Raw genomic sequence first — 72,089 nt, 5'->3', positions numbered from 1 at the left:
ATACCGAAAAAGGTGCTTCGACCAGATAGAAGGAATCATGATGACCAATAAGGAGCTGACGGCTGAAGTAGAACGCCTACGGCGCCAACTTGAAACCGCCGACCAGGAGAGGACAGACCAAAAAGCACAGAACCAAAACCTGGTCGGCCAGCTCGAAAACAAAGAGCAGGAGAAAACAGGTAAGTGTTCACCGTATCATAGCAAGTGCGGAACTTGTGTTATTTTGTTCTTGACAGTAATAGCTGTAATGCAGGTTTAGAAGCTGAAGTGACCCGCCTCCAGGGGGAGAACAGCCGTGCGCTTGCAGAATGTGGTCGCCTGAAGGAGGACAACGAGAAACTGGCACGCCGCTAGTCGGAACTCCAAGACCACACTAACAGAATGAAGGACGACCTGAAAAGTAAGCACTCCAGACCACCTTTCTCATTCAATTGCCCACATTGCCTTGTCGTGTCACACGTTTGATGTCTTGTACTGTTTTTAGTTTTGAAAGCCAATGCCAAGAGGCACCTTGAAGCCGTGATCAAGGAGCGTGACGACTGGAAAGCGCAATGCCTTAAGGCCACCGAGGAGCGAGACACGTGGAGCAAGCGGTGCCAAGAAATGGCAACTGGCATTGCGCCCGTCCTCGACCTAATTGACCCGGCGCTCACAGAGCAAGAGCTGAGGACGCCTCAGCTCGGACTGGTCGAGAGATGCAAGCAAGCATGGGGATGGTTCCAAGACTTCGTGAAGGAGGCGGGTGAGTACACGGGTGCCCATGTGCTAAGCATGGTGCGTGCTCACTACCCCCTGATCGATCTCAAACGCTTGGAGGCTGGGTACCCGAAGGAGATAGACCCAGACAAGGCCGAAGAGCTTCGGACGGCCCAGCTGGACTTGTCGTCAAAGATAATTGGCGATATTAACCTGTGCGGAGGTGGGACAGCACCTGTGCAGGGTATGCCATCGACAAGCCAGCTGGAAATGCCGTCAGCTGCAAGCCAACCAACGAAGCCTGCGGTCTCAACCAGCCAGGCACCGGCGGGGCCATCCCCTTCAGCTTGACTAGCTCTAGAGTCCCGGAGACTCGAGTAGGGTATCAGAGGCGGCGAGCAGTAAATGCCATGCGCCCCGACCAGCCAATGTAATAGGCTTAAGCTGTAGAAGGAGGACATAGTTGTGTTATTGTAAACTTGAGCCTTTTCAGGCAAGCTTGTAATAACGTAACTGTATATCATTATAAGCTTGTTTGTTTTATGCAAAACGCACTTTAAGCTTGAAATTTTTGTTGGTGTAACTAAGTGGGAACGTGTTAACGTTCTGTTTAGTTGTACCGTTTTGCTCGACACGTCATCCTGAATAGTTTGTGCGGCCCTAGTCTGGCATGTGGTCGGAGTGTGAGGTATTATGACCTGTGCACACGTGGACGCAGACAAGTCAAACCAGGGGGAACCTGCCGATCACCCGCAACGTAGAGAGCGGATCCCGTGCACGTGTTGGGAGGAACCGGAGACAGGGCCTGCTCCGAAAACCGTAGAAGGAGTGGTGGTCGGCTTGTACTGGCTTAGTTAGAATAACCATAAAATTCGGAGTGACACATTAGAGTGGTCGGAGAAATCATAGTTGCTTTAGTAAAGTAAATCGAAAATACAAGTAGAGTACATATCTCAGTAGTTAAGCATAGAAGCGTCTAAGCTTGTCGATGTGCCATGAGTTCGGTACGTCCGTGCCGTCTAGATGAGCTAACCTGTAAGACGTTGGACGTGTGACTTCCTTGACCATGAAGGGTCCCTCCCATGGGGTTGCGAGTTTGTGGACACCAGCCTGGTTCGTCTTCCACTTTAGGACTAAGTCCCCGACCATGAAGAAACGCTCTTTAACGTTCTTGTTGTAGTACCTGCGCAAAACAGCAAGGTATTTGGCCGTGCGTACGCAAGAATCAAGCCTTTTCTCTTCTGCGCTGTTGACTTCTAGCTCCCGTACTTCGTCGACCTTGCCTTCGTCAAAGTTCTCTACCCGTGCTGATCTGAAAGCTATATCTGGTGGGAGGACTGCCTCGGCGCCGTAAACCATAAAGTATGGTGAGACGCCGGTGTTACGACTGGGCTGAGTTCGGAGGCCCCAGACAACGGCTGGTAACTCCTTGAGCCATCTTCCAGGAGCTTTATCGTTTTCTCTGTACATCCTCTTCTTCAATGCATCCAAGATCATGCCATTTGCCCGCTCGACTTGTCCATTAGCTCTAGGATGCGCCACCGAGACGTATTTTACAACTATGCTCCTTTCATCGCAGAAGTCCCAAAAAGCGTTCCTGGTGAACTGAGTGCCCAGATCAGTAATGATGCTGTTGGGCACGCCGAAACGGTGGATGACCTGGTCGAGGAATGTGACGGCTTTCTCTGAGGATGCCTGTACCAGAGGCATGTATTCTATCCACTTAGAAAACTTATCAATTAGCACGAAGACGCATGTAAATTTCCCAGGAGCTGGTTTGAAAGGCCCGATCATGTCCAGTCTCCAGCATGCGAAGGGCCAAGAGGCTGGAATCATCTGGATCTCATGTGCTGGTACATGGATTCTCTTGGAGAAGAACTGACAACCTTCATAGCGGCGGACTAGCTTCTCTGCGTCGGCCACTGCTGACGGCCAATAGAACCCTGCTCGGAAAGCCTTACCGACCAGTGTTCTTGAGGCCGCGTGGTTGCCGCAGGAGCCAGAGTGGATTTGGTCTAGGAGATGCTTGCCTTCCTCCTGGGTTATACACTTCATCAAGATTTCCTCCTTAGCGTTTTTGCGCCATAACTTGCCATCAACGAGCAGATACTGCTTACTACGACGCATCAGGCGTTCATTTTCTGTTCGATCGATATAACCGCTACCGTCTGTTAAGTACTTGATGAAAGGTGTTCTCCAGTCCGGCTCATGAGTGGTCGGAAGCGGCTCGGTTGAGCTCGGCGCCGGAACCGTAGCCACCAATTGCTGGTCTGACACTTTGTCGGTCGTTGAATCCTCGTCTTCAATGGAAGGCGTGAGCAGGTCTTGGACGAATACGCCATGTGGGATTTTGGCTCGGGATGATCCTAACTTTGACAACGCATCCGCTGCCTGGTTCTTGTCCCGGACCACATGTATGTACTCGATGCCATAGAACCTGCCTTCCAGCTTTCTTATCGATTTGCAATATGCGTCCATCTTTTCACTGGTCGTGTCCCAGTCCTTGTTGAGTTGGTTGATGACCAGAGCCGAATCTCCGTAAACATAGAGACGTTTAACTCCAAGCTCAACCGCAATGCGTAGACCATGCAGGCATGCTTCATACTCGGCGGCATTATTAGATGCTAGGAAATAAATCCTGAGGACGTACCGGAGCTGCTCCTTGGATGGTGATACGAAAAGAACTCCTGCTCCCGCACCGTCAATGTTGAGAGAACCGTCGAAGTACATCGTCCAATATTCGTCGGATCCCGGAGAAGCAGGCGTGCTTAAGTCTGTCCACTCGACGATGAAATCGACGAGTGCCTGAGACTTGATTGTAGTACGGCTTGCAAATTCCAAGGAAAAGGGGCATAGCTCCATTGCCCATTTGACGATGTGCCCGTTCGCATCCTTATTGCGAATGATGTCCCCCAAAGGATACTCGGTCATGACCACCACACGATATCCGTCGAAGTAATGTCTCAACTTTCGGGATGTTATCAGTATGGCGTAGAGCAGTTTCTGAATCTGTGGGTACCTGGTCTTGGATTCGTTGAGTACCTCACTAATGAAATAGATTGGCCGCTGTACCTTGTAGGCGTGGCCCGGCTCGTCGCGCTCGACCACCATTGTAGTGGAAACCACCCGATCGGTTGCTGCAATGTAAAGTAGGAGAGTTTCGTCTTCTCTGGGAGCAGTTAGTACCGGAGGTGACGTGAGGTATTGTTTTAGCTGCGCGAAGGCAGCGTCTGCTTCCTCCGACCACTCGAACTTCTCGGACGATTTGAGCAGTTTGAAGAACGGTAGTCCTTTTTCTCCTAATCTTGATATGAAACGGCTTAGAGCAGCCATGCAGCCGGTGAGCTTCTGGACATCCTTCACCTTTTTTGGGGGCTTCATGTCTAAGACAGCTTTGACTTTCTCCGGGTTAGGGCGTATGCCGTCGTAACTGACGACGTTGCCGAGCAGTATGCCAGAAGGGACACCAAAGATGCACTTCTTTGGGTTTAATTTCCATTGGAACGTATTAAGGGCTATGAAAGTGCGTTCCAGATTGTCAACAAGGGTATGTGCTTCCTTGGTTTTGACAACTACATCGTCGACGTAAGCCTCGACGAGGCCGTCTTTTATCTCGTCGTTGAGGCAGGCCTGTATAGCGCGTTGGTAGGTAGCACCGGCGTTTTTGAGCCCGAACGACATAGTCGTGTAGCAGTAGGCGCCGAAAGGCGTGATGAAAGATGTCTTGATCTGGTCGTCCTTTTTTAGAGCGATCTGGTGATAACCAGAGTAGCAATCGAGAAAGAAAAGCAGCTCGCAACCGGCGGTTGAATCTACGACCTCGTCTATGCGAGGCAAGCCAAAGGGGTCCTTAGGGCAGTGTTTGTTGAGATCAGTGTAATCAACGCACATTCTCCATTCGTTATTCTTTTTGCGTACAAGAACCGGGTTGGCTAACCATTCCGGATGATACACTTCTTTGATAAATCCGGCTGCCAAAATGTAACACCTCGGGTGTTTTGACCTAATACTAAAATTTGACATGTCATCATATGCATTGCAAAGCATTCATATAGTATAAAGTTTTGAATGCATTCACTAAATAAGGTTTATTTCATAATGTTGTTATTTCATGTGATGTGTTTCAAAAACCTTAAACAAAGATCATGACCACAAGGGTCAAATTTCATGTGTTCATGTGAGGCCATGTGACATTTGACTCAAATAACCCTAATGGGCCATGTTACTGGTCAAAGATCAAAATCTAAGTAAAAGGAAGACAAATCAAATTTGAATTCACATTCAAATTATAAAAGTCCTTTTTGCCCCTTTTAACTAATTCAAAATCCATGAGGAATTTGGGGTTGAGGCAAAAAGCAAAGTTGGAGATTATTTTATAAGGATCAACTTTGGTATTCAAAGTTTTTCAAGTTTACATACAAAATTTGGAGTAATTTTGAAATGATTCAAATCTTTAAATGTACCCCAAATGTGAAATTCAAAATGGAGGTAGAATTTGAAAATGTTTCTTAAATCAAAGTTGTAGTACTTGAAAAGTTGAGCAACTTTCATTTTTGGAGATTTTCAACTTCTTTAGAAAATTTGAGAGTAATTTGAGAAATGGACGCAATGGCAGTTTAGTAAATTTTTCAAAATTTCACCTCCACCTCACTGCTCACCGCCGGCGCCACGCAGTCAGCTTGCCGCCGCCCTTCTTCGCCGCTTTCACGCGCGGTGACACGCCGTTGTCACCGTGGCGAGTCCGCCCGTGCGTTGGCGACACCGTACGCCTCCTTCCGGGCTATAAATAGCCACCGTCGTCGCCGTCGCTCCCATTTCTTCCCTCTGCTCTGCTCCGCCACCGCGTAGCTCCGCCGCTCGCCGTAGGTCTCGTCGAGCCGAATCTGTCATTCCTAGCTACGTCAACGCGAGCGCTTTGGTCTTGTGCTCCTCCCCGACTTGCTCTCGTCGCTGATGTTGGCCAGAATCGCCCGGCGCAACCCGTCTTCCCCGTGACCGGTCGGAGCTCCGCCGCGACTGCCCTCACCGTGGCCAGGCTGCTCCAGACCATCTCCGGCTGCACCAAGTCCACCATCGTGATCACAGTAAGCTCCTGAACGTGTTTATCACTTCGCTTCAGTCCCTACTGTACCATCACCGTGTTTACGCCGTTCACCGACGTGCTCCGCCCGCCATGCCCGGTGTGGAGGTGTCTCCGGTGCACCTTATTCCGTTCTGATAGCTGAGTTCGATTGGTAGGAAGTAGAAGATCATGTAGGAGCAATCCGTAGCGTCGGAGGGTCACCACCGGCGCGTTTTGCTGGCCGGAGCTGGCCGCGCCGCCGTGCCTTGCCCACTGTCGCTGACGCGTGGGGTCAGGCTGTCAGTGATGCTGAGGAAGAAGAATAGTGAGTTTTGGTTATTTTCTGATTTTGAATAGTGCAGAAATTTGGCAATTTTGTAGGAATTTATTTACACATCCAAAAATTCTGAAAATTTTTGTGTAGCTTCTGTACATGTTCTAGTATGATTTAAAAATTTGAAATTTGAAATTTAGTATAAATTTTGAATGATCAAATATTCAGTCCATTAATTGAAAAATGCAATTTCCATGATTTTTGTAGGTCACTGTATAATTCCAAAAATTATGAAATTTGTTTTGGTACACTAATTTGTCATAAGGAAGCTTACATAAAATTTTCAGGTCATTTGGAACCAAGTTTATTTTTGGGCTTAATTCCAAATTAATTCAAAAATAGATAAAAATAAACCCTAAGTGTTTGATTAGTGTTGGATCTTGTTTTGGTCATGTTTTGTGACTAGTAGGATTCCAAGATCCATTAGGTCAAGTCACATATGTGGTTCTTAATAATAGTGTTACAGGTTGGTTTTGTTGGCTTGCAACTGTACCGCGAAATCAAATCTATTGCGGGTGTTTTTACATTTCATGTGCCGTGAAAGCATCATGTTTACATTATCATCATGTTAAAGCATATGTTATTATTTCGTGTAGAACCCGAGAACGAAACGATTCTAGTTGAGCAAGTTCTGGAAGAATCCCCGGTTGTCACGGGATTTGATAATTGTGGTACTAATCCTGGAACCGGAAATCGTCAACGAAGGCAAGCCCCGGTTTATGCATTAAGCCATTACCTTGTTTACTTTGAAAAGTTATCACCTATGTTACTTATTGCATTAAGTTGTTTAATTCAAATGTTACCTACTTGATGCATTACCTACCTTGATAATTGTTTACCATCCTTGAAGATGTTTTCGTTTATAAAGGCGTAGTGTGCTTAGTATGCTTTATGGTAGGCTTTCACAGTAAAAGTTTTGATACAATCAAAGATGGCATACTGGCCAAAGAAAGAAAGGATGTAGAATGAATTAGAGACTAGTCGGGTGACTTATCTTGAATGTTGGGTAATGTTGCCGACTATGTCGCTTAAAGGCCACTCATTGTGGATCTTCTGAACGAGACACTTTGTAGTACTGGTCACATACTCCGGTAAGCCTACTTCGGCTAATCCGATACTAAGACGAATGCCCGCGCACTGGGAGTGGAGAGATGGCGGGAGTAGCGTGTACCCTCGTGGCTGGAATGTGGCCGGATTTGAGGTGTGCTGTGCTCTCGGGTGGCGTGGAGACGGCTTAGTATAGGAGGATCCTGTAGCGAGGTTGATATATGCAAGATTAAGTTCTACATATGTCGTGTGATAAGGAATCCCCAGCTGGGACTTGAATCAATTCGAATTGCCGGATGCTCCGCGGATATGGAGACTCGATTCATTACAGAAGCAATGTAGTACTGGTGAATTACTAAAATATGAGAAAAAGAATGGAATGAGAAGGAATGGAATATGGGAAATGTATATTTAGTTGAGATAATGAACTAAAAGAACTTAGTGGTAAACTTGAAAATAGAATGAAGGATAGTAAGCTTTTGGCAAAGAACTTTTGAATCTTGCTACATCCTTACCTTGCCCCAAATCCCTGCATCTCTAAAGTCTTACACCCCGTTACGTCGGGTTAGTCTTGTTGAGTACCTTTGTACTCAGGGTTTGTTAACCCTTGTTGCAGGTGAGTCGCATGCGCAGGCTTGTTTTGGTCCCTGCTGCATGTCTGTGTTTGAAGTCAATGATGATGAGGAGTGATGAATGGCCTTTGGACAAGGCACTAGTTTGTATGATAAATAAAGTTAATGTAATATTATCCCGCTACTATGGTTGTATAACACTTATGGTATTGTAAGTTTGAAAACAACTGGTTTGTAATTATGTTATCTTAAGACTTCCGCTATCTTTTACTCTGGTATATATTTGAATAAACTGTTGTAATCTACAATGACTGTGATTGGGATCCTGTTTGAAAAGAGAATCGTGGATGATTCGGGTTTCCCGAGGACACCCGACAGACCTGTTGAGTTGTTGGGAACTCGTGTACGCTATCCGAGGTCTGTTAAGACAACGATAGGTGCATGTGGGCCCGATTCCTTAGGAGGTTCTGCCACAGCTGGTATCAGAGCAGTTCCCATCTAAGATCATTGTAGGTTACTTTGGAAAACCTTCAAAATGATTTGGATCAATGAAAGTAAACATGATATTTTGAAAGTTCAATTTCTTTCTTCTTACCTATGATCTAGCCTCAATCCTGACTTATTTGAAAAGTTTGTGGCGGATAATATGATTAGGTTTGTCCTATGTATTATAAAAATCTAGTACTTATGATTATATTAATCTTTTGTACGTAGATTCGTAAGATCGATTCATGCATCATGCTTGAGCACATTGCATAATAATTCCCCTTAATAGTGGTTGGGTAAGTAATGTCAATCCCATTCTTGCTAACCTCCGTTATCCTCAAGCTATTCTTATAGTCCTACCCTAAATTCTTCAGGCTATGGCAAAGACCAAGAAAACCGCACGCAAGTCCACAGGACCTCATGGAGTCCCTCGTCACCAATTGGCACCAAGAAATCACGAGCTTGGTGAAGGAAGTTCCAAGAACCTAGGAGAGGAAGGATCTTCGAGCAACCCCGCCAACATCGAGAACCTTAACAAGGAGCTCAACACTCTTCGTCGAGCTCATGCCAAAGACCAAGAAGAGCTGGCGGAAATGCAAAGGGGTATCACCATGACCATGGAGCTGCGGAATGAAGCCTGGACACGAGAAGATGCGGCCAATGAACGCGTCAATGAGTTGGAGTTCTACGTAGAGGACCTGGAGATGGACAATGCCATTCTTCACAGAGAATGTCCATATGCTGTATGCTCAACTTCATCCTCCTCATGGGGATGGTGAAGTTACCGATGAAGAAATGATTGTAGCTCCAGGGGAAGTCGAGAATGAAGAGAGGAGGAGGATCCTGAGGAGTTAGTGTACTTCTCAGATGAAGATGAGGTTTCGTCCGATACGGGCACGGATGCCGAAGACTGAAAGCTTGGAGTAGTAGTAGTTCCTTTACTGCTTTCCTAGAAAACCAGGGTTGTCTTGTGGGATACAAGACATGTAATATAAATAAGAACCCTTTGTAGTATGCAACCTTTTAAAAGCTTTCAATAAAGAATAATGTAAGTAAATGTGTTTCTCTAATAGATGCCTCGTCCTATCACCCGAACTGGTGCTAGTGGCTCGCATGACGATGATGAGTGCCCAAATCCTCCACCAATGCCCTCGACTATGGCAGATGCCATAGCCGCACTCGTCAACGCAACGGCAGAGAATGCCAGGCTGTTAAGGGAGTTGGCGCAGAACCAGCAGGCACCATACCCTAATCGTGGCCGTCGTAATAACTGGAAACGACGAGTCAACTTATGTGGATTTTACTGACACACGTCCGCCTGTATTCTCTAAGGCAGACGAACCTTTAGAAGCCTGATGATTGGCTTAGGACAATAGAGCAAAAGTTCGAGCTGATCCACTGTACTGAGGTTCAAAAACCAAGGTTTGCGGCACTAGCAACTCCGAGGAGCTGCTGGTGCCTGGTGGGCAAATTTGGTAGCAGTACAGCCCATTGGTCACCAAATCAACTGGAGGGAGTTCAAGGATGCCTTCAGGGCACATTATATTCCAGACGGTGTGATGACCATGAAGCTGGAAGAGTTCTTGGCTCTTAAGCAAGGGGAGCACCCGGTGATGCATTATGTTGGGACGTTTCAACCACCTGTCTCAGTATGCTATTGAGTATGTGAATACGGACAGGAAGAAAAAGAATCATTTTCTTCGAGGCTTGAACACTAAACTTCAGACAATGATGGCAAGCCTGTGGTAATGCAACTTACCATGAGACAATCAACATTGCTATCGCTTCGGAAGAGAATTACCGCCGACACAAGGAGGCGAAGAAGAAGAAAATATTTGCTTCCGGATCATCTAAGTGGCAAGCGTCAGAAGATAGTATACCATCCTCAGAATCATGGCCGTACGCCATTCCGCCCACAGCAAGGCCAAAGCAGGCAGCAAATCTTCATTCGCCCTGCAACTAATACACCTTATACACTATCAAGCACCGCAGCAGCAGAACAATACAAATAATGCAAACCGCAATGCTACTCCCCAGAATCACAATTTTCCATGCTATAATTGTGGTAAACCCGGGCATTTTTCCCGAGAATGTCCGTATCCTAGGAAGAACAATCCTGATGCACCCAAAGCCCCTGTTAATCAAGCTCAGAATCAGTACAAGGGCAATGCTCAGAACAATCAGAAGGGTCAGGCTGAGAAGAAAACTGGAAGGGTATTCTATACGCAAGTGGAATCTATTCCAGAAGGAGAACCAGTTATGATGGGTATGTTTCCCATTGCTAAGCATCCTGCAATTACCTTATTTGATTCTGGTGCATCCCATACATTCATCAATCGTACATTTGTTGTGAAGCATGGGATAGCTATTGGGGAAACAAAAGAACCCTATCATATACAGTCGCCTGGGGGACGAATCTGTACAAGGGAGGTAGTTCAGCATGTACCTATTGATTTGGGAGGATATGAGTTCCCTACCAATATGCTGATATTAAAGGATCAAGATATAGATGTGATCCTTGGTATGAACTGGCTAACTCAACACGGGGCTATCATAGATGTCCTGCGTAGAACAATAAGGGTAAATGCACCTGACAGCAAAACCCAACTTCTCATCCAACTTCCTTTTCCTAAGAGTACAGTGGAGATAGTTTGTGCAACTATTGTTGAAGGAGCAGAGGAAATTTCAGTGGTATGTGAGTTTACGGATGTCTTTCCCGATGACTTGCCTGGTCTGCCACCAGACCGAGACGTAGAGTTCAGAATTGATCTGAAACCAGGGACAGCACCAGTGTCCAGAAGAGCATATAGGATGCCACCGAAAGAATTAGCAGAATTAAAAATGCAACTACAAGAGTTGATAGACAAGGGTTTCATTCAACCCAGTTCATCACCTTGGGGATGTCCTGCTATTTTCGTGAAGAAGAAGGACCAAACCTTAAGGTTATGTGTTGACTATAGGCCACTAAATGAAGTCACCATCAAGAACAAATATCCCTTACCCCGAATCGATTTACTTTTTGATCAACTTGCGGGAGCTAAGGTATTCTCTAAGATAGACTTAAGATCAGGCTACCACCAGATTAAGATCAGACATGAAGATGTGCCAAAGACAGCGTTTACTACCCGATATGGACTATATGAGTATCTAGTCATGTCTTTTGGGCTGACCAATGCCCCGGCTCATTTCATGTACCTGATGAACTCAGTTTTCATGCCTGAGTTGGATAAGTTTGTCGTGGTGTTTATTGATGACATTCTTATCTACTCTAAGAGCAAAGAGGAACATGCGGAACATCTCCGTATTGTTCTACAAAGATTAAGAGATCACCAACTATATGCCAAATTTCAGCAAATGTGCATTTTGGTTGGAGGAAGTACAATTTCTGGGTCATGTGCTATCTGCTGAAGGTATAGCTGTTGATCCGAAGCAAGGTAGAAGAAGTCCTTAATTGGAAGGCACCTACAACTGTTCATCAAGTTCGTAGCTTTCCTGGGGTTGGCAGGGTATTACCGTCGGTTTATCCCTGACTTCTCCAGAATTGCGAAGTCAATTACTGGACTGTTGAAAAATCAAACAAAGTTTGTATGGTCGAAACGAATGTGAAGAGGCCTTTCAGACATTGAAGAAGTTGCTGACAACTGCACCAGTATTAGCACAACCTGATATCGAGAGGACCATTTGATATCTATTGTGATGCATCTGGAATTGGTATTGGCTGTGTTCTTATGCAAGAAGGCAGAGTCATAGCATATGCTTCCAGACAACTCAAGAAGCATGAAGAACATTATCCCCACCCATGATCTTGAATTAGCTGCTGTTGTCCATTCACTCAAGATTTGGCGACATTATTTATTGGGCAATATATGTCATATCTATACGGATCACAAGAGTCTGAAATACATCTTCACTCAGTCAGAAGCTGAATATGAGGCAAAGGAGATGGTTAGAACTTATTAAAGATTATGACTTAGAAGTGCATTATCATCCGGGTAAGGCTAATGTAGTTGCCGATGCCCTGAGTCGTAAGAGTCATTGTCATTGCCTAATTGTAGAACCTATGCAGCAAACATTGTGTCAAGAGATGGAGCATCTGGAATTTACAAATCATAGAACAAGGTTCCCTGTCCAATATTGTAGTTGAGTCCACTATCAAAGATCAGATCATTGCTGCTCAACAGAAAAGTAAGGGCATAGTCCCATATTAAGGATAAAGTCAAATCTGGAAAACCAACATGTTTCAAGATTGATGAGTCAGATGTCGTATGGTTCAAGGATAGGTTGGTAGTACCCAAAAATCCGGAGCTGCGAAAGCAGATTCTTGATGAAGCTCATTCTACAAGATACTCCATTCATCCGGGTAGCAACAAAATGTATCATGATCTGAGGAAGAGATATTGGTGGACCAAAATGAAAATAGAAATAGCTCAATATGTAGGCCAAGTGTGATATTTGTCAGAGAGGTCAAAGCAGGTTCATATGAAGACTGCAGGTCCATTACATTCCTTGCCAGTCCATCTTGGAAGTGGGAAGATATCTGTATGGACTTCATAGTAGGGTTTGCCTAGGACATCTGCAGGATACAATTCAATATGGGTTATTGTTGATCGTACTAACCAAAATAGCTCATTTCTTGCCAGTCAGAGATAAATATCGAGCGGAGCAGTATGCAAAGGCTTTACCTTGATAGAATTTTCAGTCTGCATGGGGCACCCAAGACCATTGTCTCTGACAGAGGATCATTGTTCATATCCAAGTTTTGGAAAAGTCTACATGAGTCTTTAGGAACTAAACTTATCCGTAGTTCTGCTTATCATCCGCAAACAGACGGACAGACTGAAAGGGTAAATCAAATTCTTGAAGATATGTTAAGAGCATGTGTTCTTTCCTTTGGTGCTAAATGGGATGAATGCCTTCCCTTAGCTGAATTCTCATATAACAACAGCCATCAAGAGAGCATTAAAATGGCACCGTTCGAAGCACTGTATGGCCGTAGGTGCCAAACACCTTTAAATTGGTTAGAAGCTGGAGAACGTTGGTTCTTTGGACCGGATGTGGTCAAGGAAGCTGAAGAGAAAGTTAAACTCATACAAGCCAATATGAAGGTAGCTCAATCCAGACAGAAAAGCTATGCTGATAAGAGGAGACGACCGCTAGAATTCAAAGTGGGAGATTATGTCTACCTCAAGGTATCACCGATGAAAGGAGTTCATCGTTTTGGGATTCGGGGAAAGTTGGCGCCCCGTTATGTCGGTCCTTTTCAGATCCAACAACGATGTGGACCAGTCGCCTATCGCGTCAAACTACCAGATCACATGTCAGCGGTGCATGATATCTTTCATGTATCTCAGTTAAAGAAGTGTCTTCAAGTACCTGACCAAGAAATCGACTTTGGTAATGTAGAACTAGAACCTGATTTGACTTATGCCGAGTACCCCATTAGAGTCTTAGATCAGAAAGATCGAGTCACTCGGAGACGTACGATCAAGTTCTACAAAGTACAATGGAATCAACACACTGAAGATGAAGCTACTTGGGAGTCCGAGGATTACTTAGAAGAGAATTTTCCTGACTTCTTCGCTTACTATTTAGTTGCAATACCTTGTCTATATTGTAACTTGTCCTGCTGTTAACAGAATGGAAAACCCCCTCAATAGCCTTTTGAATAAAGTTATGATGTGTTAGCTTGACACATTTCCTTTTCCATTACTTAGCCTTAAGTTTTAAATCTCGGGACGAGATTTCTTTAAGGGGGAAGGGTTGTAACACCTCGGGTGTTTTGACCTAATACTAAAATTTGACATGTCATCATATGCATTGCAAAGCATTCATATAGTATAAAGTTTTGAATGCATTCACTAAATAAGGTTTATTTCATAATGTTGTTATTTCATGTGATGTGTTTCAAAAACCTTAAACAAAGATCATGACCACAAGGGTCAAATTTCATGTGTTCATGTGAGGCCATGTGACATTTGACTCAAATAACCCTAATGGGCCATGTTACTGGTCAAAGATCAAAATCTAAGTAAAAGGAAGACAAATCAAATTTGAATTCACATTCAAATTATAAAAGTCCTTTTTGCCCCTTTTAACTAATTCAAAATCCATGAGGAATTTGGGGTTGAGGCAAAAAGCAAAGTTGGAGATTATTTTATAAGGATCAACTTTGGTATTCAAAGTTTTTCAAGTTTACATACAAAATTTGGAGTAATTTTGAAATGATTCAAATCTTTAAATGTACCCCAAATGTGAAATTCAAAATGGAGGTAGAATTTGAAAATGTTTCTTAAATCAAAGTTGTAGTACTTGAAAAGTTGAGCAACTTTCATTTTTGGAGATTTTCAACTTCTTTAGAAAATTTGAGAGTAATTTGAGAAATGGACGCAATGGCAGTTTAGTAAATTTTTCAAAATTTCACCTCCACCTCACTGCTCACCGCCGGCGCCACGCAGTCAGCTTGCCGCCGCCCTTCTTCGCCGCTTTCACGCGCGGTGACACGCCGTTGTCACCGTGGCGAGTCCGCCCGTGCGTTGGCGACACCGTACGCCTCCTTCCGGGCTATAAATAGCCACCGTCGTCGCCGTCGCTCCCATTTCTTCCCTCTGCTCTGCTCCGCCACCGCGTAGCTCCGCCGCTCGCCGTAGGTCTCGTCGAGCCGAATCTGTCATTCCTAGCTACGTCAACGCGAGCGCTTTGGTCTTGTGCTCCTCCCCGACTTGCTCTCGTCGCTGATGTTGGCCAGAATCGCCCGGCGCAACCCGTCTTCCCTGTGACCGGTCGGAGCTCCGCCGCGACTGCCCTCACCGTGGCCAGGCTGCTCCAGACCATCTCCGGCTGCACCAAGTCCACCATCATGATCACAGTAAGCTCCTGAACGTGTTTATCACTTCGCTTCAGTCCCTACTGTACCATCACCGTGTTTACGCCGTTCACCGACGTGCTCCGCCCGCCATGCCCGGTGTGGAGGTGTCTTCGGTGCACCTTATTCCGTTCTGATAGCTGAGTTCGATTGGTTGGATGGTGTAGATCATTTGGTGCTATCCACCACGCCGAAGACTCACCGTCGGCGCGTTTTGGCCGTCCAGTATGGCAGCGCCGCCGTGCATCCTCGTTGTGTCGCTGACAGCGGGCCCAGGCTGTCAGTGAAGCTGAGGAAGAAGAACAGAGAGCTTTGTTATTTTCTGATTTTTGAATAGTGCAGCAATTTTGCAATTTGTAGGAATTTATTTACACATCCAAAAATTCTGAAAATTTTTGTGTAGCTTCTGTACATGTTCTAGTATGATTTAAAAATTTGAAATTTGAAATTTGGATAAATTTTGAATGTTCAAATATTCAGTCCATTAATTGAAAAATGCAATTTCCATGATTTTTGTAGGTCACTGTATAATTTCCAAAAATTATGAAATTTGTTTTGGTACACTAATTTGTCATAAGGAAGCTTACATAAAATTTTCAGGTCATTTGGAACAAGTTTATTTTTGGGCTTAATTCCAAATTAATTCAAAAATAGATAAAAACAAACCCTAAGTGTTTGATTAGTGTTGGATCTTGTTTTGGTCATGTTTTGTGACTAGTAGGATTCCAAGATCCATTAGGTCAAGTCACATATGTGGTTCTTAATAATAGTGTTGCAGGTTGGTTTTGTTGGCTTGCAACTGTACCGCGAAATAAAATCTATTGCGGGTGTTTTTACATTTCATGTGCCGAGAAAGCATCATGTTTACATTATCATCATGTTAAAGCATATGTTATTATTTCGTGTAGAACCCGAGAACGAAACGATTCTAGTTGAGCAAGTTCTGGAAGAATCCCCGGTTGTCACGGGATTTGATTATTGTGGTACTACTCTGGAACCGGAAATCGTCAACGAAGGCAAGCCCCGGTTTATGCATTAAACCATTACCTTGTTTACTTTGAAAAGTTATCACCTATGTTACTTATTGCATTAAGTTGTTTAATTCAAATGTTACCTACTTGATGCATTACCTACCTTGATAATTGTTTACCCTCCTTGAAGATGTTTTCGTTTATAAAGGCGTAGTGTGCTTAGTATGCTTTATGGTAGGCTTTCACAGTAAAAGTTTTGATACAATCAAAGATGGCATACTGGCCAAAGAAAGAAAGGATGTAGAATGAATTAGAGACTAGTCGGGTGACTTATCTTGAATGTTGGGTAATGTTGCCGACTATGTCGCTTAAAGGCCACTCATTGTGGATCTTCTGAACGAGACACTTTGTAGTACTGGTCACATACTCCGGTAAGCCTACTTCGGCTAATCCGATACTAAGACGAATGCCCGCGCACTGGGAGTGGAGAGATGGCGGGAGTAGCGTGTACCCTCGTGGCTGGAATGTGGCCGGATTTGAGGTGTGCTGTGCTCTCGGGTGGCGTGGAGACGGCTTAGTATAGGAGGATCCTGTAGCGAGGTTGATATATGCAAGATTAAGTTCTACATATGTCGTGTGATAAGGAATCCCCAGCTGGGACTTGAATCAATTCGAATTACCGATGCTCCGTGGATATGGAGACTCGATTCATTACAGAAGCAATGTAGGACTGGTGAATTACTAAAATATGAGAAAAGAATGGAATGAGAAGGAAAGGAATACGAGAAATGTACATTTAGTTTAAGATAATGAACTAAAAAGTACTTAGTGGTAAAACTTGAAAATAGACTGAAGAATAGTAAGCTTTTGGCAAAGAACTTTTGAATCTTGCTTCCTCCTTACCTTGCCCCAAATCCCCTGCATCTCTAAAGTCTTACACCCCGTTACGTCGGGTTAGTCTTGTTGAGTACCTTTGTACTCAGGGTTTGTTAACCCTTGTTGCAGGTGAGTCCCATGCGCAGGCTTGTTTTGGTCCCTGCTGCATGTCTGTGTTTGAAGTCAATAACGATGAGGAGTGATGAATGGCCTTTGGACAAGGCACTAGTTTGTTTGATAAATAAAGTTAATGTAATATTATCCCGCTACTATGGTCGTATGACACTTATGGTATTGTAAGTTTGAAAACAACTGGTTTGTAATAACATTATCTTAAGACTTCCGCTATCTTTTACTCTGGTATATATTTGAATAAACTGTTGTAATCTACAATGACTGTGATTGGGATCCTGTTTGAAAAGAGAATCGTGGATGATTCGGGTTTCTCGAGGACACCCGACAGACCTGTTGAGTTGTTGGGAACTCGTGTACGCTATCTGAGGTCTGTTAAGACAACGATAGGTGCATGTGGGCCTGATTCCTTAGGAGGTTCTGCCACACAAAAGCCGTGTAACTTCTACCCTAATTGCCTCCTTTTTGTCGCGAGCGAATCGTCGTAGCTTCTGCTTGATTGGTTTGGCTTTGCTGTTGACATTTAAGGAGTGCTCAATCAAGTCCCGAGGTACACCGGGCATGTCGGAAGGTTTCCATGCAAACACATCCACGTTGCCCCTCAAGAACCTGACGAGCGCGTCTTCCTATTTGGGATCCAGGTCGGCCCCGATGAGGGCCGTTTTGCTGGGATCGCCCTCGACCAGCTGGATCGTCTTGTGCTCCTTGGACCTGATGTTCTTGCGCGGAGCCTCGAGCTCTGGGATCTCCAAGTGGTCGGCCGTGGTCTTCTTAGCGTCGAGCATGGTCTCGGCCATGCGAATAGAGAGGTCGTGGGCCTCTGCTATTTTGAAGCTGTCGTCCTCGTAGGTATAAGCTGCGTATACGTTGCCCCTGAGGGTTAAAACTCCTTTCTCAGTAGGCATCTTGAGCACCAGATACCTGTAATGAGGTATGGCCATGAACTTGGTGAGCGACGGTCGACCAAGAATAGCATGGTAGGTGCCGTCGAAATCAGCGACCACGAAGTTGACGTAGTCGGTGCGGAAGTGGTCCGGAGTCCCAAACTGCACAGGTAGCGTGATCTGCCCGAGAGGTGTGGAGCTCTGTCCGGGGAGAATGCCCCAGAACTGTGCCTCGTACGGTTTCAGGTCCGCCTGGGCTATTTTCAGAGCGGGCAGGCTGTTCTTGAACAGTATATCAATGGAGCTGCCGCCGTCGATCAGTACCCTGTCGAACTGAACCTTGTTGATACAAGGATCGAGGACCAGGGGAAAACGCCCTGGCTCGGGTATGGCGGCCCATTGGTCCTTCCTGCTGAAGTAGATTTCACGGTGAGACCACGGAGGAAGCCGCAGATCGGTAAGAAGGTTGTCGTTCTTTGCCACGTTCAAGCAGGCGCGGGCGAGCAGCTTGCGTTCTCGTTTGGTCTCAATGGACACCTTGCCGCCGATGATGGTGTGCACGCGATCAGTCGGCTTGACGTATTTATGACGAGGATCTACATCGTCGTCGTCGTTGTCCTCGTTGCGCTGTTCCCTCACGTCAGTAGGCTTGTCGGACATATCCGGAGCCTGTTGGCGCGTGTAGATAGTCTTGAGGACGCGACAATTCTCCATGGTATGGTTCGACTTGGGATGGAGCTGGCAGGGGCCCTTCAATGCCTTGGCGTAGTCGTCCTCGTAGTTACGACGTCCGCCGCCCTTTTTCACAGTATTGACCTCGCCGCCGTCTTCCCGAGCACGCTTGCTCCTGTAATCGTCACGGCGGTTGCGCCGCTGATTACGTTGATCACGGTGGTCGCGGGAGTCGTTGCGCTGGTTGCGGCGGTCAAAATTGTCGTTCCGACCACGGTTGCCGCGGTAATCATCGCGGTGTGGGGGGTGGTCGGAGCGTGGGACCCTTGCTTCTTCTTCGACGATTATCTTTTTAGCGTCGTCAGCGTCCACGTATTTCTTAGCGGTGGCCAAGAGCGTTGTGACTGACTCAGGTCTTTTCCGGAGGAGCTTGTCTCTTAGGGCGTCGTGGAAGCGGAGGCCGGTGATGAAAGCCTCGATTGCTTCGTTGTCGGATATTGATGGGACCTTGATGCGCATCTCCGAGAAACGCCGAACATACTCGCGCAGTGGTTCATCTTTCCGATCTCGGATCCGTTGCAGATCGTACTTGTTGCCGGGTTGTTCACAAGTAGCGATGAAATTGTCGATGAAGGCCTGCTTGAGTTCCTGCCAAGAGTCAAAAGAGTTTGCCGGCAAGCTGACTAGCCATTGGTGACCTGCATGACCAACGGCGACTGGGAAGTAGTTAGACATAACGTGCTCGTCAGCCATGGCTGATCGGCACGCGGTTTCGTAGAGCATGACCCATAATTCGGGGTTTTCCTTGCCGTCGTACTTCTGAAGCTTCTCGAGCTTGAAATTCTTGGGCCATATGACTTGGCGCAGGTGTGGAGTGAACTGCTTCAGACCCGGCGGACCGTGGACGGTGTCGTACTCCATACGGCGATAGCTTTCATGGGATGCACGATCGTCAGCTCTCTGGTTGATGCGAGCACGCAAATCACGTCCACCGAGGTAATGGCGGAGATCGTTATTGCCATCGCGGCGATCTCGATTGCCACCTGGATTAGCCCTACGACCGTGGTTATCACGGCGATTGTCGCGGTTATCTCGGCGGTTGTCGCCTCGAACGTCGTGGCGGTTATCCTCCCGGCGGCGGTTGTCGTCCCGACCACCATCATGACCACCGTTCCCGCCTTGACGGTTGTCCGATGGGTCGTTATTGCGCGAGCCACATAGGTTGAGTGGCTGCGAGCGACTTGAGTATTGGCGGCTGTGGCTTGATTCGACAGAAACGGATGGAGCCCGGGCTTGGTTCATCTCTGCGGTCTGAGCCATAGCAGCCGTCAGATAAGCTTGTATGTCATCACGGATTACTTGAGTCTCGGGAGTGTTGGGCAGCCGCTGCACTGTCGCCATGGCGACGGCTACGTTGGCGCTTGGGGTCTTGAAGACTTGTTTATCCCCCACCCTGTCGAAAGCATTGTTGAGGTCACGCGGTTGGACCCTTATGCGTCGTGCCTCCTGGTCTGCTTCAGCTTCGATTTGCCGGCGATTAAACCGGTCAATATTGCGTGCTTCGCGTGTAGTCTTTTCTTGTTCTGTTTCGCCAACTGCTGGCGGCTCGTCGTTGCTGACAACATGGATCAAATCCCCTCGTCTTGGCGGGAAAGACGGAAATTGGGGGAAACCCGGGGCGTGGTCTGGTAGATCCAGATCGTATTGGACGCCTTCATCTTCGTGACGCTGAAGCTCGGTGTGGACAGATGCGTTGGACGCGATGCCGAATGAGGAGCTGGAGTCACCTTCTCGGACTGTGTGGATGGATCCTTCCTGATAATCTTCGATCCGGACCATGTTGACGATGTTGCATGGCTTCGGCCGAGATCGGTGTACAGGACACAGATCCGAGCGGTGTCGCAGGTTGTACGCGTAGCTGGAGGCAGCGTTTTGCAGGCCGTAGGGCTGGACCTGGTGGTTCTCCGTCGGGGCTTCGTACTCGCAGAGTCGGAGACCCGTCGCGATGTCTGGCCGGCGATGAGCGAAACGCCCCTCAGGAGTTGATACAACCACAAGATCTGTTCCAAGTCGCACAGGACGACTGGTCTGAGCTGGTCGGATAGATCTGTCGTGGAGAGCTGTTACCTGCTCGTTAGGTTGGGTTTGAATCGTACTTACCAGAGCCAGGGTTTCAGCGAGTTGGATGCCGACCCGATCAACGGAATCGAGCAGGTCGGCGTTGTCGATCTGCTTCCCTCTGTAGCGGGGAAGTGGACGACGGGTTGTTGGCGTGGCTGTAGGCGTGGTCAGAGCCAGATGTCCCATGGTCGGAGCCAGGTCCATCGTAGTCGGAGCTGTGTTCACCGTGGTCGGAGCCGTGTTCACCGTGGTCGGAGCCGTGTTCACCGTGGTCGGAGCCGTAGCCGATGCAGGTGAAGTAGTCGTCGGCGCAGGCTGAATCCATGCCTCCTCCGTGGCCATGGCGATGGAGTCGTCGGAGCTGGTGGTCCAGGTGATCTGGCCGACGGTGAATGTGAGGCCGTTGGGCGTAGCCATGGAGCCGGAGATGATGACCATCTTGTTTGCTTGGAGAGCAGTACGCACACCCCCTACCTGGCGCGCCACTGTCGACGAAATATGGTCGGCAGTCTACCTAGGGGTATGCCCAAGGTAGTAGATTATCGGCAGACAGATGCGCAAGCCCCCAAACAAGACGGTGACGCAAGACAGACACGAGGTTTTATCCAGGTTCGGCCGCCAAGAAGGCGTAATACCTACGTCCTGCGTCTGATTTGTATTGCTGTATGTCAATGAGAGATGTTTTTTAGAGGGGTCCCCTACCCGCCTTATATAGTCCGGGGGGCAGGGTTACAGATCTGGAAACTAATCCTAGTCAGTTACAATTGCCATATGTGGCCGGATAAGGATTCCTATTCTAACCGACCAGGATCCTGCTTGGTCGCCAAATCCGTCTTGATTCCTTGTGCGGGACTCCGATCAGGTTAACTGGGCCGCACGTCATCTTTCGGGTGGACTGAACCCATCGATCCGGGCCAGCCCAAGCTTAGCCGTAAGGGTATAGGGGTTAATACCCCCACACACTCTCATCCACCATCCACTCCACCAACTCCACACCCACACACATACACCATGAACATATGATCTCAGAAGCTCTCTGAGAATCAATCCATGAATAGTAGTAATCACACACTACCATTGTATCACTCCACCTTTGTAAATTAGAGAATAAAGGAGGTCCCCATGATCATCCTGCGCTTGTAAGGTAATCCCTAAGGTTTGTGCTAAGTGCTTGGGGTTTCCCGAAAGGGAAAGCCGTATGTAAGCTTGCTCTGTGGAAATGAATTAAGCTTTTCCGTTTGAATCCCTGCCTTCCTTTAAGCTCGTTCATATGGGGCGACGTCTCTATTCTAGGGACCCTAGAGGAGAAACCTCTGCGTGTGTTGTTCTCGTGTTAGCCCAGATAGCGGCGTTTGTAGAGAACCTTATGTGCGCAGAGAAGTGTTCCCCTTGGGTGGAACTGCCTGGGGAGACGATAGAGCCTGAGTCCTATGTGTTCGTGGCTGGGGATAGCGAGGGAGTAGACCGGGTTAGTCTAGTTCTGAAGCAAGTTAGTGATGCATACGGTGAGTACCGAGTAGGACTGTCACAAGCATAGTACGCACGACCGGCTGAATTTTTGGTCTCGCCAGCCTGCAGAAGATCCTTAGAAATATTCCGCATAAGCATATTCACTAAGCACCAGATTAGCTAATCGCGAAAGCGACATATCAATATTTATATTCACTAATTGAGCGCTCGCTCATCCAGAGTGCATAAAATATTTGAGCGAAAGCGACACTTGCCTTGAATAGTAAAGTGGTTGAGCCACTCCCGGTGAGTGCTCGGGCACTGTTCAAATAGTGCTGTGAATAGTAACTCGAGAATTTTAAAATTCAAATCTTGAGTTTGAATATATATATATATATATATATATATATATATATATATATATATATATATATATATATATATATATATATATATATATATATATATATATATATAGAGAGAGAGAGAGAGACACACACGCACGCACGCGACACGCACGCGACGCGCATGCCGCTTCTAGTCGTAGCTAGCTGCCTTCCTGACCTCCTCTCTCTTTCTCGACCGAACCACTGTGGCGGCACGACGGGTTGAAGCCCTGACCACCCCGAGACGCTAGATGCGCGCCCTTGGATCTGAAGTACTGTGGTGCATGTTTAAAATGATGTAATTTAGTGTGTACTAGTGTGCTACCTAAAATACTTGTTTTAATAAAATGCACAACAGTTTTGAATAAAAGCTACCCTAACCAAAAAAAAGTTTTAACTTAATATGAGGATAAATATTTGTAATAACAACTAATAAGATCAAAATTTAAATTGAAAATTGATATAGACGGTAGACTCAAAAATTGTTTTTGAGTGGTCGATTATAAATCCAAATCGGCGAGGTTTATTGCCCTCATATTTCTGTGGGAATAGAAGATGCGCGTGAAAGGCAGTGCCCTCGTCGCGGGATCGCATTGAGCTTGATTGCATGAATATCCACGCGGCGAGGGATCGAGTAGTGCAGGTCAAAAGAGATGCAAAAGCAAGGAGATGGATCTTGGAAGACACATGTCACATGAGTTTGCCGGTACGGTTGCATGCGCGCCCGCCCTGCAGCGTGAGTACCAGGGTCAATCGTCGACCCGTGGCCGTGGATGCATGGAGTAAAAATTGCATGCGTGCCAAGAAGCTAGTACACTCGCTTTCTACCTGCAGCCGTCGTTGACGTGCAGCTAGCTTGCACGTCTGGTTCGTCTATTCGTACGCGTCGGTTCGGTTCTGTTCAACAATGCAATGCGTCGCAAAGCAACTGGAATTTTTGTGTTACGATACGATGGCCGTCGGCAGATCGAACAAGTTGACGCATGCATGCAGCCAAAAAAGAACGGAGAAGGAAGATCAACACGGTCGTGTGCATGCATGCAGTTTGTTGTGTGTGATACTGTGATCCATGGCCCGGACGATCCGTGATCCTCGACCGGTGGTGGTGGCAGGAAAACGACGAGTTAGGCACTCCGACCGGATTCGGCCGGTGATGAGATTATTATATGGGATATATTGGGATGAGTACAACGCGCTTGACGCTTCTAATCTAATCATCTAACCCTGGTCGATCCCTTGGTTGCCCTCCTGGCCTGACCTCCTTTCCCGACCGAACACTGTGCTGTGCCCACGTACAGTGCGGCAGTTCAAAGTGTATCGCTACGCGGTGTTCTGTTCCGACCACGACACTGCCCGCCGCACTTGTACATATTATTATTACCACTCGTACATGCACTTTCTCCCTGCACACAGTACCTAACCTCTTTTTTAATCTCACTGCTGCATAATTATACTAGTACCTAACATTGGATCTTCCTACAAATTATACACACCGATAAAGAACGAGGCGAGTTGAAAAAAGAGTTGTAGCTGTCTCACTGACACGTGGGCCAAGATCAGAACTGTGTCCGTTTGAACTTTGACCTTCCGTGTCTATAGGGAGTATGCATCAACCAACCATGCATAACATGTTTGCTAATATAGTCCTCGTGTTTTGTTTTAATGTACGTTACTTAGACCCTGTTTAGATATATCCTTATATATATATAGACTAGATAGCATGTATGTGCGTTGCTACGGGATAACAAAACTTTTGTATTAAAAACACACAGATCGTACGATAAATAACAGTACTATTTAATAAAGGTACTTTTGATTATCATGAAAAAAGTATTAACAGGCAATATTATCTTGTCTATAGAGTTAGAACCTCTTTATAGATGATATTCATTGGGAACATTATCATTTAACAGTTTCTTCCCCGTGTTCACGTTCTTCTCAACAATTAACACTATCAAGATCCTGATATTAGATCTTGCTATGGATATAGATAGCACTACGTACAATTGGCTATGTAAAAACACTGGTAAGACAAAAAGACCTAGGTCTATGCCCGTTGCAACGAAACAACATATACACAAGAGTTTGACTTGTTCTCGGTAAGGCGAGACCAGCCAGCCACACAAGCACATTGCAAGTTACATACACGAGGGACACATGGCGAGTTACGTACACAAGGGGCACATGGCAAGTTACATGCCTACTAACCCATCTCCCCTCTCTAATATTGCAGCACGAACTTGTGGCTCCAATGATATTTCAAACCTTGTCTAATATTTCCAAACATCAAATATTTGCAAACCATGCCTACTTTTTGTTACAGTTAAGTGAGGGCTACATATGAAAAGGCCTTCTTGATTTGGAAGGGCAAGTTAACTCCCATACTGGTTGGCTGCTATAGATGGATCGGAAGATGCAAGCACTGACCTAGGCATGTGGTGTTGTTAGATTTGCTAAAGTAACGCAAGGCTCGGGTGGATTCGTGGAGGAGGCGGTCCATGTACCTAAACATGCCTTTCTTGGCCAGCGCTGAATGCTCTTGTCCTCTTTTTTGCCATTCCAATCACTGATGCTGCCACTTCTAGGCGACGTGTCCATGAAGCTCGGCAACAAATGGTTCTCGGAACAACACAAACAAATCACCATCAAAACCGCAATCAACACGAATTAAAACAAAAAACCAATGAGAATGGGGAAGAGGCAGTCAAATCGAGTCGTACCTAGAGTCAAGAGTCGCAACTGCTGGATCAATGTGGGCCGTTCTAAATCTTGGATTCCAGGCAGCGACGGTGCCAGCCATCGTCCGTCACGCGTTGAGTATGGATGGCAACGAGGATGTACCCGTCGGGTATCGTCGGAACGTTCTCTTCCCCACTACGGAGAATTCATCCCGTCCCCATCCCCGTTAACTGTCTCGGGTATAGATTCTTGCCCATCCCCGTACCCGTCGGGCATCGGTCGGGTAACAGATACCCGACGGTTACTGCATACCCGATAAACACGGACACTTGGGGTCGCAGCTTTGCAATCGGAGACGTTTCTTCTTCACTCGAGTATAAGTGTCAGAGTCTTGGAGATGCCGAGGAGAAGGAGCGAGGTTGCGATGAGGACGAGCAAAGGTGGCAGAGAGACCGAACTGAGGAAGCAAGGGGCACGAGCGCTTGTGAGGTAGGTGAAAGGACCTAGGATGCCGCCTAGAGGGGGGTGAATAGGCGTTTCTGAGAATTAACACCTTTAAATGTGGAAACGATAAGTAAAGAGAGTTTCCAAAATGGAAACTCCAAATAACGAGTAGTACCACCCCTCACAAGTTAGCCACAGAGTATATAAAAGATACTAAAAGAATCTAGGAGCCAAACACCTGCAACCAAAAAGTTAGAACACAATACAATTCAGTTTGGCGCAGGGGCTAATACCGGACGTGTCCGGTAGGTATACCGGACGTGTCCGGTATTCACGACTTCAGTGGAACAGCCCCGAATTTGCTCCTTTTGATTTCTATCTTCAATCCAAACTACAAGAAACTATTAGAGATAGTAATACACACAGAGTATCTGTAGAATAGCTAAAGCAACACAAATATCAAATAAAATGCGAATTGAGACACGATATTTGTTTTACCGAAGTTCAGACTCGTTTGAGTCCTACTCTCCGTTGAGGGGGCTGCGGGCGACCCAGCGAAGGTCAGCCCTAGAGGATACCACGAAGGTCACTCTAGCCGGAGTCTTTTCCAACTCATTTTCCTCCTTCCACTAAATGATTCCGAGGCGGCGGAATCGACCGTTACAAACTTTCCGAAGCAACCACAATCTCTCGGTTGCTCTCCGGCGACGCCTAGCCGTCTAGGACCGAAGAGTCCAAGAGTAACAAATGCGAATCACGAGATTGACAATATGCACAAGTGCTCAAGTGGTGGCTTGCTCTCTTTTTCAAATTCTCTCTTAACCCACAAATTGATTTTACAATTTGGATCACACACTCACTAAGAGAGGGTTTAGGAAAGTTGGCAAGGCTCAAAAACGTGTGTCTATCTCAGCAGAATCAGCAGCCTCCAAAGGTGGAGGCTTGGGGGTATTTATAGCCCTCTTGAAAAACTAGCCGTTTTATAGCCGTTGCAATACCGGACACGTCCGGTATTCATACCGGACACGTCTGGTATGACTCATACTGCGCCAACGGTAACTAAGTTATAGTGAAGTTGTGAGGCGTCGGAACTCCCGAAGAACGCCGGGACTTCCGACCGTCGGAACTCCTGACTCAAGTCGGAACCCCCGACCCTTACTAATTTTGAAAAACATGTAACCGAGTTAAAGTTAGTGAGGTGTCGGAACTCCCGACATATGTCGGAACTCCTGGCCGTCGGAACTCCCGACTTACGTCGGAACTCCTGACCCTCACGGCTTTTGAAAACTAGCCGTTGGCTTCTGGTCATCCATACCGGACACGTCCGGTATGAATACCGGACACGTCCGGTATGACCAGGACAGTGAACCCTCCAAGTCAGATGAAGTGCGACACGTCGGAACTCCCGACCCATGCCGGGACTACCGACCGTCGGGACTCCCGACCTACGTCGGAACTCCCGACTAACCAACTCGAGAACAACAAATTTACAGCTGCTGGACAAATACCGGACACGTCCGGTATTACCAGACCAGCAACAAATCAGTTAGCTCTTTTGTCGCTCAAATTCTCAAAACTCACATGGGTTGGCTTGAGCACTTATGAAACATTATCTATCAACATGATGCATCCCTCTTAATAGTACGGCATACCTATTAAACTCAAGATAAACGGGAATATGAATTTGTACCACTTGAGTTGTTCTTTTTGAATTGATGCCGTCCCTTCCAATCTTCATCAAGTAAGGGTGCTAACATGTTGATGTTGATCTTTTCACTTGAGCATAGCCATCTTGAGCATGTGACTTGATTCCATTCATCAAGTTTGAATAATCCCAAATGTATCAAGTCACTTCCATCAAATACTTCATTATAGATTTGATTCTTCACATCAATATGACCATCTTAGCTTGATTAGTACCTCAACTAAATGCAAGTACTTTCTTCTTCACCCTAGCTAGGTTCTTCGGCCGCCAAGCCGTCGCTTGCCCTTCACCCTTGCTTAGTACCTCGAAGCCTTTCCTTGCTATCTTCATCATCTCAAGCCATCAAGTCACATCTTGTTGTTGAATCATCCATTCATATGTATTGTTATCTTTTTCATTTTTATTTAGCAAGCTTCAAATATGAGACCATTCCATATGCAATCCCTCATGTCTCATTAACTAATAATCACGAGCTTGCTTTCACATAGTACATGGAAATCCCACAAGAAATAAGCCTTCATATGAATTCCATTTGCATTGTTGTCTTGTGCTTGAACTAGATTGTTTATACAACAACACATCATTTTGGCTTTCATTAAGTACCTATGAGATAACCTATTACCTATTCACACTTAGCAAACAGGTTAGTCCTTTAATCACGTTGTCATTCAATCATCTAAAACCCACTAAAGGGCTAGATGCACTTTCAATCTCCCCCTTTTTGGTGATTGATGACAACTTGATTAAAGCTTACAAAATGATATAAATATTTAAACTTTTGGGTTCAATGATTTATGAGAGGCTCCCCCTTAATATGTGCTTATGATTAGAATCCACAAAATGACCTCAAATGTCAATTGCACATACTAAAACAAATAGGAGACTCCCCCTAAATCATTGCATCCGTGGGGTGCATGTGTGTGTGACAAAGAGAAACTGTGATGCATATGACAAGATATATCATACAAGAATAAATATAAAGGCATCACATCAAATATTTTCATTCTAGCATGCATAGTCCTTATGAAAATAAATATGACACATGTAATTCACACATAGCACTCATTACAAATTTTCTCAAGTCCAGAAACCACTGATATATATAGATAAAGATTATGTCTCAAGAGATACATAGATAAAGCATAAGTAAGTCTCATCTCTCACATGATACAATCTATCTCAAATCCAAGATACATCAATGAAGCTCAAAAACAAACTACAGCCTGCAGTACATATCTTTAGGTACAAAGATAAGCAAATGAACTATCCTGAAGCTTTAATCAGTCTCTCTCCCCCTTTGTCATCTATCACCACAAAGGTCCAACAATGACATACTAAGGACAAAGGGGCTACAAGCTGTCACAAATCTCTGGCATCACTCATCATCATCATCATCTTTCCCTGCATCTTCGTCATCAGAGCGGATAACACCAGCCGGACGAGAACCACCGGCACCAGATGGGTCGTAGCCACCAGAGCCGTAGTAGCTGCCACCACCTGTCAAGTCACTCCACCAATCTGTAGCATAGTCATCGGCAGTGCTGGGACATGACTGAGAGTGAGTAGGCACACGAGCCTGAAGTGGTAGAGTGTCAGGGTGCTCAGGTGCCTGCTGCTGTCGCTGTCGCTGTATGAACTCAACATACTCTCTATCATATCTAGCCTGCTGCTGCTCCTCAGTCTCAGGCTCACTAGCTGCCTCATCTGATAGAGGAGACCTAGGAGGATCAAGCTCAAGATTAGAAGCAATTTGCTTCAAAGTCCGAGTGTCCTTCCTCCTAGCCTCCCTCTCCTTCTACTGCCTAGTCTGGATGTCACGGCACATCCCAAATATGGAGCTGAAAAGCCTGCGGATAGGCGAAGGAGGACTGCCACGGTGTGAAGTAGAACGTGAAGGTGCACGTGGTGAAGGTGAAGCTCCTGCTGGTGCACCACTCCTAGGTGCATCTACCTCTGGTGCTGCTGCTGCTCCTCCTGGTCCTGCTGGAGGTAACCCTGTCTCAGGCAAATCTGCAACAATCTTCAGAGCCTTGTGAATCTTATCATACTCAAATGTGTGCCCTGTCACCTGCTCAATCATATGCATGATATAAGGAGCAAAACCACAGCCCTTGAGGGGCCTCTCTCCAACACTCCTGATCTCGGACCAAACAAAGTCAAACACGCTGAAGGGCCGAGCATCAGGTGCCATCCTATAGAGTAGGTTCCTGGAGTAATCAGCAATGGTGCCCTTGTCTCCACCCTTGCAGTCAATAGTCTTCCTGAACATCCTGTCCAGGTACCTGTAGGTAGGGTGAAGACCTAGAACCTTCCCCACAGCTCCTCTCTCACCACCAGGAGGATACATATATGCAAGCTGCTCAGGGGGTAACACCTGCTTGGTGTGGATCCTGTCCCTCTGGAGATCATCCTCAGAGAAGCCAAGGTGGGCAGCAAATACATCATAGTCAACACTGTACCACTGGCCCTCAAGCATCCAGTGCATCCGCCTCTCATCCTCCTCAACGAACAGAGTAGCATAGAACTGAGCTACTACCTCTGTGTTCCAGTCATGCTGGAACTCCATGATCTCATAAACTCCTGTGCTCTGGCAGATGGCAATAGCATGATCAACTGAGGCCTTCTGCAACTCTCTAATATATTGCCAGTCAATCCACTGAGACCTGGCAATTACTGGGTTCCTGGTAAGAATCACACTGGAGTAGAAGTCCAAGTGAAACGCTGTTTGGAAGCGGTGATCGTACTGAACCTTAGGTAAGCTCCTCGGATCAACCCTTCGCTCATCTCTAGCCTTCCTGGTCATACCCTTTCCCCTGTAGTCAACTCTGGGAACATAGGAGGGCACATTGGGCAGACGTGTCTCAAGAAGACCATAATGCATCCCCTGACCAGGCTGGTGCTGAACTGGAGGAACTGACTCCTCCTCAATCTCCTGCTCCTCATCTGAGCTGTCACCATCTGATCCACTGTCAGTGCTCTTCCTCTTTCTTTCATCTCTAGACTCCACTCTGAACTCATCAGTGTCTGTGTCAGAAGAAGAGCTCCCGGACCCCTCTGCATACTGAGTTACTACACTAGAGGTAGCCCTGGTGGACCTCCTGCTGGTTGGCTGAAATCCAGGATGCATATCCTGTCTCGCCTTCTTGTACTTCTCAAGTGCTGGATCATGCCTGTGCTTGGACCTCGGCTCCTGTCGTCCACTCATGGCTGCTGTCCTGTATCCAAAGATTTCCAAAGAATTTTAGATACATGCCCATAGCTTATTCTTGAATTGTAATTAGACATAGATTCTTTTATCCAAGGTTTTACAATCACCTCGACACACCATTGTCACAAGGTTTGCAAAACATAGATACAGAAGAAACTGTGCCTAATCAACAATTCTAGGATAGCATTGAATCAAAGGAAGCAGAGAGCCTGCTCTGCTGGGTAATACCGGACACGTCCGGTAGCATACCGGACACGTCCGGTATGGGCCACCAGCAACCCTAACTAGGGTTCCCTGATTCAAACCAACATGGATTAATACCAAACTTTGGGCATTGCTTCTCCATCACCAATGCAGCATATTGACCGAAGGAATTTTCAAATCATGTATTGACCAAGTAGATCGGACGAGGTCTGTGATTAGGGTACCTTAAGAGAAGAGAAGAGAGAGCGATGTGAAATCCAAATCCACGGGCTTTCAATCCTTGATTCAAGCCTTCTCCAATGCAATCTCCCTCTCTCTCTTTTCCTTGGTGAAATCCTTGGTCGCCCTAGGTGGGAAGAAGGGCGTCGGCTGGTTTGTTTGGAAGGAGACAGACAAGTCTGGGCCGAAGGGGTACTTCTGTTTTTATAGTCCCGCTCATACCGGACATGTCCGGTATCATACCGGACACGTCCGGTATTCACGGGCTGGCCCAAATTATTCCAAAATGTGTTTTGTCTCTTCCAATCCCTTTCTCTGTTGTTGCTCAGTCCAAAAGGTGTATGATCTTGATCCAAACCGAGTACTATACCTTTTCTTATCGAATGCCATCAATTTATTTTCTCTTTTCCAAATATATGGCATAATCAATAATTTGCTTGCTTGAGAGAGATAAAGTGAGATAAAGTAGATTGTGGACTTAAGAAAACCATGTCATGTGTGATTAGCCGATCAAACAATCAAGGAGAGCTATAATCACCACATGACAGGGCTAGGTCGCAAAGACCAAGATTCAAATAGTTTTTCAAATTCACACCACCTACACATGCTAGTTATGGGTTTTGAAAAACATTTCTCCTATGTCACACAAATGCACATTCTAACATGTAAAGGGCCTTAGATGCACTTACAATACATGTATGTAAAAACATACCTTTGCCTTGAGCCCACAAGAATACCACTAAGAAGACACATGGCATGATAATCTTTATGTTGACCTTGATTGCCAAGTAATCATGCTTGATACAAATTCAATTTTTCATCCAAAGGACTACAAAGAGTGCTAGATAAATTTGTTAGTCCACAATGGTGCAAAATAGAAATTTAGCTCCCCCTAAATAAGTGCTTCAAGTATTTTGAATGACTTTCAACAAGCACTTTTATTCTGATAAGAAATTGAGAGCCAATTTTTATTTTGACCATGAACCAAATAAGATTGCCATTTTTAAAATTAAGTTCGGGAGATGCTCACAATCCACTTAGATTTAATAAATCACAAGCTTCTTTGTGAATTTGTGATATATGAACGTATATGAAAAAAAAACAGTTGGAATCCAATTAGTGTTCTGATTCTTGTAATACCGGACACGTCCGGTAGGCATACCGGACACGTCCGGAATACACAGAACAGAAGCACTGACTTTCTATCCCTGGCCATACCGGACACGTCCGATAGTAATACCGGACACGTCCGATAGGTTCAGGACAGAACCAATTAATTTACGGCTTGTAATTTTAGCTCTAGTATTTATTGTAAACTTGCATCTTAACAAATGAATTGCTTTACTAGAGAGTCGTTAAAAGCATCATATGGCAAAGTAGAATTCCTTTTAATTTAATCTTATTAGCCACTTTCATTATTTCACAAATGTACCTATTTGTGAACTATAGAACACGAAACAAACAAAGTGGCTATCCTACAAGGTTTAGGTACTTGTTACCAATGGTGAGGATGAAATATATGAGATGTTCATTGAATTATCTTCGGGTCAACCATATAAGAGATTATGATAAGAATTGGTTGATAGATTGAGTGAATATAGTCAAATTTCTTGCTCAACCACCCCGAAGCCTTCATCCCATCACCAAGTACCTACATCATTAACCTAAGCACACTTTGGTACCCAACTCTTGTTGGGTCCTTTTGAGTTAGTCAACAAGTGCTTAGACACCCAAATGGCTTTAGCATTAGTTAGTGGTGAACACATCACCTTACTAGTGCTAACTCTATTTGTGGTCTTCCTAAGCATATCATTATAAACAAATTTGTTTGGCTTAGGAGTTTTACCGTTTGGGCATTCATAGCTTAGATGCCCCTTTCTTCTACAAGCATAGCATATGCGGCCTTTGTGTGCTCTATGCTTGCTTTGCTTGTATGGACATCTATCAACCTTGTGGCCCATCTCATTGCACCCATAGCATCTTCTAGTTGCAACTTGGGCTTCTTTTCTTGCTTCTTTGTACATTGGGCATTTCTTGGTAGAATGCCCCAATTTCTTGCTCATGAGACAAGCACTTTGTCCATGACTCTTCACTTGCTTGGCCTCCTTGGTAGAAGCCTTTTGATTGGCGGCTTCAACCTTGTCGGCCCAACTCTTGTGTGGACACATAGCCCACTCATGTCCATACAATCCACAACCATAGCATATCCTTTTTCCATGTTTCTTGCTCTTGGTTGTGTTGGCCTTGCTTGAGATGTGATACTTTTGTTGGGCTTTGGAGGAAGCAAGGTTTGAACCCTTCTCAAGCTTCTTCACCATGTTATCACGGTTATCTTGAGAAGGTTGTCCTTTCTCCTTACCCTTCAACCGAATCACATCTTTCTTTAATCTTTGCACTTCTTCTTTGAGCTCTATGTTTTCTATAAGATTTAGCTCAATCGAAGATTGGCTTGCTTGAGTAGCACATTCATTAGTACAAGAAATATTTAATTGAGATGGTGTACTAGTGAGCGGATGTATGAGAGGTTGAGAGAATTTTACCGATGTAATCACAACCTCATGAGCCACCTCAAGCATGATGCTTGATTCTACTACTTCCTCATGAGAGCACTTTAGATGAACATAATTTGCTTGTAGCTCATTATACTTGCTTGATAGTTCATCTAGCCTTGCCTTGAGCTCAAAGTTTTCCTTCTCTAGTTGTGAAACACTAGAAGAGGAGTTAGTAACTAAAGCATGCTCAATTGACAATTTTTCATACCTCTCATTTATTGCCTTTAGCTCTTGCAATTTGGAGATGAGAAACTTTTCTTGATTTTGAAGCGATTGCTCTTGCTTCTCAATCTCTTCTTCAAGCTCATCATTCTTTTCAACTATCTTCATGATGATGAACTTGTCTTTATGGTTGAGATGATCAAGGTTGTAGTTGTCTTCAACTTGAACATCACTCTTATCTTGATCATCTACTTGTGCTTTCTCCTTTTCTTGATCTTTCTTGTTATTCTTCTTCTTGCTTTTCTTGGCCATCAGACACAAGTGATGAGTATCATGAGATACTGAGGTTGACTCATCACTTGTTCGCCATCGGGCTTGAGCATCGCTGCAAACAGCTGCTTGCTGGTCTGCTGCCTCGGCCATACCGGACACGTCCGGTATGTGCAGGCAGACAGCACATCATGTGCTGCTTGCACTTCTTGCTCCGGCTCGGTGCTCAAGAGGTCTTGTGAGGCTTCTTTGCTGCATGAAGACACAATGGACATACTTTCCATTGACTCGACCTCAAGTGCATCATCGCATTTGGATTCTCCATATAACTCAATGAGTTTGGTCCAAATGAGATGAGCACTCTCCGGAGGTGGTTGTCCATTGAATATTGCCTCATCTTGAACCTCTGCACTCAATGTACTCAAAATGATATTAATAGCTTGAGCATTGAGTTGCACGCATATCTCTTCCTCTTTTGATAAATTCTTATAGTTGCTCCAATCAACTATAGGAAGAGGTATGCTTGCAAACACAATATGCTCAACAATAGGACTAATATGTCTAAAAGCATTGAGTACATGAATTGACCAAGGTAGAAAGTTTGAACCATCATTTTGGAGAAGCACCGGCTCCAACTCGATAGGCGTCGACATCCTTTTCTCACGGCGGTGAAGCTTTAGGTGAGAACCTTGCTTTGATACCAATGGAAAGGACCTAGGATGCCGCCTAGAGGGGGGTGAATAGGCGTTTCTGAGAATTAACACCTTTAAATGCGGAAATGATAAGTAAAGAGAGTTTCCAAAATGGAAACTCCAAATAACGAGTAGTACCACCCCTCACAAGTTAGCCACAGAGTATATAAAAGATACTAAAAGAATCTAGGAGCCAAACACCTGCAACCAAAAAGTTAGAACACAATACAATTCAGTTTGGCGCAGGGGCTAATACCAGACGTGTCCGGTAGGTATACCGGACGTGTCCGGTATTCACGACTTCAGTGGAACAGCCCCGAATTTGCTCCTTTTGATTTCTATCTTCAATCCAAACTGCAGGAAACTATTAGAGATAGTAATACACACAGAGTATCTGCAGAATAGCTAAAGCAACACAAATATCAAATGAAATGCGAATTGAGACACGATATTTGTTTTACCGAAGTTCGGACTCGTTTGAGTCCTACTCTCCGTTGAGGGGGCTGCGGGCGACCCAGCGAAGGTCAGCCCTAGAGGATACCACGAAGGTCACTCTAGCCGGAGTCTTTTCCAACTCCTTTTCCTCCTTCCACTAAATGATTCCGAGGCGGCGGAATCGACCATTATAAACTTTCCGAAGCAACCACAATCTCTCGGTTGCTCTCCGGCGACGCCTAGCCGTCTAGGACCGAAGAGTCCAAGAGTAACAAATGCGAATCACAAGATTGACAATATGCACAAGTGCTCAAGTGGTGGCTTGCTCTCTTTTTCAAATTCTCTCTTAACCCACAAATTGATTTTGCAATTTGGATCACACACTCACTAAGAGAGGGTTTAGGAGAGTTGGCAAGGCTCAAAAACGTGTGTCTATCTCAGCAGAATCAGCAGCCTCCAAAGGTGGAGGCTTGGGGGTATTTATAGCCCTCTTGAAAAACTAGCCGTTTTATAGCCGTTGCAATACCGGACACGTCCGGTATTCATACTGGACACGTCCGGTATGACTCATACTGCGCCAACGGTAACTAAGTTACAGTGAAGTTGTGAAGCGTCGGAACTCCCGAAGAACGCCGGGACTTCCGAACGTCGGAACTCCTGACTCAAGTCGGAACCCCCGACCCTTACTAATTTTGAAAAACATGTAACCGAGTTAAAGTTAGTGAGGCGTCGGAACTCCCGACATATGTCGGAACTCCCGACCGTCGGAACTCCCGACTTACGTCGGAACTCCCGACCCTCACGGCTTTTGAAAACTAGCCGTTGGCTTCTGGTCATCCATACCGGACACGTCCGGTATGACCAGGACAGTGAACCCTCCAAGTCAGATGAAGTGCGACACGTCGGAACTCCCGACCCATGCCGGGACTACCGACCGTCGGAACTCCTGACTTACGTCGGGACTCCTGACCGTCGGAACTCCCGACCTACGTCGGAACTCCCGACTAAGCAACTCGAGAACAACAAATTTACAGCTGCTGGACAAATACCGGACACGTCTGGTATGAATACCGGACACGTCCGGTATTACCAGACCAGCAACAAATCAGTTAGCTCTTTTGTCGCTCAAATTCTCAAAACTCACATGGGTTGGCTTGAGCACTTATGAAACATTATCTATCAACATGATGCATCCCTCTTAATAGTACGGCATACCTATTAAACTCAAGATAAACGGGAATATGAATTTGTACCACTTGAGTTGTTCTTTTTGAATTGATGCCGTCCCTTCCAATCTTCATCAAGTAAGGGTGCTAACATGTTGATGTTGATCTTTTCACTTAAGCATAGCCATCTTGAGCATGTGACTTGATTCCATTCATCAAGTTTGAATAATCCCAAATGTATCAAGTCACTTCCATCAAATACTTCATTATAGATTTGATTCTTCACATCAATATGACCATCTTAGCTTGATTAGTACCTCAACTAAATGCAAGTACTTTCTTCTTCACCCTAGCTAGGTTCTTCGGCCGCCAAGCCGTCGCTTGCCCTTCACCCTTGCTTAGTACCTCGAAGCCTTTCCTTGCTATCTTCACCATCTCAAGCCATCAAGTCACATCTTGTTGTTGAATCATCCATTCATATGTATTGTTATCTTTTTCATTTTTATTTAGCAAGCTTCAAATATGAGACCATTCCATATGCAATCCCTCATGTCTCATTAACTAATAATCATGAGCTTGCTTTCACATAGTACATGGAAATCCCACAAGAAATAAGCCTTCACATGAATTCCATTTGCATTGTTGTCTTGTGCTTGAACTAGATTGTTTATACAACAACACATCATTTTGGCTTTCATTAAGTACCTGTGAGATAACCTATTACCGTTTCACACTTAGCAAACAGGTTAGTCCTTTAATCACGTTGTCATTCAATCATCTAAAACCCACTAAAGGGCTAGATGCACTTTCAGTAGGTGTGCTTGTGCTGCTGGCGGAAATGGTGAGGAAAAATTGAACTAGGGTTCCTAGAACACACAAACTATATATATATGATTGTTCAGATTTAGACCAAAATACTTATGTTGAGCTTCTTTGGGCCTAATACTCGCATGACAGCTCAAATAGTCGGGTTCCTCAATGGGTAACAGGGACGGGTAAACAGGGAACGTTCCCGTACCCGCTATACCCGTTGGGGATGGATTCTTGTCCATTTAGATGCCTAATGGATCAAATACCCTTCGGGTATCGGGTATCGGGCCGGGGGCCCATTGCCAGCTTTAGCGTTGAGGCCATGGCGGCACCCGCCCCCTTGGCCACCGTGTCTCCAGGCGACGGCACGCCCCTAGGCCGCCCATGGTTCCTTCTAAGGCCCTAAATTTCTCCCTTATATGGCACCAGGTCTACTTTGATATTTCCGTCCATTCTGACAATGATAACCTTCAAGTTCATGTCAGATTAGTTGGAGATGGTCTAAAATGCCCCTTTCCTCAAAGCCACACGGCCCTCAATCTTCTCCCGTCACAAGCTCAAACGCCAGCTTCTATCCTCTCTGTTGTTCTCTCTCCCGTGCCCCTCCTCCGTCCCAAAACCCTAGTCAGCAGGTGGGTTCATATCCAGTTGAGGTCGGCAGGGAAACATGCACAATGGATCACGTTGACAGTGGTGGCCCGAGTGGCATGGGTGGCACCGGCCCAAACGGCCAGGGCGGCACCGCCCCGAGCAGCTGTGCCCCAAGCGTCATTGGGGGTGGCAGCCCGACTGACCAGAGATCCTACAGCCAGAGCGCAATGGCCAAGCAGCCTGGGCTCCTGATTTACTGTGCCTGAGGCTTGGAGTTCATCTGCCCCAATCCTCTCAGTGAAACAAGCACAAATAACTTGGTTTTCTTAGGGCCTGTTTGTTTCCATGGACGGGAGTAGTGCATATACTACACCAGCTATGTCGTGGGGAAGCACTGATTCCCTCGCGTCACAGCATCTCATGTTTCCTGTTGAAAACCCTACGTGATGCTGAAGGGCGGCCAGCAGAAGGGCATCAAACACAAGATGTCTGGTGTGATTCTGAGCTTTTTTCCGCCACAGATAGGATAAGACAAAACAAACAGGGCCTTAATCCTGCTCCCCTGTTTCTGTGCTCTGCAGCTTTGGAAGGTCATGTGATGGGCTCTGTTTTCCTTTTTTTAAGGGGATGGGCTCTGTTTTCTTGTTCAGACAGAAGGTTGTTTTTGGATTTTTTGTTTATGATGGTATGTGACATGTCAAGAGTCTAGAACTAAAAGGTGGGATGAAAGGATGACTCTGCGAAATGCTGAAATACAGTATAAACATACTTATTATGAAATATAATTAAAACTTGCGCTATTTAAAAGAAGTGAACTGCTAATTAAAGTGAATGTAAAGAAGAAGCTGCACACCAGCTACTGAAAATGTGGCTGAACCATACAATGAAAAACTTACTGTTTTTTAACAGAAAATACAGCAGCGCAGGCCCCCACTGTTAGAGCTTTTTGTATTAATAAAAAGAAGAAATTGTACAATAAAAGGGGCTACAACTATGAACAAAGCTCCTAGAGGGAGCCTGAGGACGGCTAGAGAACCAAAGAGCTAAGCAAGAGAATTTATACAAAGAACACTACGTAAAAAACGATTTTTCAGCAACGGTTCGATTTTTTTAGGGGCGGCTGGTGATGGAGCCGCCCCTATAGTGGCGTGCTCGGGTGCCTAGACACCAGCTGCCCCTACAAATGGAATAGCAGGGGTGGCTGGTGTTACGAGCCGCCCCTAGAAATGGGGTCTGATTTGTAGGGGCGGCTCAATCACCAGCCGCCCCTGGAAATGCTATTTGTAGGGGCGGCTGGTGATTGAGTCGCTCCTACAAATGGCCCTGTATTTATAGCTCCGATTTGTAGGGGCAGCACAATCACCAGCAGCCCCTACAAATGCCCCCATATAAAACAGATGCAGCACCTTCTTCCTCCTCGGGTCACTCACTCTAACTCGTGAAAGAAAGGTGGGGAGGCCTTGGGCACCTCCCAAAAATTGCTCTACTAAGGGGGAAGGTTTTTGTCTCAAATCCTTTGGTGGAGAGGTTGTAGAAGGTAAGAAAATGCCATTCCATACTTTTTTTTGAAGTTTTAATGGTTGGTTAGTGAGTAATTAGAGTTTTGTTTTTCTCTCTCTTCTATGGTGCTTGAGCTACTTATGAAGCAAATTAGACCCAAGTTTTAAATGTACTAGGGTAAATTAGGGAGGGGAACAAGATCATACCCTTATTTGGTCTATGTTTCTTGATTTTAGTGAACAATTAGTTAGTTTTATGGATGTTTCATGTGCATGTGGATCTAGATCTAGGGTTTGATTTTTTTATTAATTTCGTTTTTGTAAATTTATGTTTGATAAAATTGGACTAGGGTTTGTATGAAAGATATTGGGTAAAGTATAATTGTTACTAATTGTTGTCTTTGAAATTGTTTATTGTAATCAATAAATATGTATTTTAATTATTTATGGATAAATGGGCCATTAATTAATTTTCCTCTACCATGGTGTGTTTGTATGCTTCATGTAATTATATTAGATTTATATTCATATATATTTGAAGTATATACAATTATTCTCAAGTAATTAATACTTTGATTCATTTTTATATATATCTGAATAAGTAGTCCTTTAATGTTTGTTTTGTTGTTGTTGTAAAAGATAAGAGTACATGAACTCTTGGATGTATGGTTCGTTAAGGTTTAAGGCAGGTTTTCGTGAAGAGGTGGATAAATTTATTGAAGCCGCAACGAAGCATGCAACGAAATTAAAAGAGAATAAGGATACAATTATTTGCCCCTGTAAAGATTGCAAGAACCATATGACATGGATAGATGTGACTATCATCAGATCACATTTGATTATGCGAGGATTTGTTGAGGACTACACAGTATGGATTCATCATGGTGAAACGGTTATTGTTAACGACGAGGATGATGAGGAATACGATGACGAAACCATAGAATCCCTGTCCCAATATTCAGTAGAGCTTGATGCACGAATGGATTTCGAGTTTGATAATGAACAAGGTGGTAATGCTGGTGGTTGGGATGGTAATGATGAAGGTGGTGCCAATAATGATGGTGGAGCACGTGTCAGGGATGAAGATGATTTAGAGGACATGATTCGAGCCCTTGGATCAGAGATTTTACTAAATAACCCAAAAAGTCTAGAAAATTTGGAAAGGGTGACAAAAGCATCGAAGGAGACTGTGTATGGTGTTGAAAAGGGCTGTTCGACACATTGGACATTGCTACGTTTCGTACTTGAGCTGCTCATCCTGAAGGCTAAGTACGGCTGGTCAGACTGTAGTTTCAATGATCTATTGCATCTCCTGTCATGGGTGCTGCCACAACCAAACTCAGTTCCAGCCAACACATACCAAGCGAAGAAGGTCATAAGTCCATTGACAATGGGGGTTGAAAAAATACATGCATGCCCCAACCACTGTATACTTTTTCATGGTGAAACATTCAAGTCACTGGATAAATGTCCCCGGTGTGGGGCCAGCCGGTACAAGAACAATGACCTTTACGGTGGGGACGAACCCTCCACGTGGAAAAAGAGGAATAAGAAGGGTACAAAAAAGGTGGTACAAGAATCTCAGCCCCCAGAGGACACTCCATTAGGCAATGATGCAAAGCAGAGAAGAATTCCTGCCCTGGTAATGTGGTACCTGCCAGTGACCGACCGCTTGAGACGTATCTTCCTAAACCCTAAAGAAGCCGCACTCATGACATGGTGGGATGATGAGCGCAAGGTGGATGATGATAAGATTGCACACCCAGCTGATTGTAGTCAGTGGCAAAGGTTTGATGAGAAGCACAAATAATTTAGCGATGACCCAAGTAATGTACGGTTTGGCTTGAGCACCGATGGAATGAATCCCTTCAATGAGAGGATGAGCGACCACAGCACATGGCCAGTGATCTTGACCATGTACAACATCCCAACATGGTTGTGTCAGAAGAGAAAGTACCTTCTCCTCACTATTCTTATTTCTGGACCTAAACAACTAGGCATTGATATAGACGTGTTCCTCGAGCCCTTGATGCAAGAAATGGAGAGGCTATGGAGGCATGGGGAGCAGATGTACGATGCGTTCTAAAAGGAGGACTTCATATGTAGAGCAATAATATTTGTTACTACCAATGATTACCCTGTGCTGTTTCTTTGTCTGGATAGATCAAAGAAAAGATGGGATGATTGGTTTGCTTGGATGGTACTACATGGGTGTACCTGGATGCATCCAAGAAGATAGTTTACCTAAGGAACCGACACTTCTTAAAGACAAGTCACAAGTACCGCAGCAAATTATTCTTTAGATTTTATGACAACGCCCCGGAGATTGAACCCCCTCCGGAGAGACGTCATAACGGAGAACACGTGTATAGAATGATGAAAAACATACGCGTCGTCTATGGAAAGAAGAATCCGGATGGGACGAACAGAGATAGAAGCACACCTCCTGTCAAAGGCGTACCTTTCAAGAAACAATCGATCTTCTTTCAGTATCTGCCTTATTGGCCAGACTTGGAGGTCCCCCATGCCATTGATGCTATGCACGTGCAGAAGAATGTCTTTGAGAGTCCCATTGCTACCTTGATGGACACAGACAAGTCAAAGGATGGTATGAAAGCATGGAAAGACATGGTGCAGCTAAACGTGATGCCACAGCTTCACCCGGTACCTGAGGCTAATGGAAAATACACTCTGCCCGCGACGTGCTTCAACCTAACACCAGACAAGAAGAGAGCTATATGCACTTTCTTGAGGGGGATCAAAGTCCCGACTGGGTTTTCAGCAAATGTGAAGAAGCTAGTGTCGATGAAGGACTTGTCAATAACACACTGCAAGGCTCACGATTACCATGTGATGCTGACAGTGTTTCTACCTATTGCAATCAGGGCTATAAAGCCAGAGTTCTTGAAAATGGCCATCACCCGCATGTGCTACTTCTTTTCGAAGATCTTACAGAAGACGATTGGCAAGGAAGAGCTGAGTGACCTACATGAATTTGTGGTGGAGACACAAAACGAACTAGAGATGTGTTTACCTCCTACTTTTTTTGATATAATGCCACATCTCATGATTCACATGGTTCATCCAATACAGGCGCTTGGCCCTTGTTACTTGCATGAAATGTGGTCCTACGAGTGGTTCATGTCAGTTCTAAGTCGATACATGCATAATCGAGCATACCCAGAGGGCTCCATGATAGAGGGTTACAGTACTGAAGAAGTCGTCGAGTGCTGTCAAGAGTACCTAAAAGTACAGAAAGGGATTGGTAAACCCGATTCTCGTCACAAGGGTAGGCTGGCTGGGAAGGGCACCAGTGGTAGAAAAGTGTTCATCGACCATAATTACAAAGAGGTGAGTCGGGCGCATTACAATGTCTTGCAGAGTACACAACTGATACAACCGTATATTGATGAACACTTGGTTATCATTATGGCAAAGAGAAATGGCCGTTCGGATGATTGGGTCATGAAACAACACAAGCAACGACTAACTACATGGTTGAAGGACCAAAAAATACCGCCTGGAGAAACCATAGACTCTATTACCATCAGTAGGTTGGCGGAGGGGCCATCGAGACAAGTGACATCTTGGAATGCTTATGACATCAATGGGTATACGTACTATACCCACGCAAAGGATAGTAAATATGTGAACCAAAACAGCGGTGTTCGAATCGAGGCTCTCGATGGATTAGGGTGAAAGATCCAATACTTTGGCATCATTGAAGAGATATAGGAACTTGACTATGGAAGGGATATAACGGTGGCCCTATTTCGATGCCGTTGGATCAAACAACACCAACTGAACGAGATTGGATTAAGAGTCCTGGACCTCGAGAATCTAGGCTACCAAGATGACCCTTGGGTGCTCGCTTCACGTGTCGCACAAGTTTTCTATATGTCTGACCCACAAAGTAATCTGCCCCCAAAGAAGACAAAGCACGTGGTTGCCTCCGGGAAACAACACATTATTGGAATTGATGGCGTGGACGATGTTGAAGCTTACAATAACTACGATGAGATGCCGCTATGCACAGACTTTCCTAAGAAGATCAGTGTTGTGGAAAAGAACCTCCCCAAAGACATAATGCCATGGGAACGAAAATGTGTCAAGGGGAAAGTCGTTACAGCGGCCTAGCTAGTTGTTGAACGTGGAGTGTTTGTGTAAGTGTGTGTTTGTAAGACTTCATTTATGCATACGTGTGAGACTATATATTTAAGTACGTGTGTAAGACTACATATTTTTGTATGTGTGTGAGACTACATTTTATGCATGTGAGACTACCCTTTGCAACATCCAGATGACTCTATTTGAACATCCACTCTAATATGCTAGCTAGTTGTGATTTTTCTTTTTAATCTCTGGGTAAAATTTATAACTAGTCTTTCTTCCTCATACTAACTCCAAATGTGATGTTTTTTTCCTAAAATTTTCTAAAATCTTGCCCTATCAAGTTAGTGTATTGATTTGGTCATTTTTTTCATTTGACAAAGTTTGAGCACTTCAAATTTTCAAATTTAAAAAATTTACAAGTTCGAACGAGATTTTCAATCATTAAATGATTTCAGCTGAAAAAGTGATGAATACTAAAGTTGTATAACTCATCAAGATCTACAACTTTTATTTTGATCATTTCTTTATCTGACAAAGTGATAGTAAACATTGTTCATAAATCAATATGTTTCTCGTATAGTTCATGAAACTATGAGTCATATGTGAATTTATGAACAGTGTTTACTAATACTTTGTCACATGAAGAAGTAACCAAAATAAAAGTTGTAGACAGTGAGGAGTTCAACAACTTTTATGTTCACGACTTTTATTGTTGAAATCATTTAAGGTTTCAAAATCTTGTTTGAAGTTGCCATTTAGTGAAATTCAAAATTACAACAGTTCAAATTTGGTCAAATGAAAATATGATCAAAATAAAAGTTGTACATATTGATGAGTTCTACAACATTGGTACTCATGAGTTTTTCATCTGAAATCATTTACTCTTTGAAAATATTATTTAAAATTATTTGAATTTCAAAATTTGAATCGTTCAAACAAAGTCGCATGACAAGATGACCAAAACAAAAGTTGTACATGTCGATGAGTTATACAACTTTTATGTTTATAACATTTTCATTTTATTTCATTTAATATCATAAAATTATAGTCGAAGTTTTAAAATTCAAATTTTTAATTTTTTTTGTTTTCTATATTGTTTTGACTACAATTGTTTATATATATATTTCTTCATATATATATAATAATACAAAATATTATATTTGTGCATATACACAATTGTTTTTGTATTACTTTTATTTTGGTCACAATTGTTTTATATATACAAAATTGTTTTTATAATACAGAATTAATAATTTAAAAAAAATAAAAATATATTTCTAGGGACGGCTGGATCAGGAACCGCCCCTACAAATGCATTTGTAGGGGCAGCTGGATCAGGAACCGCCCCTACAAATGCATTTCTAGGGGCGACTGGATCAGAAATCGCCCCTACAAATGCATTTCTAAGGGCGGCTGGATCAGGAACCGCCCCTAAAAATGCATTTCTAGGGGCGACTGGATCAGAAACCGCCCCTACAAATCATCCTCTCTATAAAAACGAGGACGCACGGGTGTTGGCTTCATTTGGGCGCTCTCTTCTCCTCCGACGCCGTCAGGCTTCCCCGCACCCGCGCCCCTTCGCCGCCGACGCCGGCCCACACCCCTTCCCCGCACCCACGTGCCCCATCTCCGCGCCCCCATCCCCGCACCCGTGCCCCCTCGCCCCCTCCCGCGCCCCCTCCCGTGCACCCGCCCTAGGGTTTCCAGAGGAGCGGCGACGCCGCCGGTGAGCGAGGAGCCTTCAGCCTCCAGCGGTCCCTCTCCCGCACGCCGACGACGCAGGATCTCAGCGCCCCGCTCCCGTTCACCTCGCCTACCCCAGGACTGCATTCGGTCGGCTGCACATGGCCTTGCCGACCGCCACTGCTCTACTCCCAGCTGCCCAGGTCTTTGCCAGATCCTTTGCCGGCAACGAGCATCCACCAGTCACACACCAGGTATGCCCGCCCCCCTCTCTTCCCTTCCTTCTGGGCAAAATTGAGCACCCGAACCCTAATTGAGTCACACACCAAGTACACATGTTATTTCTTATTTGCAGTATGACATGATATGATTTGTGGTAGGTTCTTGCATTTTAACTATGGTTGGATCGATACATGACGTAGAGAGAAGAATTTAGTTTTCATTTGTTCTAGCATGCTGGCTTGACTGTATTTTTTGTATGAAAACTTGGGCTACTTGCTGGACTATGATAGTAAAGTTGTATTACTTGCTGGACTATGATACTTGCTTGACTGTATTAGTTGACAGTTTGGAATAAGTTGACATGTTATTTTTTGTATTAGTTGTATTACTTGCTTTTTTGCTAAGCAGTTGATAGTAAAGTTGTATTAGTTGACTGTATTACTTGCTGGACTATGTGATAACCGAGGTCGGGCCAGCAGGGGAGATCCTTGAGCCGAAGGAATTAAGAGGACGATTCCGTAATGCGATCGGGCCCTAGTAAGAGATAAATTGAACCCAGTAATCCCTAACTGGAAAGAGGTACCAGAGAACATAAAGAATGAACTATGGGATAGGCAGCTGAAGGTCAATTTTAGATTTTTAGAGGGTAAGCACGAATTGGTAAAAAAAATGCTATCAGGATGATGGGAGAGTCATTCCAACGTTGGAGGTCGGAGCTCAACACGAAATATATCCAAAAGGGGTTAACTCCCTTCAACGAGTTCAGCAAAATAACTCCTAGTCAATGGGAGGAGCTCGTAGCTCAGAAGACTTCACCGGAGGCATTGGAGCTCAGTGCCTGTAACACCAAGCTGACGAAGAGGAACAAACACCACCATCATCTAGGCCCCGGTGGCTACTATACCAAGGAAGAGCAGTTTAGGAAGATGGACGAAGAGGCCGCAGCTGCTGGGAATATTGATGTGATGAATTTGAAGGTACGCTCAAGGAACTGGATATATGCGAGGAGTACAGAATCATCCGGCAGTAATCTTAAGTTTGATAAGCCGGAGACCCAATAGGCGGTATCAAGGATACTAAAATATGCTGAAGACAAGGAGAAGGGCTCATTCAATCCTTCCAGAGAGAGGGACGAGCTTAGCCTTGGCTTGGGAAACAAGGAGCACACAGGCCGCACCAGGGGGCTAGGGAAAAGGATGACCTGAAAGCAAGGATTCGAAGAGAAAAGGCACATATACAAGAAACATGGCCGAGACCGGGAGACTAGTCTTGAGCTCCAAGTGAAGGCTCTAGTTGCGAAGGCGCTGGAGGAGCAAGGTTTGTCTACGGAGCCACGGATATTAGTGACGCCGCCGGGATAACTGGCATTAGTTGGTAGCCCTCTAAAAGTTCCTAGCAGCCAAGGTTCCACTACAGCCACAACCCCAGTCGATCGCATACGGGAACCAACTAGTTGCACCTTGGTGTTTCTCAGCGGTCGGTAGAACACTGTGATGGAGGTGGCAACGGGTGTGGCACATCCTCCCGGTGGCTTACACCACAATAATAAGATACCGCCGGACTATACTAGGGTCGAGGTGCATACAGTGAAGCCCGAGTTCATGCAGTGGAGGATAGACTACGCAACTCCCGAGGGGCTGGTGTTACTCAGAGACGTTATGGGGCAGTTCATCCTCTGGCACAAACGGGATATTATATTGACTGCTTCTTCGCTGCCTCCCCCTCTCCCAAATTTAGAGCGAGTTGTTGAGGTCGGGGAGATATTTTCACCGTCTCGTGACCCCCACATTCCTGAGATGCCACATTCTTCCCCGCCTCCTAGCAAGCATGTGCCTGATGAGATGCCACAACCTTCTCCAGCTCGTACCGAGCAAGTACATCATGAGATACCACAGTCTTCTCAACAAGCACAGCCGATACATGAACAACGAGTGCCTCCTAAAGAAGCTGCAGCACAAGAAGATGAGGACGTGCCTGAATGGGAACTTCAAAAGAAGCATCCAATCATCATAAGGCCAGTTTATGTTCCGATCAAAGATGTCTCGTCGGTGTCCAAGTGGTATTCCCATGACCAGTTGAAGCCTGAGAACCAAGTAAAAAAAGTCCCATCACAGGGTTCTGAGGAGGCTGTCACTAGCAAACTCCACCAAATTGTAAAGCAGTATCCAAATGTTGATTGCATCAAATGGTCAAAGGATTACTCAAAAACATATGAAAGAGGCAAGCCCTTCCTACCAAACCGGGACATCCAGTGCCTACCACTTGGAATGAGAAGGTTCCATGATTGGTACTTGCGTGTTCTCCCAACGAGCATAGATATCATACAAGCATGCTTCCTCACCGGCGCATTTGGAAGCCCAGCCGGGAAAATTGTCTTTGACTTCAATGACATGCAGACATGCTTTTACCTGGGAGAAATGGAGATGAATCTAATTCGCACGTGGTGCCTGTAAGTCCTTGTCCTCCCTATATGATATGAATGTAATCTTTGAATTTTATTGTAACTAACCCACGCCGTGATTTGTAGAATGCAAGTGCACATTGTCAAACAAATGTTAAGTGTGAAAGCCGGGTATGTGGACCCTCAAGCTATAGCCTAAACAAATTTCAATTACCCTAAACGGTGCACTGGATGCCAAAGAGCTAGCTGCTGCAAAGACTCTTCGGGAGAAAGAGCACATGTGTACGGTGAAACTAAGGGAAGAGTCCCTTAAGGTTGCAGCATACATTGCCCTGGCTTTCAAAAATCTCCAACAACACTCTACTATATGGCTACCATACAACTTCGAGTAAGCTCAACTCTATACTTAAAGCTTTGTTCGATATATTTTATTCAATACAAAAGAGATTATCTAGTTCTATGATTAAATCCATGCAGCAACCACTGGATTTGTATAGCCATCGATGTCGGGAGGAGCATGGCATGGGTCTTTGATTCATTAGATAAGGACATGGTGACATACAAAGACTTTATATCGATTCTCATGACGTATACATATCGACAATCCTCATTAGTTTATATGTTTGTATACATACTTATAACGTTCACTTTTGGATACTAACAAGTTGTATTTGCTAAAATAATTCGAGCAGGGCATTTAGGTTCTATGTCACTAATCATCATGGAAGGCATGATCTAGCAAGAAAGGAAAAGCTGGCTATAAAAATACTATGTGCGGTAAGTGTAACTTCTTTAGTACTCCGGTGATGTCAAAAGCATTACTTAACATTTTCATATGCAAAACACACAGTGCCCCAAGCAGAAGCCTGGGAGTGTACATTGTGGATACTATATATGTTCTATGATGAGTAACACCGGTGCCTACAGGAGACAACCCTTAAGGGTAAGTTTGAACCTCTTCACCCGTAGTATAAAAACTTCGTAAATGGTATGAAATACTAAACCAAAACTTGTTCTCTTGTAGTGGAGAGAAGAGAAAGGAATGAAAAGAGACCCATATAAGGATGACCAACTCTTAGAGCTCGTCGGCGACCTTTGCAACTTCATATTGGACCAGATTGTACACGTCAGAGGCGCCTACCATGACCGAGAGTCTGAGTTAGGTACAAATCCTCAGTACCAACACCTTCGTGAGACTGAAAGGCTAGCTCTAGGATGTTGATAACAATGTGTATGGAATTTGTATATTTAATGATGGATTGTATATATTCTTGTGAATTGGACTTGTAATTGTAGTTTATAGAATACTCTTGTGCTTGTAGTCGCGGTCGCGGGGCGTTCGGCAACGCGAACGCGGTTCGGAATGTTGGTCGCGGGGCGTTCGGCAACGCGAACGCGGTTCGGAATGTTGATCGTGGGACGTTCGGCAACGCGATTTTGAATTGTAAATTTTAAAAAAAATTTGGCGGGAAAATGTACTGTAGGGGCGGTTCTAGATTGAACCACCCCTACAAATACCTGTTTGTAGGGGCGGCTGGTGTTTCCAGCCGCCTCTACAAATCGATTTGTAGGGGCGGCCTGGGAACCGCCCCTACAAATGCATGATTTGTAGAGACCCTTGCGTAGGGGCGGCTAGGCAAACCGCCCCTACAAAGGGTTACCAGCCGCCCCTAGAAATGCTTTTTGTAGTAGTGGAAGAAAAGCAACACGTTTATCTTCACACATTCTGAGAGCTTGAAGTCTAGCCTCACAAAAAGAGGACATCCAAAAAGTAGAAAGTAAAAGAAGGCCGTCTTCCTCACAAAACTTACTGTTTCATTCTTTAAGAAAAAGAAGCATACTATTTTCTCACGAGATGATTACATTAAGCACATTTTTTCTTCACCAATTAATAGTTTAAAAAATTTCATGTATGAAATTAACATGTTGAATGATATTGGGAAAGAAATAGGATGAATAATTCATCTATGAAGTTAACATGTTGATGGATACTGAGAAAGAGATGCTTCATACTTTCATGATAAGCTTTGATTTGATCAGTAACTAAAACTACGCATGGTTTTTTGAAATTGCTTGTTGCCTCACATATGTTATGCACAAATCCTGGTGCTGGGACTCCAATACTGGCGCAAAGAGGGCTGAGGGTCAAAAGGTCTTTTCATCTAATCTTTTAATGGGTTAACAGCCAAAACTGATGGAAGTGTCAAATTAAGGCATAAAAGATAGACCCAGTGTCATATAAGGGAGAAAAAGATTTTCAGGGCCATAAAGGAAGCATGTCAGGGGCCTGAGGTGGTTCCATATGTTCTGGTCCCTCTGTGATTAGAAGTATGGATTTTAGTTGGGTGGGATCTGCCAATCTGTGACGTTATGTCTTTGAACTCGTTGTGTTTGTAATTTCATTGCTTCAAGTAATAAAATTCAGGTTTCTCGTTGTGGGAAAAAGAATAAAGCATGTTAACTTCCATTGTCAAATAAGGAATTTTCTCATGAATAAAGGAAAAACCTTAACCTTATAAATGCCAAGAGCCAAGGCTCATGAGAGATGAGAGTTATGTGAAGAAAAGAGAGTGTACCTTCACAACAGTCTCACTGAACCAAGAGATGAACCCGTATTTGTTGAGATAGCCAGCCATTGCTATAAGTGCTGCAAACCATGTAAGCGTATCCCACGCCACAGACTCTGCCAAACACTCTTTCCATGTGACAACCCCTGTGATTAGGAGGACCCCTAGGCCAAGAATTGCTGCAGACACTGCATCCACACTCAGCATTCCTCCAAAGATCCAAAGACCAACCTAGCATGCAGAGCAAGGGCATAATTTTCAGTGAAGAAAAGTGGATCCAATTCCTATTCAAGTTAGATGTGACAGGGCAATGAAAAAAACTGCATTCAGTGGCAACGACTGTCAAGGATATAAACATTACAAAGTCACAGGTCAGAGTTCAGTCGATTACTAAACCATTGATAACAAGAATCCTAAGACTCCAATGACATCAAATGGTGCATCCACTCATAATAGAACACTATAAACTACTTATGAAAGATAGCTGATAATAATTTTAACCATCAGGATTCAAGGCATAAATAAAGAACACTAATAGCACAAGAAAAGTTCAAAGAATGCTAGTAAAGGCTATAGTAATGCCAAAGAGTTAAATGTTGCGAGAAAATGGCAAGTATATGTATATATATCATTAATTATATACCGTAAGCAGCAGCGTGCCGGCCATGATCTTCTCCTCCGTGCTCATGGGTCCCATCTTGGCGAGCCGCTCCTTGGCCAGACGTGGCGCATCGGGGCTGGCCTTCACCTCCGGCGGGTAGATCACATAGAGAATGAGCGGCGAGCACGAGCGACAGCAGCCCCGGCACGATGGCGGCCTTGGCCCAGAGCGTCCATCCGATCCCCTGGCCGATGGTGGCAGCCGTGAGGTTGGCCGAGAGCGGGTTGGCTGCCATGGCGGTGAGGAACATGGCCGACGAGACGACGGAGGTCTGGAAGCAAGTAAGCATGAGCCAGGCCCCGAGCTTCCGCTCTATGTCGTCGCCGGCGCGCGAGCCGCATGCCTCGCAGAGCGACTTGACGAGCGACAGGAAGATGCCGCCCGCACGCGCCGAGACGGGGGGATGGCGGGGGTGAGGAGCGCCACGGCGAAGACGAGCGAGTAGCCAAGGCCGAGCGAGGAGGAGCCGAAGGCGGCGACGAAGGCGTAGGCGACGCGGGAGCCAAGGCCGGTCTTGATGAACCCGCGCGCGAAGAAGAAGGCTAGCGCGATGAGCCAGGGGATCGGGTCGCCGAAGGCCGAGAAGGCCGCGGCGAAGGTGAGCGTCTTGGTGAGCACGGCGGCGCCTAGGCCGAGCAGGGTCACCGCGCCGAGGGGCAGCGGCTGGGTGATGATGCCGACGATGGTGGAGAGGAAGATGGCGAGCAGCTGCCACGCGTTGCGGGGCACGCCGGTGGGGGCCAGGACGAACCAGATGAGGACGTCGATCGCGAGGGAGGCGAGGAGCGGCTTGATGGCCGCGCCCTGTAGCGCAGGCTTCTTTGGCGGGGCGGCCGGCGCCGGGGCCGGTGCTGGGACCGAGTCCGGGGCTGGGGCCGCCGCGGCGGAGGCGAAGGGGGAGACGGGGGTGAGGCCGCGGCGGGAGGCTCCGGTTGCGGCGGGGGGTGGGGCCGGCGAGGGCTTGGAGGGGAGGGAGTGGGAGTGGGAGAGGGAGATGGGCTTAGAGGAGGAGGAGGAGCGGCGGCGGAGGGAGAAGGAGAGGGATGGGAGGTTGGGGCAGGCGCCAACCCTGCCGAGGTGGTGGCAGGTGAGCGGCGAGGCCGTGGTGGAGGACGCCATGGCGGCGGGGGCGAGGAGCGCCTCGGCGAAGACGAACGAGTAGCCGAGGCCGAGCGAGGAGGAGCCGAAGGCGGCGACGAAGGCGTAGGCGACACGGGAGCCGAGGCCGGTCTTGATGAACGGCACGCCCCTTGGCCGCCCGCGAGCTGAGGCCGCAGCGGCGGCGCTAACCCCTGCGTCGAGTCCCGTGGATCAAGATGGGAGTGGGACTGCAACTTCCCCTCCGATGCAGATCCGAAGGAGGAAGGCAGGGCAGGCTGCAGGTGGAACGCTCAGTCCACGATGGCGGAGGCCAGCGAGTCTACGGGCTCCTCGTCCTGCATGGCCACACCGCCGTCGCGAGCTCCTCCAGCGTGAGGCCGTGCAGGGCGGGCGGCAGCGGCCGTGTCCTCCCCCACGGCCGGAGAGGCGTCGTGCGCGAGGGTTGGGGGACTCGCGGGACCGCAAGCTTGGAGGAGGTCCCACCTGCCGGCGCCGCGGGATCGCATGCGTGGGCAGACGGACGAACCAAAACAAATGTCGCACCAAAAAATATCCACGCTTTGTTCTTTTTAGTTGTAGGAGATAATAGCTATATGCTAATAGTTATCTCTTTTGGATCCAAACAACAGCTAATAAAATAACTATAATTGATCTAGATAACAACTATCTCACTGGTTGGACCAAATGAGATAATAACACTAATAGTTATCTTAGTAGCATTTTTCATTAGATGTGCATGTAAACACCCTTTTTTCATATGTACGTATTCACATGGACAGCATTAATTTGCAAGAGGAGAGAAAAGGCTAACAACTTTTGGGTCGCGAACCTAATAATAGGATTGTGTCTAGATAGTAACTACTACTATATATATAACCCCAAGCTAATGATTCATGCCTATAAATTTAAAATTTTTCCTTAATTTTATATATAGTGAGTCAAAAGTGAAGACGAAATAAAGCGTGTAAACTAGTGCCATCCACATCAAATGGTACCTCGAAATCTTGTTATATATAGCGGCTTGGCATATATAGTGATGGACCACCACAGAAGCCGATCTTCCACCTAATCGCCATTATTTTAGGACCAGATTGTTGATGCCTACTCTCCAAAAGGGACACTATATATACTATGCTGCAACCGCCCACAGTTTTGCATTGCTCATGTGATTCACAAGATATTTTCACAGTTTTGCACGTTTTGGTATTAGGAGAGAACAGAGAAGAATTCTGGTTTGTGGTATTGATGATCTCTTTATTTTTAGGTAAAAGGATAATATCGGTTAGCTAGGATATCTTGAACAAATAAAGTATGTGCAAGAGGCGAAGGATTTGTTTTGATTCTTTGCTATATATGCAGAGGCATGGGCATATATTCTTTGCTATCAAGGTACAATGCAAACAAACAAAGCTGCAGACAAATATTCTCCAAGATCTGGCCTATTTTTAACAACCTAAACAGAGGTATTTATCCCTGTTCATGCATGTCGTTGTTCACAGGAAAGTAGTATGAGTACAGTGTATGGTTCCAAACTTGCAACCTCGATCCATCTCATGGGAATCAGCTAGCTAAAGGACCAACCAATGCGCTGCAGATACATAGCAACCATCCATCGATTTTCCACACTATATACTATACTACAGCAAATCAATCTCTTTTAATTGTTCTGAGTGATGCTGAAACAACACATTAATTAAAATATGATGCGCTACAGATCGACCATTCATTTAGCTGTCCAGCGCCGCAAGCAACAGGGAGCCGATCGATCGATCATCTTTTTTTCAGTGATGAGCTGATGGTCCACAAACAGATGGGGACCGACACACGCTACTAGCTAACAGTAGTCGCCCGTAAGTACACACTTTCACATGCTCAAAAAAAGTAGACACTTTCATCTTGCCCAAATGATTGTTAGGTCGGTCTAGGGAATCAGACAGGCATCATATCGGTTAGATGGAACATCAGAAATTCAGAACCCTTTCACTTCAGTTCTTGTCGATGGATCGATCCACCGGGCCCCTTGGCTCTGCAATCTGCAATATATCTGCATGCGTGGGTGCAGTTAGAAATGCTCTCTGGAGTCTGGAATGAGAGGGCTGAGACCCTGCCGTCCAGGGCAGGCTCCACCACAGCATGCAGATGCAGATGTCTCTCACCCATGCAGAATAGTCACGCTAGCTAGCTAATCAGGCCGTACGTTTTTCTGCAGTTACTAGATTATGTGTTGTGTCATGCTTACTGAATTGGCTCCCAGAACCTTAGCTTCTCTTGATGGATAGCTGACAAATCATGCATGTACACTGATCGATCCGAGAGTGATGCCAGTTGATGTATGCATGATGCATGATTTGCAGTGGAAGCTTAGAAGGGCAAGTGCTCATCAGAATTCAAAGGGAGAAGTAGCAGATCCACCGCCGCAAGCAGCCGATCATCTTTTCCGCGCGCGAATGCATGCATGGTCCAGGGCATGCACGGGACCAGCAGCTGACAGCAATCACCCGCTATATATCCCTGCCCAAATGATTAGGCTGCGGGCCTTGCAATCAGACAGACAGGCTTGCATGGTTGGAACTGCACAACCCTAGCTAGCAGCTACCTTGTCCACTACCAGTTGGTGCTGGGGGTCCATCTCCATTCGCGAGCTGCATTTGTATACTCCTACTCCGGACTCCGGAGTATATGGTGCAGTCAACTTGCATGGCATTGCATGCTGTGTCCAGGGACCAGAGACTGCAGCCAGGCTCCACCCACTAGCTAGCTAGGCCACAACTCAACGCCTCTCAACTTTCATCCATGCGAATGAATAGTCAGGCACGCACGAACGGACACACAGCTGTACAGAGCTCGCTACCTAGCCCGTACTCCCTCCATCAACACCCCCCCCCCCCCCCCCACCCCACACCCACACACACCACCCCACACCCACACACACCCAAAACATCTAGGTTCAAAACTAGAATTACGTTTTTTTTTTTTTGAACGGAGGGAGTATCTTTAATAAGGGCACTTTTCTTTCTCTGCAGACAGATATATGCATGATCCTCAGATTTTGTGCGTGTACTTTTATGCCTGCTGATGATTTTGCTCACGAACCTCCAAGTCCACAGCAGGCAGCAGCAGCCGCCAACACACTAGCTGTCACACTAGCATACAGTCGGTGCTGGATGGCCTATTCATTATTCCTACTTGTTTTTGTAGTATTATTATAATCAGTTAGGATGAATTAATAATTATTTAATTAACACGCCGATCGAATTGTTTGATCCACGCTCTACGCCTACGTCGTGCTTTCATATTCATCACAGAAGGAGGCAAGAACGAGAGGAGGTCAGAGGCGGTGAGAATGACAAGGCAACCACGGAGTTATCTAGGGCCTACTACATCAGGCTTGGTCGTTCAGTCGTATATGCAAAAATGAATCGACGAGGTGACGGCGGTATCCTTGTATTGGCAACATAGGATGATCTTGAGACCTAAAGATAAGGGTCATTATATCGACAAGGACAAGGTGGATCGCCATGGCCCAACACCATGAGAGATGCAGTCAAGTTTCTGCACATGCACAGTCGCATAGCCAGTAAGCTATATATGCTACCTGAATAAATATCCGTGGCTCACTGTTTACAGCGAGCTATTTTTAGCTAGAATTTAGGATAGCATGCAATGAAATGCAAGCAGCTATACATACGACTGTCTGTGTCTAGTCCGCTGCTACACCAGCTGGCTGTCCTGCAGCTTTGAGATCACTAGTTCCTATATACGTAGTACTCTATATCTAGATAGCCCACTACTTTCGCATGACATGCATGAGAGAATAATCAATCAACGTAACCGACGCCAACATGCATGCATGCAGTAGAGACCCACATAGATATGGGCGACAGATTAGCATGGGCCAGCTATGTATGTGTAGACGCAGCAGCTTATACGTACTACCAATGAATGATATCGTTCTCTGGCTCTTACGGCCGGCCTATACTCATGCTCTCTAGCACTAGTTAGCATGGAGAGCGGCGGATACAGAAAATATTTCAGGATCTTAAGTCTCAGCCCCCCTACACTATAGAACTTTGCCTAAAATTCATGGGGGCTCCACAGGGGTTCCACCGCTCCGGTATGAGTAGGGGGGCTCGAGCCCCCCGCCCCACCGTTGGATCCACCCCTGAGCATGGAGATTGCTTGTCGGCGCTCGTATAGGTAGATATAGATGTGTAAACTGCCATATATATACATACTCCGTCCCGTCACTAAAAGAGTGTCGTTTTTGTTATAATTAAATCTGGATAAATTCGTAAAAAAAAAAGACACTCTTTTTTAGGATGGAAGGTGGAGAGAGCATACTGCTATGGTCTAAGAAAGTTTAGCTTTGCAGGCGATCGACCTCTATTGCCTATACAGAAGTACTAGTAGTATAGTAGTACTTGTCAAGCTGTCATGAATTACTGGGGGTGAAATTAGCTAGGGTTGTATGTGTAGCTTGAGCAAAGAGCATATTAACTGCAGCTGCAAAGTTGAGTCACTAACTTGATCATCACATGAATACATGATGCATCTGGATATACAGCAGTAGTATCACGTCAGACTGCTGGTGTGTGTGTACAGTACTGTCCACCAATCACCGAACTAGCTAGGACAGCTTGGAGATGCATGCAACAGGTGGCGACACAGCAAACGGATTGGATGATGGAATGTTGGAATAGATAGTCCATGTCAATATGTCATCATAGGCAATTAGGCATATCAGCCCAGGAAGCCGGAGGTGACAGTTCCAATTAACATCTTAGGGCCTGTTTAGAAAGGCTTATCCTGTCTGTCTCGTTACTACACTACCTAGAGAAGTGTTTAGGTGTGTGATTTGGATTTCCTCAAGTTTAAATGTTTGAGTGGACAAATAAATTTGAATGGTATCAGATTCATTTGAAAAACTATTTTCAAAACCTATATATTTAATAAAAAAGAAAACATCTCCTCTTCGTAAGTAGCCAGCAGGCCCAATCCTTCCTGTGCGGCCCACTAGCCCTTTCTCTTCTATTTAGCTAGGCCCGTGCCACAAAGCTAGGTGGGCCTCGGCCCTTTCTCTTGGTCAGCATAGTTTGTTTTATTTACGTTCCTTGCCATTTTTGCTTTGCCATTTATATTGTTCCGTATCAACGAAAAAAAAAACAATTTTGGATCTCCAGTCAACACGAACCCACCAGTAGCAAGAAAGCACTTTGTATTGTTCAGAACAATCGAGCAATCATGCACCATAGTCCAGGTGCGGTACACATAAATGGTCCGGAATCCAATAATAGATAGAGGTCTACGTAAAAAAAAACATAACACCGATACAAAACGTACGTATAATGCTAGAAAAATGAGCAGATCAAAGGTGATTTGCCAACATGAGCAGCTCAGCTCAGATATGGAATTATGTAGAGGGGTTCGGTCAAAGAGCACTGCGTAAAAAAAGGGTCATATCAACCGGTGATTCTATAGACGCACGATGAAAACGCATCTGTGATAACAATCTACAGACGCTCGTTACCGAACGAGCATCTATAGTAACTCCTAGACCGAGGTGACTGGCCCGGTGGGGTCAACACGAGTCTGTAATAACGAAATACTATAGACATGTGTTATACAAAGGCGTTTGAACTAATTTCACAGACCCATGTTACATGACTGCGTCTGTAGTTATTGACTAATTACAGACGCGTGTTGATTTTCAGATGCTTGCTCCGAAGACGCGTCTGTGGTAATTTTATTTGGTTAGACGCGTGCAATGAAGGCATGTCTGTACAACATTTTGGCGCGTGCAGGTAGTTGGCCGGTACAACATACATTCAATTCAATTCATTAACCGTGCCGCTGCTCTCTGCTCATCGCGTGCCGTGGCTCCACCTCAGCTCGAGGTCAAGGCAGCGCGACGCTAGCTCCCCGGCCGGCGGCGAGAGGCTCAGAGAGCTCAGCTCATCAGCTCACGACGGTGGAAGGCCGTGGTGCTCGCAGCGGGCGCGCATGGCTCGGCCGGCGGGCGTTGCTTGGGGCGCACGTGGCGAGGCGGCGGACGGTGGCCAGGGGCGCGGGACATCACGGGCGGCACCTACAGAGGCGACGCGCGCGCACATGCGGCCATGGCGGGTGCGACCCAGTGTGACACCGGCTGGCGCGACACATGCGCCGGCGCCGGCATCGACGGTTGCGGGCAGCCGAGGGAGTGCCCAGGCGTGCTAAGGCCACCGACCGGCCATTCCCCTTCAACTCAGCTCTACTCTCGATCCATATCCATCCTTCCAGCGGCCGCGTACCGTCCATCCACCGACGACATCCCTCCTTGTTGATTGGTCCCCAGCGTGCTCAGCTCAGCTCAGCTCAGGTAGTGACCAAATTCATTCCTAATAATACAATTATATTTTTTGTGTGAGCATGATCAACTCAACTGCTCGATGGAATCCGTGTGATGAATTCTGTCTTGATCTCAGCAGGGTGCGCTCATGCTTACTCTTCTCGATCTCTGCATTGCTTCACCATCGCCATAGCAGTGTTTCGCCACCCAGCAGTGGCCAGAGGTGAGCTCTGCAAACTACTTGTGCAACTAATTAACTTGCATTCTAAACTTTAATGAGCTTGTGTCAAACTATGATGATGCAACATGCTGCTGAATTGTGCCAAAATTGTTGTGGTGATAATTTCTTGATATGATTGACTTATTATTCTTCTATTTTCAATTTTTTTGTAGACTATGGAGGATCAAAGCCGCTGGATGTATCTTCGGAACCGAACTTGTGATGACTATTTAGATGGTCTTAAATCTTTCCTAATTGTTGCACAGACGATGTGTTGAATGGACAGAAGTCATCTATGTGGTGTCCATGCGTTGACTGTAAGAATGAAAATCAATACTCGAATTCGTTGACAGTCCATGCCCATCTAATAATGCGAGCATTCATGGATGACTACAGATGTTGGAACAAACATGGAGAAGAAGGTGTTAATGCCCGAGACCAGGCGCAAGCTGCTGGTCAGCAGGATGGTGAGGAAGGCCTCCATGAAACTGATGCTGGTGGCGAGGAAGCACCCTTTGACAATGAGGAACTATGTGATGATGATGTAGCAGATATTGCTGCCAACTATGATGCAGTCCATCTTGCTGAAAATCTAGAGGAGATGGTGCGTGATGCCTTTGGCTTTGAGGAGTACACTGGTTCAGAGTTCAAGACGATGGAACAACTATTGAATGATATGAAGACGCCACTCTATCCGGGTAGCAATGAGAGGTATACAAAGTTGTCCGCTTCGCTAAAGCTTCTCCAATTGAAGGCAAAAAATCATTGGACTGACTATGGCTTCAGAGAATTGCTAGAAGTGCTTATGGTTATGCTTCCCGAGGGGAATGAGATACCCAAGACTACATATGAGGCCAAGAAGATTGTTTGTCCAATGGGATTGAAGTTTGAGAAAATACATGCTTGAAAGAATGACTACATCCTGTTCCGTGGTGACTATGAAGCTAATACAGAATGCCCCAAGTGTGGAACCTCTCGTTATAAACGAAGAACTGATGAGGGTGGTGATGACGAGGAGATGCGCCGTAGAGTTCCTAGGAAGGTCGCATGGTACTTCCCTATAATTCCTCGCCTGAAACGGTTGTTTGCAACCTCCAGGGACGCATGACTATTGACCTAGACTCGGATGGGCTGACGGTTGATGATTATATATGCCACCTAGCAGATGGTATTCTGTGGCAGATCATTGATTTTTAGCATAAATTGTTTTCTGATGAGCCAAGGAATCTTCGGTTTGCACTGAGCACACAGATGGCTTGAACTCATTTGGTAACATGAGTAGCTCACGTAGTGTCTAGCCTGTGCTATTAACTATCTACAACCTTTCGCCCTGGCTATGTAACAAGCGGAGGTACATGATGATGTCAGTTTTGATCTCTGGTCCGTATCAACTAGGTGTTAACATCGACGTGTTTCTAAGGCCGCTTATTGATGATTTCCAAAAGCTTTGGAAAGATGAGGGAATTAGAGTGTATGATGGTTTTAGGAAAGAGCATTTCAACTTACGTGCCATGCTGTTCACCAGTGCCCAGCCACCTTTATCTACCATTAACCTAACCCGACAAGAGAAGCAAGAATTGTGCGACTTCTTTCATAGTGTCAAAGTTCCCTCTGGATACACAGCCAACATCCGAAAGCTTGTGCATGTAAGAGAAAACAAAATGCTTCCCATGAAGGCTCATGATTGCGATGTCATGCTCACAACAATGCTTGCGATTGGTATCCAGAACATATTGCCAGAAAAAACCCGAATGGCAATCATGAGCCTATGCTTCTTCTTTAATGCAATCTCTCAGAAGGTCCTTGATGAACGAATATTGGGCGATCTTGAAAAGAACATGTGTGAGATGATGTGTCTCCTTGAGGCTTACTTCCCGCTGACTTTCTTTGACATATCCGTCCATCTCATTGTATATTTGGTTAAGGAGATTAGGTATCTTGGACCGATGTTCCTCCACCACATGTATCCGTATGAGAGATTTATGAGTACTCTGAATAGGTATGCCAAGAGCCAGGTTCATCCTAAGGGAAGCATGGTGCAGTGCTATTCTACTGAGGAGGTGGTCGACTGGTGCCTCAGTTACATTGACCCCACTAATTCAATCGGCATCTCCAAGTCTCGCCATGAGGGAAGACTAGCGGGGAGAGGGTGTCTTAGGGAGAAGCAAATTACTCCAGATGCAGATGCCTTCGAACGAGGCCACTTTCTAGTGTTGCAACACACAACAGAGGTGGAACCTTACATCGAAGAGCATATGGAGATGTTGACGCAACAAAATCTGGATCGGGGTGAAGCTTGGTTAGCGAGGGCACATATGAGTGGGTTCAACATCTGGATTAGAGATCGACTTCGTAGTTCGAGCTCTTACATAGACCAAAGGCTTTGACGGCTGGCAACATGCCCTTTCTTCACAGTCATAACTTAGCAAGGCTATGACATAAAATGGCTACACCTTTTACACCATTGATCAAGACAAGAAAATCATGTACCCAAACTATGCTGTTCGATTAGATGCACTTGATAGCAATATGCAGAAGATAGCGTACTATGGTTAGATTGAAGAGATATGGGAACTCTCGTATCCAGGCTTCAAGGTGCCCATTTTTTTGGTGTAGATGGGTTCAGGGAAGACAGGGTGTCATGAAAGACAAGTATGGCTTCACTACCGTTGACCTTGAACAAGTTGGGTACGGGGAAGAGCCATTTGTAGCCACAAGTCAGGTTTCCCAAGTCTTCTATGTGCATGACACTAGAAACAAGAAACGACAAGTGGTTCTCCCTGGAAAAAAGCGGGTTGTCGGAGTTGAAAATCCAGTGGAAGAGTTCGAGTACAATCAATCCAATGAAGTCCCTCTTATTGATACTTCCATCCTCCCTGTGATTTTGGTGAGCGAGCTAACTCCATACCTAAGAGATGGCCGTAAAGAGGACTCATTAGTTTTCCATACCCTGTGGCAAAAAGACGCCAAAAAAAATGAGTGCCCAAAAACTGATGATCATGTGAGTGATTTCAAGAGACTTCATTGATCTGGTATGAGAACTCATTAGTTTTCAATAGCATGCTGCTACCTTTAGTTTTGCATAGCGAGTTGCTGAACTTAGCTTTTATGGAGGATAGGAGCTGGAGGTCAGAGAGATAGGAGGCAGCTCTAAAATGTCAGTTCTAAGAGATAGGAGCTTTCTGGTGTAAAATTTGAAAACTTACTTTGCTTGTAATGTTATGCCCATAGCCCTTTGTAATGTGTATGGTACCTTGTGGATGTATGCTGAAATTTGCTACTTCATTTCTTTTTAGATGAAATAGGAGGGTCACCCATTGATTTTATTGATATTTTTTAAAAATAAAGTACAACCTGGTACAAAAGAATCAAGATACAAAAGAGATGAAGAAAATAAGCAAAATTACACAAATGCTTTTGCACAAACATATCTAAGCTTTTTTTTAATCTTCCTTTCCACACATTGAGGCTGATTTGTCCATTATAAAAAATGACATCATTTCTGGTCAGCCAGATGACCCAGCAGGCAGTGATAAAAAAACTCACTAAAAATACTGCTCCCAAAAACTTCTCTAGCTTCTATAACCATATCTAATGGCTACAAGTTCAGGTTCCAATTAATTGAGATCAATTTCCAACAAGTTTGACTGAAAAAACACTCAGCTTGGTTCTTCATGTCCGGCATAGAACATAGCTTATAATCATCAGGATGCATATTCTTTCTTCTCAGTAGATTCCTAGTGTTTAGTCTGTCCCTGAGCAGTAACCAAAAGAAAAATTTGTGTGTGCCCAAATTGTTGGAGGCCCAGAGCCAAGTAAATAGAGGATAGCTTCAGTATGGTCAATAAGAATCTGATATGCCTTTTTGCTACTGAACTTCGATGGTCCCCAACAGTAACTCCAATGATCATGCATTTGGATTTTCATCATAGTTTGCTTCCAGTATTTGATCCTCAAGTTGAACTAGTTGATCAGCTAGTTGTGATAGTGGTAGACTGATTTGCTGGCTCCTTGTTCAACATGGAATTAGAGTGAGCACTTTTGCTTCTTGGAGAAAGAGTACAGTTGTGGATATAGATCCTTGAAAGCCTGATTTTGGTTCTGACCTGTCCATTTGTCTATCCAAAAGAGGGTGGTGTCACCTCTATTTGGGTTACAGGATGCTAGAGACTAAAAGTTACTAAACAAACTGATGACCTATTGAAAATCGACAGACATCTCTACAAGGTTGGATATCTCTAAAAAAATTTGATCATTTCTGACAGCCCAAATAGACCAGCACATTGTGACAATAATCTCCATGGAAAAGGGAAACTGAAGTTGGGCTCTGAGAATAATACGACCTAGACTAGCCACTACACCACAACACCGCATCACCGTCAGATGTCTGACGCTAAAAATTATATTTATCGATGGATGATCTGTCGCTAAAGATTACTCACAGATCATCTGTCATTGTTTCCTCGTATACCGATTCACTATCTGTCAGTATAGATAGGTATATTTATCGTCATGCGGTCTGTCGCTAAAATCGCTTATATCGTCATGCGGTCTGTCACTAAAAAATGGTCCCACATTAGCCTATTTTAGCCTAGCCCATGAACACAGAAGAACCCAGGCTCTATTTCTCCCCTAAACCCTAAACACTACAAGGCCCAGTTCGAGCCTATTAGAAAGCAAACCCTAAACTCAGCATCTCCATCCTCCCAGCAGTCGCCAACACCCCTCCCTCTATCTCTCTCGCATCTAGCTCTCCACCACCAAGTTCGACGCCCCTCCGCCGCTCCTCCTCTGTCCTGCACCTCCTCCTTGTTGGGGGTGCTACGGACGGCGCGAACGACACTCCCATGAGTCGCTCGCATCTTCATCGACGGAGGGCGCACGTCAGGGAGGGCGGCGGTGGCAGATCTAGAGGTTAAAGCTGAATGGAGCCGCTCCCATGTGCCTGTGGCCAGACTTGAGAAGCTTCTGCAGCCCAAGAAGAGCTACAGCGGCGGCAGATCTAGAGGTTAAAGCTGAATGGAGCCACCACAACACCACCGCAGCATCCACATCTCTCCCGTCTCAGGTTTCTTTCCTTGCTGTCTGGCTAGCTCATATTTTAGTTTCCATCTTCATATTTGGTTTTTATTAGGTAGAGTGTATAGATCTGAACATATTATATACTCTGCTTGCGCATACCAGCATATGTGCTGGGGTGAAATCTTCTGTTGTTTTCTAGCACTAATTATAGAACAGAATAGAATAGATGCGCATGGTGTGGATACGTGCTCTGCTGTTCTTGATTTCTCCCATCATTGCTCTGCTTTGCAACCCAAAACTTAAACTTTCTGTTTCGTGGATAGCTACACCAGTGCAGAGCTCTTATATGATTAATGTCATAATAATTTTGTCAAATAGATAAATCATCGCTGCTTTGCTTTGCAACCCAAAACTTAAACTTTCTGCTCCGTGGATAGCTAGGCCGGTGCAGAGCTCTTTATTAAGGATATGAGAAGGGATTATAATCCAATCCAATATAAAAAAGCTTCTACATTGAACTAGAGAATGATATAAAATAATCTGAACTATTGTAGTTTTTTGTTGGAAGTCTATGTGCAGTCAATTTATACTCTGTAGTTTTTTGGTGTAGGTTCTTGCACTTGTGCAGTCCTGCTTGACTTTAGTTGTGATAAGCTTTTCACTGCAAACGAACCGCTACTAGATAAGTAGTTCCAATAAGCTATTCAACTGCTACTAGATAAGTTGGAGAATGACGTGTCATTGTTGCTGATCAGGGTGCCGGATCTGTTCTCGTGGCCCATCCTCATCGTCTCAAGCAATTGCAGTTGACTATTTTTATATGTAGAAAAGTTGGGAAGTTGTGCTCTGATATGTCTTTTGCTTGCATTATCTCAAAGCACTACCAGCAGTTAACATGGTAAGCTTTTTTCAGAATTACTAAACTAAATGGTCATTCTATGCTTGCAAAGGGCTAATGTACTTCCTATATTTGTGGGATGATAATGTGCACAATGAATTGGCCCTTGCAATCATGCATTAAATATGACTCCGCATACTAAGATTAGTGCCATTGTCCTACATTCATTTTTTTGCTGCAGCTTGTAGTTAACCTTTTTTTATAGCTGCTTCTAAAATTTTTAGTTGAAATTTAACAGCTGCATATGTACAGGAAAATTTGATGAAAAATTTTATTTAGGGGCCTCCCCTGTTGTTCCCTCAAAAAAAGTTAACAGCTGCACATTAATGATCATTCCATATATGTACATGAAAGCTGCAGTACCAAGTTCGATGCATGAAAGCTGTAAAGTATTAGCTGAAAGCAACATTGAATATTTATTTGGGTAGATAAGATTTGGTAGGCTAGCATGCTGTTTGACTAGTTGTAGGACACAATAAACAAGTGACTCAATTGTAGCTTGGAAAATAATTATCTATTCATCTCTTTTGGTACTAGCAGGTTCCCAATGCATGATTGGTAGCCCAATGCACGCGGCTTAGAGCTTGTATGCTGCTGCCAGCAGGAATAGGAGTAGCAGAACTACAGCTGCGTCCGTACATCATTCAGTCACTCGATTTAAGGTATGTGATATTTTTGATGAGTTTGAAGTTGAGTTGCCTACTATTCTGTACAGACGTTCAGTGACTTGATTTAAAGTTTGGAAAGTTTGGGTGGTGCAGGTTCCATATATGCTCGGCTCAACTAACCTGTACATTTGAGAATATTTGTAGCTGTCTTTTAATTGTGCCGTTGTTACTTAGCTTTATCGTAGTTTAATTGTAGCTGTCATTTTGCTTCATATTGGACTATCCTTTACCGTTTTAAGCTGCTACCGAGAGAATTTTGTTTTAAGTAGCTGTTTTAACTGAAGAAGGCTCTATTTTCCATTTGTCGACTTCATCAAACTTCAGGATTGCAATTTGAAGTTTGTTTCAGAGTAGCAGCGAATGATTTCCTCCTCTATCTTGTAAACTCCTTTTTCTGGCTACAATATTTTATAATTCAAGTACCCATTACATGACCTTTAATTGGCTGGTAGCTTTCTATGCAAATTAGCAGCCTGAGGTCCTTTCTCTGCTTATTTAGCTAACTTTTAAGTGCAAATCAGCAGCCTCATAGGAAATGTGTAACATGTTAAGTTATACAAATTAAGAATAGCACTAGCAATACTTAACAAGTCCTTACACAAGAGATCATCTATTTATGCAAAGTTAAGAACAAATATTTATTATTTCAGCATGACCTTATATGAATTTACCTATTTATGCTCAGGTTGTTGTTGTCCAACATGTAGGGAGCTAGCAGAGGCAACCATGGAACTCACAGTACATGCCACTACAGGATAAGGACCTGTCCTCATGTTCAGGCCAAAGAGAACTAGGACGTGGCTAGGCTCTGTGGTGAGTTGCATTACTCTAACACTGTAATCAGATTTTTGTCAATTGTTAGCACATAAAGGATTGATTTATGCAGTTCAATATTCAACTCAACAATCTTATGCAGTTCTGTGATATATAAACTATTTTGTGATATATAGACTATGTGATACACACTGTTGCAATAGATCCTAGTTTGTTTTCCTTTACATGGGCTGCAATTGCATATTTTTCAGTGAGAAAAAAGCTTCCTAGAAACTTGAGATAGGAACTGTGATAAGAAACTTGAGATAGGAGCTGGTGACATATGTACAGTTTGTAGGCAAATGACCTAGCCTTGAGATAGGAGTTGTGATAAATTTTTATTTATTTTTGATTCATCTAAACTATCTCGTTGAACCCTGGTGCAAACAAGTAAAAACAAGAGATATGACGAGATCTAATTTACATGTGTTTGTACCGCAACATTAGCTTGAGTAGCACAAGTGTTAATTGACTAGTTAGGTTTCTTTGGAGCATCTATTTACTACATGATTTGACTTGCTCGGCACATAAGTAAGCTTCAAAGATACAAAAAACCAAGTCCCAATATGAGGCCTTCAATTTTTCTCTAAGTACCAATCTACATACACATTATTTAAGATCCAATTAATTTAACAAAAAATGAAGCATAGTAACTTTATTTGATCATGGATCTATGTTAACATGTTACTGATTGCATGTTAGGTTTTGGTTTCAGGGTCTACTACGGTGCTAGTTAGCAAGTTTGTGGATGATTTGCCACTCAAAACTGATTTAGGTGCTAGTCTATCTCTTTTGGATACAGGTAGCTAATACTGTAGGCTTATCATTGATTCATGTTTGTAATGGCTGACCATATATGTATGTCTTAGTGAGTATTTGGATTTGGTCATGAATGAATCTATTTGTATGAGAAACGTGCACAATGATGTTACTTTTGTACTAATTTGCAACCAAATGGCCTTTTATTTTTTTTAAATACATTTAAATGATCTCGTCAAACCATTAGTCGCTAAAAACATTTGTAACTTCAAATTGTCTGTTGCTATAGAGTACTGGCAGACTATCAGTCGCTAAAAAAATTCAGGGCAACGGACTATCTGTCGCTAAAAGTATTGTCTGTCGCTAAAGATTTTTAGCGACAAGACTTATACCGTCTGCAGAAGTCTGTCGCTATAACTTTTTAGCGTCAGATTGTCTGTCGCTATAGCTGCTTTTAGCGTCAGACCGTCCATCGCTAATCTTGGTGTTGTGGTGTAGTGAGCCCAACAGTCAATGGCATAGGGACAGGCCAAAAACAAATGAGTAACTGATTCCTCAATTAAGGAGGTGCAGAGAACACAATTATAATCCTCTAAAAACATGTTTCTCCTTCTTAAAAGTTCCCTGATGCTCAGTTGATCACACATTAAGAGCCAAAAAAAGACCACGCTTGTTCTGACAACAAGATTTCCATATCCACCTGAAAGCAGGATCAAGTTTGAACTGACCAATAAGATGTTTATAAACTTTCCTGGAAGAAAACAAAGCCGATCCCCAAATAAACACCCATTGATCAAGCTCATTGTAACTGCAAATCATTGATAAGTCCTCTAAAAATACTAGAAGCAAAGCTGCTTCCAGTACTGCAAATCATTGATAAGAGCCATAATAAGATTGCTTGCAATATCGAGTAAGCTGAAATGCTTACTGTATCTATCGATATACGAGTTACTTTTAGCTTAGAGCGAGTTGAATTTGTTAGTATCATAATTATTTCTCATCTCAAAACTAGAACACTGTGATCATAACATGCAGCAACAATAGATATGTAATAATCGACAAACCAACAACAATAGATATGTAACAATAATATATGCATGCATAACCTGCCATTAGTTGTCTAGACATCACTGCAGATAGATGATACTAGTTGTCCACATAGTACCCAGTACATATATAGCTACCATAAGGTGTCCATACATATATGTCACCATACATAGTTAATAACATATATAAGTTCATCACACTGCCAGGGGTCATCACATTATCAGTAGTTGTTAGCCATGATCACAGCTTGGGCTTCGGAGGCATGGCATCCTCGAACTTTTTGAGGAGGTCCTCCACCTTCAGAGCCACGACGTTCAGCAGGGGACCAAATGTGGCCATCGCCTCATCGAACTTGTCCTGCCTCTCAGTCGGCTTGTTAGCCACTTCTTTGATGTCGTCAAGAGTCCAATGAATTGCATCTAGCTTTTGGTGGATGGGTTTTAGAACCACGTTCAGGGCCTCCTCTGTGGTCCTTGTAGGGACCTCAAAAGATCGAGCCTACAATCAGCAGACATTTCATAATTAGTAGACAATCAGTAGTTGAGGGAATGGATAGATAAGATTGCCATAATGTACACATTTCTTTCTGCTGAAATTGACACTGTAGTAATCTAACAAGACACAGAACCACTATTTCTATCGCTTTGTAAAATAACACTACAATTATTTGAGCATTTTGCATCCAGGTTGCATAGGCTCTAATCTACAACTTAATCTCAAGCGTCATACACTTAAACAATAGAGTATACAAAGAACAGGACTTTTTCAGTGTATAACACAGGTGTTTTCTACAGCATCTACAAGAAAGTTTTGTTTCTGGCCAGAAGTCTCCAATTACAAGGGCCAGGTTGTTCCCCAATAGCGTAGTGAATAAACATCTGCTGAGGAGCAAATAGGATAAATGTGACAGCTACATGTTTAAATTTTTCACATGCCTACAGTGTATTATTAATAGGTACAAGAGGCATCAAAAGAGTAAAACCTAGCTGCACAGAGCAAACCTGTACATTAATAAATTGCAGTGTTTGGATTAGAGGAGATTCCTTTCAAATTTCAAAACTTTAGGCCTCCTATTTTGTTAAGGGAAAATTTTAAGAGTTTAGTTCATATTTGGATTAAATCCTCAATAACACAAATCCCCCTATAGAAGTAGGGCCTTACCTAGTTCTATCATGGAACCAACATCAGCTATGGTGACTCAAAGGTTAATGTAGTAGAGTTTCAGTCTAAAATTTCCTGATATGAATATCATTTGCAACATTTGGCAATAAGACACAAGTCACTTGCTAATAAGACACAAACACAGATCCAGGCAAAAAAGATGATTATAATTCTGTGAACATGGGAAAAGAAACATTTCAACTTCGACAGAAATCATCACAAGTCAGGCAACAACATTCATAGATAGCTAGCACACCTAAAGCCTAGCTTGTATCAATTTATACGCAGTTTTAACTGAACCTAAAGCATTAGAAGGGATACATAACCTAAAGCATTAGAAGGGATACCTAGCCATGGTTGGAGCCCCCGGTGGCGGCGGCGCAAGGCACGGTTGTGCGGAGCCGACGGCAGGTCTTCATCGAGGGCTCCGCTGCCACCACCTCTGGCGCTGCCGCCTTCTTCTCCTTCCTCGCCGCATCCAGGGTCCTTGCTGCCACAAGCTTCTTCTTCGTGGCCCTTGTCGGCGCTGTCGAGGAAGAGGGCACCGCCATTGAGGAAAAGAGCGTGGCCTTCTTCTTGAACCCTGCCACCGACGCCATCCCGTACTTCTTCTTGAACCCTGGCGGCGTCAACACTGATGGGGCGGCCGGGATGGCCTTCTTCTTCACCACCGTTGACGGCGCAGGCGAGCAGTAGGCAGGCCTAGGGGCAAACTTCCCAGTGAATGGGTCCCTTCCCTTCCACCTCTTCTCTAGCCTCGTCATCTCAGACGGCAGCGGCGGCTGCGGGGGAGGCGAGAGGAGTGGAGGTGGCTGCAGCGGCAGGGAAGGCGAGGAGAGGCCAATAGAGTGAATGTAGAGTGAGTTCCAATACTCTTGTAACTTCCAATACTTGTAACTGTGTGAATGTGAAGGGACACACCCATTGGATGCGGATGCACGCGCGTGGTTCCCCAATCTTTTCTTATTGCATACTCGTGTTAATAACACGGCATATGTAGTAAGACTCCGACAGAACTCACGAACATGCTTTTTCTCTAACTTGTGAGGTAATTAACTATTTGATAGAATTCACGAACATAGCGCAATGGTAAGAAACTAGGTTATGGCCCTCGATGTCTCAGGTTCAACCCCCTGCGAACAATTTTTTTGCCTTTTTTATTACTACATACCGTTTTAAGAACACGCGTCTGTAGCCAAAAATCTTTTGGAGGCCAATTTTTTGCCCTATTTTTTGCACTGTTTTATCCTTTATACAGATGAATGCATACACAACATTAGCAATTATCCACAAATTTGTAGCCAATCTGATGAGGGAAGAGACGTTCTAGCTGTTGACAAACCAACAACAATGGATATGTAATAATATATAGATAGATGCATTTCTAGCCAAAGTACATCACAGAGTCCAATTAATATGTTATCGGACATCTGAATGTTCTTAAACCAAACCCTATCGAAGACTACTTCATTTGATCTCTCATGACATACATATTAGCACACATATGAGCAACACACATAGGCATCCGTTCATATCGCAGGAGAAGCATCCAATTACACACACTTATGAGCAATTAACAAACATACATACACAGTTAACATCGCAGCAGCCATAGAGATTCATACCAACAATTGACAAACAACAAACAATACATATATATCAATATATAGATAGATAGATGTTCCATCCATAAGTTGCCTATCACCACTAGGGTCTAACATAATATTAGTTACTACATACATCATAGAAAAGAACAAAAGTCATCACGATAGCATGACAACATTAGTGGTTCGCCGGCTATGGATTCATGGCGCCCTACTGAGCTTGCTGTGGAGGTCATGCACATTCTTAACCATGGCCGACAGAAGCCTACCAAAGTCGTCCAACTCCTTATCGAAACCGTTATTCCCATCCTTCTTCAGAAGTTCGCCAAAGGTCTGCTACATTTTGTCCAGCCTTTGCACGATGGGTTTCACAACCACTTGCAGGGCCTCCTCCATGGTATATCAGGGGATGTTGTAACACCCTAGGTGTTAGGCTTGCATAATTTCACTTGCATTGCATGAGCATACTCATCAAGCATTCATATATAAGCTTTTACATATGAAACGTACAATTGAAACATGTGAAACATGCCTTGTTATTTTATATTTCCATATGTGTATGCTTATGATCATGTGTGAATAAGTGTAAGTGGCTGATGTTGGTCACTAAAACACCTTAGTTACACTTAGGATGACTAATGGAACAATGTTCATGTAGATACTTTATCTAATTAAGCTCCTAAGTGATGATATGCTTGTTGACCTAGGAAGTATCTATATGTAACCAATGTGTAAATGTGTATAGAACCTTAGGAATACATTAAACATGTTCAGAATGTTACTAGGAACAACTTTGGTATTCATGACTAAGGCTAGTTTGGTCTCTAAGTCATAAATATAGAGTAAGTCATCATTTTCAAGTAGTATGTTTGACCTAGGTTGAACTATGTCATAGAATCTTTGTATGGCAAAGCACCCTTAAGCAAAGTTATAGTACTTGATTAGAGCAACAACTTTTATTTTTGGATCATGAGCTAATTCGGTGCCTAGCTTGGTCATTTGTAGCTCACAAGAATCAACATTTCACTGTTTTTAGCACTTAGGAATTTTTTAAGTCCTAACTGAATTAACAGTTCATCATGCCTAACTTTGGGATGATTTAACTCCATCACCATTGTGAATTAGACCTAGATCCTTTAAGCAATTTTGTAGCTGGTATGTAGCTCTACAAGTTTTGTTTTAGCGCCGTGCACTGATTCGCTTTGGTTTAGGAGATTGAAGGCGTTGAAATCGCTCTATCAGTCGCTTGATCGAAGCTTTGATGGACAACACGTCTGAAAGCATCTAGGCCCCTAGTTGGGTTTCGGTGATTAATGACAATACGTGATTACTATGACTAACGTGTGTTTTGCAGAGGCAATTAAGTTAGGTCATGGTAATGGAGATCGATTGGGCAATCATGGTGGTCATGCCTCTACGATGAAAATCGTTTCGGTTTTCAAAGGATGGATGACAAGGTTAATGATAGACTAGTTCTAAGTGTCGTTTGGTGTTGAAGAGACACTTAGAGTAGTTTAGGACTTTGTTTTTCCTTTGATTGTACTATTAAGGGGGGTATGGACGGGTAGCTTGACCTAGGTGAGTCTAGTGGGTTAGGTGTGATGCACACTTGCTAAAACTAGCACTAGGTAGCTC

General features: G+C 44.7%; 1 pseudogene; it reads right to left on the bottom strand.

Annotated features, from left to right (window-relative positions):
- Positions 1-28,753: 28,753 nt before the first annotated feature.
- On the bottom strand, positions 28,754-51,952 carry LOC136503119 (dicarboxylate transporter 1, chloroplastic-like; annotated as a pseudogene).
- Positions 51,953-72,089: the final 20,137 nt, after the last annotated feature.

This window comes from Miscanthus floridulus, chromosome 14 (genome assembly GCF_019320115.1).
Source record: "Miscanthus floridulus cultivar M001 chromosome 14, ASM1932011v1, whole genome shotgun sequence".
NCBI lineage: Eukaryota > Viridiplantae > Streptophyta > Magnoliopsida > Poales > Poaceae > Miscanthus > Miscanthus floridulus.
Note: the sequence above shows the minus strand (reverse complement) of the source record. Positions and strands in the feature narration are given on the sequence as shown.